The 72,089-nt window shown below is 39.0% G+C and overlaps 1 protein-coding gene and 1 pseudogene across 1 annotated transcript in view; both read left to right on the top strand.

Annotated features, from left to right (window-relative positions):
• The window catches only part of LOC132105993 (uncharacterized), a 4,290-nt gene extending 2,129 nt beyond the window's left edge, over positions 1–2,161 (top strand). Inside the window, exons 3-5 of the mRNA XM_059511574.1 lie at positions 142–411; positions 500–583; positions 1,721–2,161. Of these exons, the coding sequence (XP_059367557.1) occupies positions 142–411; positions 500–583; positions 1,721–2,161 (795 nt within the window). The remainder of the gene's footprint in view (positions 1–141; positions 412–499; positions 584–1,720) is intronic.
• A 41,717-nt stretch (positions 2,162–43,878) lies between these two features.
• LOC132106063 (gastrula zinc finger protein XlCGF57.1-like) lies at positions 43,879–62,202 on the top strand (annotated as a pseudogene).
• The last annotated feature ends 9,887 nt before the right edge of the window (positions 62,203–72,089 follow it).

Genomic DNA, 72,089 nt, shown 5'->3' with positions numbered 1-72,089 from the left:
CCTGCAGGTGCTGGGTTCCTCTTTGTCAAGAAAAAGGACGGCTCCTTGCGTCCTTGTATAGATTACCGAGGCCTGAATGACATCACTATTAAGAACAGGTACCCCTTGCCTCTTATGTCGTCTGCCTTTGAGCTATTGCAGGGAGCCAAGGTCTTCACCAAGCTAGATCTTCGGAATGCCTATCACCTGAAGTGCGTCTTCCATGCCCAGTTGGTTCCGTTCCTGGGGTTCGTTGTTTCTGCGGGGGAGATCAAAGCGGACCCCTGTAAGGTAAGGGCCATTGCCAAATGGCCAGCTCCTGACTCTCGTAAAGCTCTGCAGCGGTTCCTGGGGTTTGCCAACTTCTATCGGCGGTTCATCCGGAACTTTGGTCAGATTGCTGCACCTTTAACGGCACTCACCTCTCCCAAGGTACCGTTCAAGTGGAATACTGGGGCACAGGAGGCCTTTGATAAATTAAAGTCCCGTTTTATCTCTGCTCCTGTCTTGTTTATTCCAGACACTGAACGTCAATTCATTGTTGAGGTGGATGCCTCAGATGTCGGTGTGGGCGCGGTCCAATCTCAGCGGTCACACGAGGATGGTAAGGTGCATCCCTGTGCCTTTTTCTCCCACCGCCTGAGTCCCCAGAACGGAATTACGACATAGGTAATCGTGAGTTGTTGATGGTCAGGCTGGCACTGGTTGGAGGGCGCAGCTCGGCCCTTCCTGGTCTGGACGGATCATAAGAACCTCGAGTACATCCGTTCGGCCAGGAGGCTGAGCTCCCGACAGGCTCGCTGGGCCCTCTTCTTGGGTCGGTTCAATTACAGGCCCGGGTCCAAGAATGTCAAGCCCGATGTGCTCTCTCTTCTCTTTGAGGCTCCTGAGGGGAAGAAGTCAGTAGACACCATCTTGCCCAAAGGGGTGGTGGTGGCATCCCTCTCTTGGGACATCGAGACGAGTAGAGGAGGCCCTACTTAAGGGTCCTGTGCCGAAGGGGGGTCCATCGGGTAATATGTTTGTTCCCACCAAGTTGCGCTCTGAAGTGATCCAGTGGGGTCACTCGTCCAGGCTAGTCTGTCATCCAGGAGTCCGGAGGTCGCTGGCTGCCATCCGTTAGCGATTCTGGTGGCCATCCATGGCCAAGGATGTCAGGCAGTTTGTGGCTGCCTGCTCGGTGTGCGCTCAGAACAAGACTTCCAATGCGCCTCCCAGTGGTCTGCTCCACCCGTTGCCCATCCCTTCTCGCCCCTGGTCACATTTGGCCCTTGATTTTGTCACTGGCCTCCCGGAATCCATAGGTAACACCATCATTCTTACGGTGGTGGGCCGTTTCTCTAAGGCGGCCCATTTCATTCCCATTCCCAAGCTCCCCTCAGCCAAAGACACTGCACAGGTGATGGTTGATCACGTATTCCGGATTCATGGTCTTCCGGTCGATGTGGTCTCTGACAGGGGTTCCCAGTTTGTCTCTCGGTTTTGGAGGGAGTTCTGTCGGCAGATCAGGGCCTCTACGAGTCTGTCATCAGGTTTCCATCCCCAGACCAACGGGCAGTCCGAGCGGGCAAACCAGGATTTGGAACGCACTCTTCGCTGCCTGGCATCCCACAATCCCAGCTCCTAGTGTCAACAGCTGTCCTGGGTAGAATACGCCCATAACTCACTTCCGGCTTCTGCCACAGGTATGTCCCCATTCCAGTGTTCTGTTGGTTATCAACCTCCCTTGTTTCCCACACAGGAACCCGAAGCTGCGGTCCCGTCTGCTTTGGCTTTTGTCCGACAGTGTCGACGCACCTGGAAGAAAGCTAAGGCGGCCTTGGCCCAGGCTAATAGGCAGACCAAAGCAGCGGCCAATCGTCACCGGACTCCTGCACCCCGCTATATGTGTGGTCAAAGGGTATGGCTTTCCACCAAGGACCTGCCTCTCAGGGTAGCCTCACGTAAGTTGGCACCCAGGTTCATTGGCCCATACCGGATCACCAAGGTCCTGAGTCCGGCAGCGGTGCAGCTCAAGCTCCCTACCACGCTTGGTCGGGTGCACCCTGTTTTCCATGTTTCCAGGGTTAAACCTGTGTTCCATTCCCATCTTGTTCCATCAGCCCCAACCCCCCCCTCCCCCCCATCTAGTGGATGGCTCCCCGGTCTATACGGTGCGGAAGTTGCTAGATGTCCGACATAGGGGTCGGGGCTTTCAATATCTTGTGGACTGGGGGGGCTATGGTCCAGAGGAGAGGAGTTGGGTCCTGGCCAGGGACATCTTGGATCGGACACTGGTCGAGGACTTCTACCGGTGACGAGGTGAGCCCCTTGCTGCGGCACCTGGTGGCGTCCGTCAGAGGGGGAGTACTCTCATGTCCGCTTGTCTGATCTCCCAGTTCTTCGGTGTGTGTGTGTTTTTGTTTATGTCTGCATTTCGTGTGCACATGGTGTTTTGTTTTGGTTTTGATTGTCCGTCTCGCACCTATCTGTGGCGTTCCTCCCTCCCCCTCATTACTACAGTTTCCGCTTCTAATTGTTTGACTCCACTCACCTGAATTCAATGTCTGTTCATCTCTTGCTCTATTTATTCCCGTCTGTCGCGCCAATCGGTGCCAGATCGTTGTTTGACTACAGCCCATGTGTAGCCATTCTGTCTAGTCCTGTTCTGTCGTGCCATTGTCTGCTGCTACTGGTTTTGTTTTGTTTTCTATTTTTTCCCCTCCCTCATTTCCTAGACTGGGCACCTGCATTCCTCAGAAGTGTTTTTGGTTCGCTCCGTTACGGGCTCTCTCGTGTCTTCCTCCCTCCTCCGCTCTCTATGCGGCCGCGCCGTTGGGCGCCCCCTGCCGGGTGTTTACGCAAGCACATTGAAGTCTCTTATTTTTCTGTTGGACCTTTTTCCCTTATTTCCCGGCCTGTTTCTGTTTGTTGGAGGGAGTTTTTTCTTTTTGAATAAATTCTCACACTATAACCTGCATCTGTGTCCAGTTGTGTTCCTGACATATTGATGGCTTAGGTCTGTTTTTATAGCAACAACAAAAAAATATTACAGTATATTAATAGTTCTTTGTAAATTATTATTTGAAGTAACAAAACCATGGTTAATTTGCAGTTACCATGGCTACAAGAACGATGATCTGTGGTGTTATTGTTAAAACCATGGGTAATTTTCGTAAGGGAACCTGAAAAAAAAAAAAAAAACTTTCACAGGATTGTGCCTGAAAGTGATAAACGGGCCTTGTTTTTACCTAAATGATTTATAATTTATTTTAGCATAGATTTACAGTTTATTTTAATAAATATCAAACATTCAATTCAATTGTGCATTATAGCTGACACCTAGATGAACAATTAGAGTTGTTTTTATGACTGTTAGTCATTCTCCTCAAATGCTACTGACGTTAGAAAAGTGTATACCAATATCGCAAGTAACTTTAGAGACAGTCCCTAGATTTGAGACTCTCGAACGTCCAACGTCAAGCCAACTTTATGCCGTTTTTTTTTTTTTTTTTTACTTTCTTTAGTCTTCTTTTCTCTGCGCCGGATTGCTGATGTCCTTTACCCGGGCATAGATGTCCATCCATCAATTATGAACATTCAGCCGCAAACATGAGGTGCGAGCGGTCGCGAGTAGGGATGGGAGAATTATATTAACAATATAATATAGATAACATATCAAATGTTGAAAGTGAGACATTTTGAAATGTCATGCCAAATATTGACTCATTTTGGATTTCATGAGAGCTACACATTCCAAAGAAGTTGTGAGAGGTAGCAATAAGAGGCCGGAAAAGTTAAATGTACATATAAGGAACAGCTGGAAGATTAATTCGCAACTTATTAGGTCAATTGGCAACATGATTGGGTATAAAAAGAGCCTCTCAGAGTGGCAGTGTCTCTCAGAAGTCAAGATGGCCAGATGATCACCAATCCCTTTAATGCTGCAGCGAAAAATAGTAGAGCAATATCAGAAAGGAGTTTCTCAGAGAAAAATTGCAAATAGTTTTAAAAAGTTATCATTATCTACAGTGCATAATATCATCCAAAGATTCAGAGAATCTGGAACAATCTCTGTGCGTAAGGGTCAAGGCCGGAAAACCTTACTGGATCCCCGTGATCTTCAGGCCCTTAGACGGCACTGCATCACATACAGGAATGCTACTGTAATGGATATCACAACATGGGCTCAAGAATACTTCCAGAAAACATTGTTGGTGAACACAATCCACAGTGCCATTCACTGTTGCCGGCTAAATTACAGCAGGCTCATTTAAAATGGACTGTGGCAAAGTGGAAAACTGTTCTGTGGTCAGACGAATCAAAATTTGAAGTTCTTTTTGGAAAACTGAGACGCCATGTCATCCGGACTAAAGAGGACAAGGACTATCCCTATCCCTTCGGATGCTGATGCCATAGTCTAAGTTGTTATCAGCGCTTAGTTCAGAAGCCTGCATCTCTGATGGTATGAGGTTGCATGAGTGCGTGTGGCATGGGCAGCTTACACATCTGGAAAGGCACCATCAATGATGAAAGGTATATGCAAGTTCTATATATATTTTTTAACAAAGCATGAACACACGTTAGACCTCAACACATAAACACAACCATGTCTAGAAAAAAAAAAGAAAAAAAAACGGTAAACCACCCCTTTAAATAGACAAATTAATAACTTACTCATAATTGCTCTGACTTTTTCTGGATCTAGGCCATCATCTCTCTCTGCTCTGGATGTTGTCTTGGATTTTCCCCCTAAATACTGAACAATAATTCTTCAATTCCCTTAATGTTTGCCTACAAAAACACCTCAGGTTCTGCACCTCTTTACCTAAATTCATTACTTCAGACTTATGTGCCTCTATAAGCTTGCATTCTGGAAGTGAACGTCGCATGAGGCACAAAATCCCTTTCATAGGCTTTTATATTAACTGTTCCCTCCTGGTGGAATGACCTGCCTAACTCAATCCTAGCAGCTGAGTCCATAGCCATCTTCAAGAAACAGCTAAAAACATCTCCTCACGGGTTGAGGAGAGGAAGGTGGCTGATAGACCATGGTGGAGGATTTGCTGCTCAAAAGATCCTGAGCTTATTGACAAACATCTGATCTTACTTAAACAGAAGTGAAAGTGAACAACGAGCACTCATTCAAGAGATTTAAATACTCTGCATATTGATAGATGCACCCTGATGCATGAAAATTATGAAATATTAGAATGCTTGCTGGAGTTGGCGGGACTGGACACAAAAATCACAGGAACAGGCAATAATGGTCAGGAATTCAGTGGGAGCAGGATTAAGAAAACAGTCCCTTGCAGTGCACAAAAACAAAAATGCAAACATTCATTGGCAACTCTAGAAACTAAAAGCTGATTCCCCAACATTTTGGGTGTTTCAAAAAAAAATCGGCTGGAGGCATTTTTTCTGTTTCACCAATTTCGGAGATGATCACCTCCACGTGATTAGCGGGAGCTCAGTGCTCATGTATCCAAGAGCAGCCTCACCTCGGCTAGACCTTCTGATATGTGCCGCTGGCTCTGATGCCTCTTTAGTGGTTAAGCATAAAATATAATTCATTTTGTGTAAATTTAACAGGCAATCTTTTTCTTTTCATTCAACTGATCTATATGTTAAAATGAAAATAAAAAGGAAATTGATATAATATTTCGTTTCATTGCAATGTAGGCTGTACAGGTCCTTCTCAAAAAATTAGCATATTGTGATAAAGTTCATTATTTTCCATAATGTAATGATAAATATTATACTTTCATATATTTTAGATTCATTGCACACCAACTGAAACCAACTTTTATTGTTTTAATACTGATGATTTTGGCATACAGCTCATGAAAACTCAAAATTCCTATCTCAAAAAATTAGCATATCATGAAAAGGTTCTCTAAACAAGCTATTAACCTAATCATCTGAATCAACTAATTAACTCTAAACACCTGCAAAAGATTCCTGAGGCTTTTAAAAGCTCCCAGCCTGGTTCATTACTCAAAACCGCAATCATGGGTAAGACTGCTGACCAGAAGGCCATCATTGACACCCTCAAGCGAGAGGGTAAGACACAGAAAGAAATTTCTGAACGAATAGGCTGTTCCCAGAGTGCTGTATTAAGGCACCTCAGTGGGAAGTCTGTGGGAGGGAAAAAGTATGGCAAAAAACGCTGTACAACGAGAAGAGGTGACCGGACCCTGAGGAAGATTGTGGAGAAGGACCGATTCCAGACCTTGGGGGACCTGCGGAAGCAGTGGACTGAGTCTGGAGTAGAAACATCCAGAGCCACCGTGCACAAGCGTGTGCAGGAAATGGGCTACAGGTGCCGCATTCCCCAGGTCAAGCCACTTTTGAACCAGAAACAGTGGCAGAAGCGCTTGACCTGGGCTACAGAGAAGCAGCACTGGACTTTTGGACAAATGTTGCATGTCATTCGGAAATCAAGGTGCCAGAGTCTGGAGGAAGACTGGGGAGAAGGAAATGCCAAAATACCTGAAGTCCAGTGTCAAGTACCCACAGTCAGTGATGGTCTGGGGTGCCATGTCAGCTGCTGGTGTGTGTCCACTGTGTTTTATCAAGGGCAGGGTCAATGCAGCTAGCTATCAGGAGATTTTGGAGCACTTCATGCTTCCATCTGCTGAAAAGCTTTATGGAGATGAAGATTTCGTTTTTCAGCACGACCTGGCACCTGCTCACAGTGCCAAAACCACTGGTAAATGGTTTACTGACCATGGTATTACTGTGCTCAATTGGCCTGCCAACTCTCCTGACCTGAACTCCATAGAGAATCTGTGGGATATTGTGAAGAGAAAGTTGAGAGACGCAAGACCCAACACTCTGGATGAGCTCAAGGCCACTATCGAAGCATCCTGGGCCTCCATAACACCTCAGCAGTGCCACAGGCTGATTGCCTCCATGCCACGCCGCACTGAAGCAGTCATTTCTGCAAAAGGATTCCCGACCAATAATTGAGTGCATAACTGAACATAATTATTTGAAGGTTGACTTTTTTTGTATTAAACAGGCATTTTGGGTTTTCATGAGCTGTATGCCAAAATCATCAGTATTAAAACAATAAAAGACCTGAAATATTTCAGTTGGTGTGCAATGAATCTAAAATATATGAAAGTTTAATTTTAATCATTACATTATGGAAAATAATGAACTTTATCACAATATGCTAATTTTTTGAGAAGGACCTGTATATATATCCTACACATTTCCCTGAATGAAGTCCATTTCTGCAGCTAATATTAGGTTTAAATGAAAACGAAAGGAGTCAGTGGTATTTGATATCATTGCCTATTTCGTCTTATTGGAAATATACAGTGAGGAAAATTGCGTTAGCCAAGGCGAGCTGATGGATGTTAACAAGTACGCTGCTGTTTACAGAATCACCGGACTTGCGTCGTTTTGTGCGCGGGAGATCAAACTCCCGAGTCGAACTCGCAAATTCCGAAGTACCGAGGATGCAAATCCGAAATTTGCACACTTTTTAATGAGAAACACGCACAGGCTGGCAAATAAATGCCATTTAAAAAAAATAATTAAAAAAAGAATTATTAATGCATTATTCTCCACGCATAGAGCGATCTGAACCCTAAATATGTTTGGTCAAAAAATCTGGTATTGTCCACTTTCAAGGCATGATATAATTCAATATAATTAAAATATTAACAATGGTTGTTATAAATGTAATGTGAATCTTTTACATTCACAATGCTCATTTTGATCTTGGTGGTGAAGTGTGCAGAAAATTCTGCTGGACTGAAATGTAGTCTTTGGTGAACAGTTTTCAAGAGTTCAAATAAGATCGGTCAAAATAAGATTCAGTCGTGTGTGAGGTTTCCACAAGCAACAAAGTCTACTTGAACAAACACTTTACTACATTTAAAGTTTAGAAAATCTTACTTATAAATCCCACCTTCACCACCAGAGGTGGAAAGAGTACAAAAATATTCTACTCAAGTAAAAGTACCATTACATTAATGAAATTTTACTTAAGTACAAGTAAAAGTACCAGTCTAAAAAATCCACTCAAGTAAAAGTAAAAAGTAGCTCATTTAAAATTTACTCAGAGTAAAAATTACTTAGTTACATTTTAACCAGTGGGAGGGAGTCAAAAATGGGACAGACCAAGGGTGTCAAACTCAGTTCCTGGAGGGCCACAGTCCTGCACAGTTTAGATTTAACCCTAATTAAACACACCTGATCCAGCTAATCTAATCATTTAGGTTTATTTGAAAACTACATGATATGTGTGCTGGAGCAGGGTTAGGGCTATGGCCCTCCAGGAACTGAGTTTGACACTCCTGGGATAGGTCTATTAATCTCAAACTAGTTGTTTTTAATTAAAGGAATCAGTTATTTAGAATAATAAAACATTTGGGCTGTTATCTGGCAAATCAGTATCAACAAACTCATCTTTTCAATACAGAGGAAATGCAAAAGCTTCATCGGACGTGGCATTTAGATGTATTACACTGTTTAGTGCAGGACAAGAATGCATTTAACCTGCAGTTACAAATGCATGAATAATGTTTTGATATGCCAGACATAAAATGTTGAATACTCATTTGAAATTATAAAAACTTAATTATAAAAAAAAAAAAAAAATCAAAAGATACTTTAAATGTGAAATTAAAATGGCCAGTATGTGTCAGCAAGTCACTGTTAATAAGTGAGTCATTGCGATTGAACCAAATCATTTAAACGGTTGATTCATTCAGGAACGAAACACTGTCATGTTGCTCAGAGATGCAAAATTTTGCTTTGGTGGCTGTGTTTGGAATAAATTTTTGTTGTAGAAATAGAGCAAAAACCGGCAATATGGTGTCTAAAACGCAAGTCTCTTAGTTTACTGTCCTGTTGTAAAAAAAAAAAAAAAAAAAAAAAATATATATATATATATATATATATTAGTGGCGGCTGCTGGTCTTTCAAAGAGGGGAAGCTCATTTTCGGCCTACATTATAACCCTCTGATGGTCTTCATTTGTAGTGACACTCGGGGTCTTTTTGACCCCAGACAATAACATTTCATTTTGTAATAGTAAAATATTTAAATTTTTTACAAATATAATTTTACTCTGTTCATTTATGTTTTTACTAAACTTTGTACAGTTTTTGGAGGATTTAAATCTTTTACATTTCTATAAATAAATAAATATTTATTTAAATAGGCTTTTTTTTTTTTACAAAAAAAGAAAAAAGCATTTCAGGTTAAATTCACTTCATAAAAGACCCAGATTTCTAACTTTCATACATGGGGATACCATGGATAATTTTATAAGGTTTAATGTAAGATTTTTGCCCATTTTTGGGGAAATTCAGTTTAAAAATTTTAATAAATCACTTTAACCACTAGATGGCTATAGTGTGTGTGTGTGTGTGTGCGCGCGCACATTTCTTCATTTCTTCAATCTGTCTTAGTTACCAATTTAATTTTGTGGTGGTTCTGCATTTTACAAATATCAAGAAATATTGCCGCAGTTTGTCTTTCGAATACACTTGAGAAATCCGCGATCATGGGACTGAGCGTGAAACAGCTTCGCCGACTTCTTATGGTGCAGACCGCTGTCAGTCAAAAGGAGATCGACAGATCCTCCAATCATCACGCGGAAGCCCAGTCTTCATTCACCTCCAGAGACGCTGAGCGTCCGTGGGCGGGACATAATCGCAGCATTTATCCAATGACCGTCTAGCTTCGGAGCACTGAAAAAAACTGTTCAAAGCAGCCCCATCGAAGTCAATGGACGCTCGGCTTCAACAGGGAAATGCACTGTGACGCTACGGGAATGTATGAGAAGAAAATCGAGTCAGCCGACACGTAGCTGATTAACACAATACATAATACACAATAGTACATATTTGACCGTTGGGTTTTTTTTTTACATTAGAGGGGAAGCTGAGCTTCCCTTGCAGTCTTAAAGAAATCCCCACTGATCTATATATATATATATATATATATATATATATATATATATATATATATATATATATATATATATATATATGTATGTATGTATGTGTGTGTGTGTGTGTGATTATGATTTTTAGAGGAAAAGACAGCATTCTTTGTGTGATTTTGATTCTAAATGATTTTGATTGATTTCATTCTAAATGCATTTCAACAGACTGAATCACACAGTGAAAGAACACTCTAAATGCGCGCGTACATCATTAAAACAACAATTATGATATTATTGCAGACAATATATATCGCACACTCCGCACCAATCTTTTTGGCTAATTTGTGCAAAACCTCTTGCTAAAATGTCAAAGCATCATTTTAACCACCAATGCAATGACCCAATTATTTAGCTCACCTCTATGCTTACGTGGGGTTGATGTCTTGTCGAGATTTTATAAACTGCTAGTTTGGTCTCCCTAGGCAAGCACAGCATACACAGCATAATAGAGCATAGTATATGGCCAGGGGTTCACTTCATTTCCTTGAGTTCAACTTCAGAATATGACGGGGTTTCGTTTTCAGCGGTGTCTGCACCACGAACGCCTGTTTTGTCCGTCTGCATCTTTCTTGTGATTTTAGCGGCAGTTTGCCCTCCTGCCCATTATTTACTGACATAGCTTCCAGGGAGCGATTTTTTTTTTTTACTCAGTAATTAATGTGTTTTAAAATGTAGCGAAGTACAATACTTCAAACAAAATATACTTAAGTAAAAGTAAAATTACAGATTAAAAAAAATACTTTAAAAAGTAGAAGTACACAAAAAAGCTACTCAATTACAGTAACGCGAGTAAATGTAATTCGTTACTTTCCACCTCTGTTCACCACCGATCTGGGATGGGAGATGACCATTACAGACCGTTTCACTTTGAAGTGAGGCACAGTCACAGTACTGGTTCTGTCTTACCATTATTAATTTTCATTTCAAAGCACTTTTTTTTATTATCATCTGTGTCTCATTTTTATATCTGATAAACTCTTGAATGTTAGTGGTTTTTCTTACTAGTCAAATGGTTCATAGTGCCAGGAGAAGTTCTTCAACAAGAGGTCCACTCCAACTCTGCTGCACGGTCATCAACATGGAAGAATATAGGAAAATACACAATTAGTCAAAGAGCCAACAATACGAAGTATACAATGTCAGATTTATTAGAAATAAACTACAGCAGAGGTGAAGTGCAGACAAGAGAGAATAATGTAAAGAACATACAAACAAATCTTAAGAGAATTTACATTTTTAGGTTTTAAAGATGCTTTGATGATATAGGTTAAATATATTGTTAAAAAAGCATTTTAAGTTACTTATTAAGGTTTCTCAGATCACCTGTGTTTCCTGTATCTCTATCAGCAGCTCCCATTAGAGGGCTTTTTCCCGACACTACTAAAACCACAGTACAATTTTTTATCAATATTAGTCTACTCTACAATGAAAGATAGAAACGTGTTTGGAAATATTTTTAGCCCATTTTAGTTCATGTAAGTGGATTAACAGTATCATAGAAAAATAAGGGAAAAAAATTAGGGACAAACACACAAGCCTAGTATATATACACTAAGTAGACATCGAAAACGCCTCTTTTGCGGCCGCGGCGTTTGTAAAGTGCATTTGCAGCCTTTGACCGCTGAGTGGCGCTTTAACCACAAGTTAAAGAAGCGAAAGTTGTCATCTGTGCCCCAAGGCGAAAAGTTTTGTCATAAACAGAACGAGCATCTGTTCACTGATGGGGATCGTGTCCAGTGTATCCATCACTGGGTTCTGTTGTCTTTTGTTGGATCGTTCCACTTGTGTCCGGTGTAGACCTGGCGTGCGTTTTTTATTGTTTTATTTTACAGCCCTGCTTGTTTTAATGTTTTTATTAAATATCTGTATTGACTGCATGGTCATATTATCGATTTATTTACTGCCATGCGACCTACAAAAGTAAAGCTTGGCGAGTCGATGAACGAGCATTGCTGCAGGTTGATTTTTGGCGGATGTGCTGTGCTTGTGCAGCCGCGGTCGTCTTCATTTCATCGGGTGAACATCTCTCTCACTCGCAGCAGAGTCTGTGAACAGCAACAACTTCCCCTCCGCGCGCACTGATACCAGAAACACGCTCCGCCTCCGTGAATAAAGTATTTCAGTATGTTTGAAATGTTATGTTCATAACATAGCATATAAAATAATAATAATAATTTAAAAAAAAATTGGCTTAAGCTATGTGTAAACTTTTTTCCCTATATCACATGCCAAACTAATAACATTGTAAGCATTACATCTTTAATTGCTGCTTTCTGCTGTGAAAATTTTGTTTGTGATGAAAATAACATCTTTGTCAGTTATTTTATCTAAACAGATCGATTAACTTCTTCAAGATTTCAAAATCAGATAGCATGCTGATAATTTAGCACTGCAAGATTACATTTGTTTGAACGCATTATTGCGAAAGCAATTGTGTGTGAATCTGTTTAAATCATGCTTTAACCCGAAAATAATGAGTAAAAAAACCAAAACTCTTAACATCCCGCTCGATTCTTGCAGTCAACCTTCTGATCAAGCTAAATATGTTTAACATGAATTCTTGCTGTTATATGGCATGAATTGTACTCGTGATGGAGCGCTCTTGGAGCGGGTGAAAACCACGAAGCTCATTTTCAAGTGTTTGTGCAAAAATTATTAATGTGCATTAATGACAGGGAGGCGCCGTCTCATCACTTTAATTTTTTCATGATAATGAATGTATAATTTTTTAATTAACTTAATATCGTGGTGTCTCACATGCATTAAAATATATATCTACAGAAAGCTTGAGATTTTTTTTAAACAAAAATGCATTGTGTAATCTGTGAATGTTGCATTTCTCTCGTCGGAGAGAGCCAGGACTGTGAACATAACCAAAACAACAGTCCTATATAAACCAGTTCAGCAAGTGAAAGCCTCATAAGACACTGTCCATATGAAAGAGCAATTCACACCTTTATCTCAACCCCCACAAGCCATGAATAACTACCCAAAACCCAACCCCCTCCAGCTGAACAGAATTCGGTCTGTGTTTTGGCTCTGAGGAACGGTGTGTTACTGGGCTGAAACATGCTTGCACGCAGCAGTACTCTTTGTATTCATAATTTTCTCGCAGCCCATATTATTATTTTCACAAGACCATAATGACAATAACAAATCATCAATTAATAATTAATCATTATTTTACGAAAATCATTGTTATTTGTGATCGTGGATGTTTGGGGAAAGGCTTTAGGACCAAGCGGAATCCTCTGTTCCCGCCTCACAGCGCACGGGACTCGCGCGCTCAGTGATGCAGCTTCACTGTCTGCGGTTTGACTTTACTGAATCAGATTGAGGCGAATAAAACTTATTGATCATGAGCCCAACATTTAGCAAGCAAGAAAACATTCATTCTACCTGAAGGAAGACGTATTTTATTGAGCTAATGCTGTTAAAGAGGGAGAGAGAGAGAGAGAGAGAGAGAGAGAGGCTATTCTTAAACTTGGAGCTCATTATATTGAAGTACAAATCCAAATACCAGAGACTTTATGCATTTTATGAATAATGAAATGTTATGAAATGTATGCATTTTATTTATTCACATGCTGTATGGTTGAAATAATATTTAAGTTCCGTTGTTTTAAAAAAATGCTTTATTGGCTAATGTATCATAAACCTTCAGTTGTTATGCTCTAAAATCCATGCCATTATTAATTTCACAGTATTTTTACCAGCTAAATGACTAATCTCTAAAGTCACAATTCTATAATGGTCGAAATTACTCAGGCCAATGGTCATTTTTTAATGACATTATTTTATTATTTTTTACTTTATTTTTTTCAATAATTGTAGCCTACATAAATAGGTAAAGCAAAACAAATATTCGGATTGTCCCTTATTTTTTCCCTTGTTTTCTTAAAGAATAAACACGTATTTTTTACAATAATAAACATGATAACATATTATTAATTAATAAAAAATAATTTAAGCAATTAAAACCTTTTTTTTTTAAACTTGAATTTAAATACTATTAAACTAACTTTAAATTCTCAAGGAGTTTATATGTAAAAAAAGTTCTAAATGAACTTTTGTTAACAATATAATTAGAACTAACAATATAATTCGATTTTTTAAAATGAACAATTCCTGTAGCCTATAATATGGGACAGCAACCTAGTGGTTCTCAACCTTTTTTTCCAGCGGGCTGTACTATGGTCTAAGAGCAAGTCGCATACAATTTACATATTATGTCAGCAATACAAACCAACCTGATTTATAATATTATAGCCTAACTATTATGATATATAATCTATTACATTCATTGAAATAAAAAATTCTACTCCCCATAAATAAAACACCTGATGCTGTCGGGAGCTGACCAATTTTGTGAGATTCAGCTTGAAAGGAATAACACAAAGAAGTTGCAATTGTAACACCTGTGTTATAATTTACGCATGAGCAATCCAGACGCAGACACGGCCAGCGCGGACGCAGATTTCTTCAATTTATACTTCTGAATGCGCAGGCTGATGGTCCGCTCTGCAATTGCCTAGAATTATTGCACATCTGACTGTCTTTATATTCTTCTATTGACGGATTGCGCAGGTTTGAGTAGCAATGAGCTTCTTCACACTGCCTGCACATGTGCAATTGTGCTTTTGAAGCCTACTGACCACGCGCACCTGTCCGCGCGGTCGTCTGCTCAGAGCCTCGGCACACACTCTCCAATGACGATTTTTACGTCACGCCTACCTAACGGTCCATAGCGGACTCGCGGAGGCAGAAAGTTTGACAGAGGCTTTAAGATGCAGGCTTGCATGACCTGACGCGCAACATTTCAGAAAATGTGCGTTCACACATGTAGCCTATTTTGATCCAAATATGGAAAGCACTTTTGAATTTATTAATATGAGGTTCTCTCCAGAGATGTTTTGCCACATTTCCTCAATTAAGGATTGCTAGTGTATGGTGTTTCTATTTGCCTGAACTTCTTCAAGTGAGTTGCGGGGCAAAAAAAAGAAAATCCAGCACTTCTCCTTCAATACTGATACTGCGACTATTCACAGTTTCTACATGTTCATTCACTGGCATTTTTTGAATTTCTTTTTTTTTCTCCCTTAAAAAACAAATTTGTCCATTCTGATGCGCAATTTTACCTTAAAGGCAATTTACCTAATGGCTGTTGATGACTATTTGAATTGAATTCTGCCAAAGTGCGCGCTTGTATGTGTTCGTTAAATGCTTATGCCAGTAGGTCTGCTCATGTCTGAAAATAATATATGAAGAAAAAAATTCACATAAAAACATTAGGATATAGCTTATATTTCATTAGTAGCATAATCTTTTTTAATTCATGTAAAAAAAAAATTTACAAACTGATAAAGTTTTTTTTTTTTTTTTTAAATTCAGCATGTGGTGCGGGCCGCATTTGAATTCGTGACGGATTGAGAACCACTGCTTTATATCAAACATTTTTAAATCGTCCACAGCTGAGCATCGCGGGAGGCTGATCTGCGCCAGAGTCATTTTCAGATGCAATGAAAAAAACAAACAAACCCTGGATAGCCTCGATTAGTCCCAGGCTCTGTTCTAAAGTAAAATAATTATAATTACTCTTAACCAAGAGTAACAAATTTTAATGGATTAATCGCCTATTTTCATTTGCTGAATGTTTTCTTTATTTTTTATTTTTTAAACACTAAAAAATAAATTAAGTTTGTCAGAGGAAAAAAAGATATGAGTCGTGTATATGTTTCATTTTAACGGATTAATCACCTATTTTCGTTTGCTGCATGTTTTTTTTTAAACAGACTAAAAAATAAATCAAGAGTTTGTGAGAGGAAGAAAATAGGCTATAAGAAAATATTTTACAACAAATCCTTTAAATGTAACAAATTTATCAGAACAAAACAATAATTAAAAATATATAATTCTAATGGATAAATATAATTGCAGTATATAATAATATAAGCTTAGTAATAAAAAATTATAATAATAATAATAATTTAAAGCTAAGCATAAGGTAAGGTTGGGCTTTCTCAATCGGGAGAAATCCAAACGTTTCCATATTTGTGATGTTGCCCATTTGAAGCTTAACTATTATTCATGAGGTAAATGGGCTGTGTGCGTTTCAGTATCGATGAAAAAAAAAACATAACTAACAATATGTCAAAGTGCTCATGCCGAATGTCTGGTGAACGACTGCTGTTTCCAGTGAATATGTGCGCGAGGCACCAGCACGATCAAACAGCTGAAACAAATAATACTTAATTTTTGGTCACACATAAGGCATAATTCAAAAATGCAAAGTGTTGGTAGATTGAAAAATCAAGAATAATAACAGAGTTAATACTAATTATTGCTAAATGCTGGACCGTTCCCATTTCGCTCTGCATATGGAACCTGAAAAAAAATTTTTAAACCAAGAACCGAAATGAAAATGAAATTAAAACATTTAGCTTTATATATATATATATATATATATATATATATATATATATATATATATATATATATATATATATATATACATAGGCCTGTGTAAAAGTCTTCTTTTAATTTTTGTTTAGTAGACTGTAGCCTAAGACTATCCTACATTTTAAAAATTAACAAATTGTACATTTTTTTTATGTTTTTTTTTTAAAATGTTACAATGTTAGATCATAATGTTATTGTTGTTTTACTTCCTTCTTTTATCTCATTTTACAATTACATTCATTTCGCAATCCGTCCCTTTGCACCACCTGGCGGTAGTTTCGCGAATGATTTTAACACGCGACTGAATTACGCCGCGGCGATGGTAAGCCCCAGATAGGCTGGCCACCTACTGTATATATATATATATATATATATATATATACACAGTAATATTGTGAAGAATTTTTAATATTGGTTTCCTACTTTTAAATGTAATTTTTATTCATTTATTTCTGTGACGCAGCACTGTATTTTCAGTATCATTACTCGAGTCTTCAGTGTCACATGCTGATTTATTATCAGTATTGATAATATTATCAACTGTTGTGCTGCTTAATATTTTTTGGAACCTGTGTTCCTAAATAAAATAAAAAGTTAAAAACAACAGAATTTATTCAAAATAGAAATTTTGACAATATTCACTTTTTATCCATTTAACACCTAAATCCTTACTGAATAAAAGTATTCTAAAAGTTTTGTAGAAAAAAGAAATGTACTGACGCAGTAAGTGTTTATTTAACACACACACATTTTATTTTTTATAAATAGTGTTATTTATACTTTTTATTTATCAAAGAATCCTTAAATAATATCACATGTCATCAAATCAGCATAATTTAATGCTTTCTGAAGGATCATAATGATGCTGAAAATTAAGCATGGCTTTACAGGAATAATTTATATTTTAAAGTGTATTAAAATATAAAACTTATGTTAAATTGCAATAATAGGCTATTTCACAAAATTATTATTTTTTCTTTATTTTATAAAAAAAAATTAACTGTTCACATCTTTTATTATCTGTGTGTTGTTTTCTCAGTGTTTTGGAAGCTTGTAACACTAAAACAAATTCCTTGTATGTGCAAACATACTTGACAATAAAGCTCTTTCTGACTTCTGATTTGCATGTGTGTGTAATAGCGATACAGTAGGCCTACTACAGTACAAATGGAAATGCTTATTTTTCAATTAAAGATTACTTAAAGAGTTAATGGATTGCTTTGGGTGCTTCACACTTCATTGGTCATTTTGTGTTTTAAGAATGATATTCAAGGTTAAGAGTACGCTGTAATTTATTTAAATATAAATTGTTTCATCTAACGTTAGGTATTTAACAACATTACCTACATTAAAGAAAGACAACTTTCCTTATTATGTATTCCCTCAGGTAAAATGCATGTTTTCTTGCAAGGCTGGATGTTGGAATCAAGTTGTTTGCATCCTCCCAAACGGATTAGCTGAAGTCGAAACGCGGACGTATATAGCTTTCATAATGCTTCTTTGATGCCTTAAATACCTGACGATTCCATATTATACAGAACGGTTGGCAACCCTAATTAACAGTACAGTGCATTCTTTTTGTCACAATGATTGAGTCACGAGATCCAAATGCGAGGTAAAAATGGTTTATTTGTAACTCAGTTAGCCAACAATGAAAATGTAGGAAGATGACGGCATAACCCCAGATGAATCACGTCCAGACCACTCAAGCAGCAGTAACTCAAACCCAGCTCAGGAATCCCCAGGCGGGCGAGGAATAAAGTCCAGTGTATGAGACGCGGCGGGAGGCGGGGCCGGGACCGGGATTAATGGGTGAATGAAAAACGGGCTTTAATTTTGAATACATGAAACACCGGATGAATTCTCCTGTACGCCGGAGGGAGTTTGAGGCGGACTGCCACCGGATTAATAATCTTGGTGACAGTAAATTACACTGAAAAGGCGATAGGCCCATTGCTGAAACTGGTAACGAGTTATGTGCGTACTCAACCCATGAGAGCTGCTGGCTCCAAGAGGAGGGGTTCTGACAAACCAAACAAACATCGCAACACTCGTTCTAGATCTTGGTTGGCCCTCTCTGTCTGACCATTACTCTGAGGATGAAATCCAGAAGAAAGACTAACAGTCACCCCCAGTAATTTACAAAGTTCTCTCCAAAATTTCCCTCCGCCTCGATTCCAGAATACGTTCTGCCGAATAAGCCGGTTCCCCGTGTACGAGACGCGGCGCGGGGGGGTGGGTGCTTGTATGTGACCGGGACCGGCGGATTAATGGGTGAATGAAAAACGGGCTTTAATTTAGATACATGAAACACCCGGATGAATTCTCCTGTATGCCGGAGGGAGTTTGAGGTGGACTGTCACCGGATTAATAATCTTGGTGACAGTAAATAGGCCAATAATTTTGGGCGCAAGCTTATTACTGACTGATCGGAGAGGAATATTCTTTGATGAAAGTCACACTTTTTGGTCAACGACGTAGACGGGAGGTTTTGACCGGTGGTGATCAGCCTGAACCTTGGTGCGCGCCCCCACCCGGAGCAGGGTCAATCTGGCACTTGTCCAGGTGTGTCGGCACCTCTGGATAAATACGTGGGCAGAGAGAACCGCGACTTTGGATTCCAATTCTGGAAAAAGTGGTGGCTGGTACACTAAACTACACTGAAAAGGCGATAGGCCCGTAGCTGAAACTGGTAACGAGTTATGTGCATACTCAACTCATGAGAGCTGCTGGCTCCAAGAGCAGGGGTTCTGAGAAACCAAACAAAAATCCCAACACTCGTTCTAGATCTTGGTTGGCCCTCTCCGTCTGACCATAACTCTGAGGATGAAATCCAGAAGAAAGACTAACAGTCACCCCCAGTAATTTACAAAATTCTCTCCAAAATTTGGAAACAAAGTGAGGCCCCCTGTCAGAGACCACGTCTATCGTCCATAGGTGGAGATGTACCTGACAATAACTCTAAAGCACAGTCATAGGGACGATGCAGAGGTAGAGAAGCAGCCCGAGACTTACTGAACACTCTCTTCAGGTCAAGATAGGGAAGAGCGGGGTAAGTTGTCACACTTTTCAAACTGTCTAACATTTAATGAGCACCATACATCACAATGATATAAATGTCATACCAAATGAAAGAAGGAAGTCTTGGGAACATATGTTGCTTTCATTACATTTTCATATCTTATATCATGAAGGAGTTGTAGACTTTTGAATAGAGAATGTGCACTTGTGACAACTTGCCCCATCAGCAGGTAAGTTGTCACACTAGACTATGTAAAAATAAAAACACAACTATTTAATTCTGATTATTGATTTTAACTTTAAAATCTTTTAAACTAGAACTGGAAATATAAAAACATGTCTAGAGAATTTGGAAAAACAATTATTTCAATCTAAACAATACACATTTCAATCAAAACACATTTAAGTGGCAAGACCACTTTACTTTGAACTTTAAAATCTAATGTTCTCTGGTTTGCACATAGATCCATGATAACTGAATGAAATACTGCAGATAACTCGCTTAACTAAACATGTTTAACCTCTGAACAAAACAGATTCCCTGTATAAGACTCATGACTAAGACTAAGACTCATCTTCAGAGTCACAATTCTGGCACACCTAAATTGCCTAGACTGGTTGCAAGCATCCTGGGCCCATTTGTTGAATTTTACACATTTTACCCAGGACTCTTTTGGACGAATGTTTGAAAATGGCTCCACATAGTCGAGACAGAAGCACTCTTCATCATCTGATGATGACTCTTCTAGAATTTTTCTTCTTTTAATTGCCTTGTTCTTAGTAGGTCCAGATTTTGACTCACATACAACAATTTTGAAACCGCTTTTAGCCAGGTTCAGCATTATTCTTTTCTATATCTAGTTGCTGCTTCACTGACGTGTCAGTAAGAATTGCTCATTTGCATCGTTTTCTTCCTTTGCTGGCTGGTTTTCGGGGGCCAGCTTTTGGATATGGCCGGATGTCCTCTGGAGTTGGTAGTCCGATGTCAGCAATAGCATTGCTGGGTAAGGGTGAGCTGGTGGTAGCAGAAGCATAACTGGGCATGCTAGGCAGAGCAGAGTTGATGCTGGGGTCTGGCAGGGCAGGGTTCTTAATGGGTTGATCTGTGACGTAGGATGGTGCAAAACCAGTTTCCAGAAATACATCTCAATGTTTTTTGAGCATGTTCTATGTGTTTTTTGTACTGGGGCAAGTTGTCATATGTGACGACTTGCACCAAAGTCGTTGAGACAACTTGCCCCAAACTGACTTGTTTGCTAAAGTTGGTTAAATCTCAAGGTTAGCTCAATATAGCACGTCAACTAAAGTATCAAAAGGCACGTTATTGTCTCCTCTATTTTGTGCAAAATAATAATTTTTAACATTCATACCTAACAAAGTTGTATTGCATAAAATATAGAGTGCAATTATTTTACTGTTTAAGCCAAAAAATAAGAAAATTGAGCTAAACTCAGATTAGAGCGATCTTGACCACATTTGAACAGGAAATTGACTATAGAAGTCACACAAAGTGGCTATTTGATTTTTGAGATCGAGCCTCAAGTTTTGGAGTTATGAACAGTGTGACAACTTACCCATGTGACAACTTACCCCGCTCTCCCCTACTCACGTGGCACGTTAGACAGGTCAGTGTGATCATCCTGAAACACAGAACAAGACACAGGAGAACATGCAGACAACAGACACGCACGACAATAACATTCACTCCAGTACAACATAACATTTTTTCCCCAGTTTATGTGGGGATTATGGAGCACCAGCCAAGGGATGCCCCAAGACCACAGGAGCAGCAGGAGTGTCAGTGAGCAGAAAGTCAATGTTCTCAGGGTGTTGTCCAGAGATGATGAGTTTAGCAGAGACTGTGGAATATGTGACGGAGGGTAACGACAGGACATTTAGTGCCACCACAGAGATGGGCTGAGAAAGTTCCACCATGGGTATCTTAAGTCTTTTAGCCACATTAATGTCTAAAACATTACCCTCCGCCCCCGAATCCACCAAAGCCTCGCAATAAAAAGTTACTGAATGAAGTGTCAGCCTTACTGGTAGTTACGTGACAGAAAGAGAGGATTTATTGAGAGTTGTTCCACCCGTCTGTAACCTCTTACCTACTGGCGGGCACCGGCTTTTACTGGACATTGCTGAACGACGTGACCGGCAGCTCCACAGTACGGGCACAAACCTTTCTCTCTGCATCTCTGCTTCTCCTCCTGTGAAAGGCGAGACCTGCCCATCTGCATGGGTTTGGGATCTGGAAAAGAGAACTCACTCTCACCAGTGACTGATGATAGGCTGCTCTGATAAGTGACGTCAGGGATTCTCCGTGGTGTCTTCTGTTGGACATGCCTCCTTACTTTGGCATCCACACGAATAGCCAGCTCAATGAGTCTATCCACCCCCGCGGGTAAATCTGAGGAATAAATCTCATCCTTGATGGTGTCCGAAAGTCTGTGTAGAAACAGGTCCAACTGTGCCTCAAAAATCCAGCCACACTCCATGGCTAAAGTACGAAATAATAGAATAGAATAGAATAGAATAATCGGCTACGGTGCGATCCCCTTGTCGCAGCTCTGCGAGAAGTCTAGCTGCCTCTCTGCCATAAGCAGCGCGATCAAATACCTTCTTCAGCTCCTCCAAAAACGCTTGAAAGGAGGTGCACGCGGAAGTCTCTGTTCCCACATGGTGGTTCCCCAGAAAGCTGCTCGTCCTGTGAGCAGAGTTATAATGATTATTTTTATTACAATAAATAATTAATCTAATGTTCTTTTTTGATTAGCTAATGAATCCTTTGGAACTTTACAAAAAAATATAAGTACAACTTCTAATATAATATTTCAACCTTTATTCATTTTCAACCAATGTGGTAGAAGTTTTTACAGTATACAAAAATAAAGAGTCAAAGAAAATGATTTTACTATGGTAAATATGAGTTTACGATAGCGTTTATAATTAAACCGCAGTAGCCAAAAATTTACAGTTGTCTGAGACGTCATGAAATGTTCTTTAGCATCACAAACCATAAAATGTAGTCAGGGTTCTGCTATGGTTTAGCATGGTTTCCAGAGATCTGGAGCTGATTCGGGGAAGCTCGGTGGTTTGTGACTGTTGTCTAGCGGCGCGCTGTCTTTTAAGGGGCCTTTCACATATTCACAAGTTTGTTATTTCCAATGTAGGCGCGCGGTATGCGCACTCATAATGGAAGCGACGCGGTCGTGACGCGCACGCAAAAACAGGCGCATCCACATCGCGGCGAGTTAAAAACATCTCAACTTTTCAGAATGCCGCAAGCGCACCGCGGGTCATGTGACAAGAACTAACTAATCAGCTTCATCCTTTCCCGTAACAACGTTGAAAGCTCAGCTAAGATGAGGGAACCGCTGATTATAGCTGTATTGCCATTTTGAAATAAATTTAGTAGCAGAGGTACTGCAAGCGATTTTTAGTGCTGCAAATCCATTTATCCTTTGCTGGAATTTCCGCGTCTTCATGGAGAGAGCATGTCATGGTTGCTTAGCAACGGCAGATGCCCCAGGGGCGCAACTGCTCGAGCGCTTTGGAAAGGAGAAAGCGGCGCGACTAGCATTTTCCATGTGTTTTTAGGCGCGATATGTAAACGCCCCTAACTCGTGTTCTAAACCCACGCCAACACAGACTTACTTTATTTTTTATTTTATCCATACTTCAGCCGCTATACTAATAACTTGTAATCTTTACAAGAATATCAGAATCATGCAATGAGCAAGTCTGCGTTTATTAGACACTAAATAATATCACATTTTTGTACTTTCAGAATCGCGGAATCTGCTGCGGTCATTCCATCACATCTGCAGCAAAGACCTGAACCAGGAAGTTGGTCACCAGATCACACGGTAACCAGTTGAACCGTAACACCGGAGAGTGCCAGGATGTTTTCCTCTGAGGTGCTCGTGCATCGCATTTGTGCTGCCGTGGTACACCATATCGGTTTTGCAAAGGGAACAAAGGGCCATTTTATTTGGCTTCTGTTTAAAGTATCCCCATACTTTGATAACAGTGGTCTCCGTTTTTGTGATAGAATGCAACTTTCTCCATTCCCAGTATGCCATTACGCGAGATGTAAACAGTGTGATGCGTCAACGTATTTCACGCACGTCGACGTATTTTTGTAGTCGACGTAATCGATGACGTCGTTGCAGCACTAGTGAGGAATAAGGTCCAGAGAATAATCCAACTGGAGGAACAGAGCACAACAAGACGAGCAGAACGGTTTCCAACACTCATAATAAATCAGAATATTAGAATGATTTCTAAATGATCATGTGATAGACTGGATGTTACATGTGACACTGAAGGCCGGAGTAATGATGCTGAAAATTCAGTTTTTAATCACAGGAATAAATAATTTTTTTTAAGTATATTCAAATTGAAAATATTATTTTAAGTTGTAATAATATTTCACAATATTACTGTTTTTTCTGTATTTTTGATCAAATAAATGCAGGCTTGATGAGCAGAAGAAACTTCTTTCAAAAACATTAAAAATAGTAATGTTTCCAAACTTTTGGTCTGTACTGTATATATATATATATAGGAACTCACACACACACACAAGGATTAAAAATATATATATATTTTCATTCATGCTCTTAGCAAAAATAAATAAATAAAATCCTTCAAGTTCCATATGAGGAACGAAATGAGAACGGTCCAGCATTAAGACCGCACTAACAGCAATAATTCTTATTAACTGCTATTGTTCTTGATTTTTCAAACTGTCTCCAATTATGCCTTAACTGTTTGAGAAAAAATTGAGTATGGTATATTTCAGCTGTTTTATGCGCTGGTGCATCACGCGCACATATTCATTGTAAACAGCGCAGTTCAGCATGAGCAGCGGTCTACTGTGGCATATTTTTGCTCATTATAATATTTTTCCGTCGATACAGAAACACACATGAACCACAAAGCCTATTTTACCTAATAGATAATAGTTTAGCTGCAAATATGCAACATCATGAATATGGAAACATTTGGATGTGTCCAGAATGAGAGAGGTAAACCCAACAGGTAAGCTAAGTGGATATAGTGTATATCAATTTATTTTATTTACTTATTTATTTCGTGTTTATCCCATTTTTTTTCATTGCATATGAAAATTTAAGAATAAAAAAATCCTCCTATCCCCTAAAAATTCTCTTCACATTCACTTGTGCTCTTCCTCTCGCGTTGCTCAGTTGTGGACAACGTAAAAGTGTTTGATATAAAGGTTGCTGTCCCATTTTATACATAAATTGTTTTTCAATTCAATTCAAGTTTATTTGTATAGCGCTTTTTACAATACAAATCGTTACAAAGCAACTTTACAGAAAATTATGTTTCTACAATATTTAGTAGTAGCTAGTAGTTTGTGCACGTTTGACAGGATTTTAGAAAAATAAAAATAATAATAATACAAGACGTAGTCAGCTAGATGATGAACTATCAATATGATTAATTAATAGTAATTATAGGATGCAGTCACACATGTAGCAATAATTGTTAGTTCTGTTTGTTGATTCAAGGTTAGCATCATCTGGGGTCCTCTGAGGGTCAGCATCATCTCTTCTCAGGTGTTCTGGATCCAGACTGGAGCTTGTGTAAATCCTAGTTACATCCCGTGGCAAAACATAGAAACAACATTAGCATAGCTGCTGATCCAACAAAGTAAAATTAGTTTAACCCAAGCTAAAGAATAAAAATGCAGATGCAACTACACTCACAATTTAAGAGATACATTATTCGAATGCTTGGCGAAAGAGATGCGTTTTTAATCTAGATTTAAACAGAGAGAGTGTGTCTGAACCCCGAACATTATCAGGAAGGCTATTCCAGAGTTTGGGAGCCAAATGTGAAAAAGCTCTACCTCCTTTAGTGGACTTTGCTATCCTAGGAACTACCAAAAGTCCAGCGTTTTGTGACCTTAGGGTGCGTGATGGGTTGTAGCGTGGTAGAAGGCTAGTTAGGTAGTTAGGTACGCAGGAGCTAAACCATTTAGGGCATTATAGGTAAGTAATGATAATTTGTAACTGATACGGAACTTAATAGGTAGCCAGTGCAGAGACTGTAAAATTGGGGTAATATGATCATATTTTCTTGACCTGGTAAGGACTCTAGCTGCTGCATTTTGGACTACCTGTAGCTTGTTTATTGACGAAGCAGGACAACCACCTAGAAGTCCATTACAATAGTCCAGTCTAGAGGTCATGAAAGCATGAACTAGCTTTTCTGCATCAGAAACAGATAACATGTTTCGTAGCTTGGCAATGTTTCTAAGATGGAAGAATGCGGTTTTTGTAACATTGGAAATATGATTTTCAAAAGACAGATTGCTGTCCAATATAACACCCAGATTTCTGACTGTAGAGGAAGTAACAGTACATCCGTCTAGTTGCAGATTGTAATCTACAAGATTCTGTGTGGTGTTTTTTGGTCCAATAATTAATATCTCTGTCTTATCCGAATTTAATTGGAGAAAATTATTTGTCATCCAATCTTTTACATTTTTAACACACTCTGTTAGCTTAGATAATTGGGAAGTTTCATCTGGTCTCGTTGAAATATTGTTGAAAAATTGTTAATTTAAAAAAAAAATCAAATTATATTGTTAGTTTCATGGTAACATGCAATCAAGGTCTTCTGTTATTTAGGCTATATTTAACATTCACGGTGGTATTTTCACCCGTTTAAACTTAAAATTCCATGAGATTTTAAATTCAGTTTAATGGTATTAAAAATTCAGATTTAAACAAGTATAAAAATGCATTAAATTGCTTAAATTATTTCTATAAGTTGTAGCCGCACTGGGTTGTACATAATAATTAACTCAAATGATATAGGGAATTTGGGTAATTAATCAGGAATATGATTAATAGATATATATCATATTACAGTTGCATTAAAATGATTGAAGATGAAAAATAGGTCAATTGTATATATTAATAACTCATCACAAGGCACTGTAATTTACTCATTAATATTTCAATATTCTATTCTTCATATCAATTATTGTGATATCTTTTACTAGAAATTAATGTAAATCAAACGTGGTTCATCCAGCAAACGGCCGTAAGATTCACTTATTAATTCTCAGTAACGCTATCACTTCTTATAATTCCAGGACAAATAGTCTCTGGCCATGAAACCATTCTCCTGTCCTTATAAAATTTATATTACTTAAAGTAACAAATCAGCTTTGTAGCTAAGATCGGCATTTCATTGACTTCGTAACATGAGCAACTTGAACAGACAACCTGGAGTATATGGAATTTAATAATTGAACTAATAATACATCAAACTACGATTTATACAGAGTAAATACGCGTACGACAATATAGACAGTAAACTTTGTACAAGACATAACGAAATCCAAATGAGGGAGAGGGAGAGAATGAGAGTGAAAGAGGATAAATGAGAGATTACAGTTATGTAAACCAACAGACATTAACCCTTGAGAGACAACATAGAACTCAAATCATAGAGAAACTTTTAGCAGCATTTAAAATTTCCATAATGAAACTTGCAAGTGTCTCTGTGTATGCGAAAGCAGTGTGGGTGTGTAGCTTGCGTCAATCTGGGCTTGTCCTCTCTGTGTCCGGGCTGCTGCGGAATCGCGCGATATTTGAAAGTTCAAAGAAAGCAATGTTTGAGAGTTCGTCTTCCTCGTGCGGAGAGGCGAATAGGTGAATAAACTTAGTAATGAAAATAAACAAAACAACGAAAACGAAAGCTTCCGAAAGAGTCATGAGAATGGCTGTCCTCTCAGCCCCTGTGCTGAGGGGGACGGCGATAGGAGCGCAGCCCAAGGCCGCGCAGAGGGACGAACAGCACGTACGAGAAGAGCGAGGACCAGAAGAGAGAGAGAGGCTGGACCTTCCGGGGTCAGCTCTTATGGCTTGAAATGGTTCACGCCTCTGTTCGCGTGAACAACCAATGAACGTCCGCGATCTAAAGCGGGAATCTGTGGAAACACCCACCCTAATAAATTAGGGTTTATCAGATTTCAACAGTGATATTCTTGCACGTTCATAATTCCAGATTAATACATTTTTTAATTAATTTGCTTTAAATAAGTGAGTTCGTCAAAGCATGACGATTAAGCAGCCAACAAAAGTGACATATATAAATGATCAAAACCTGAAATTACATTCAAATGCAGAATTATACACATTTAAAATTTGATTAACCTGTTAACCTGCACCAGAACGTCCTCGTCCTCAAAGCCTCCCCACACGCACATGTCAGTGATTATGAATAGATTAAATGAAACAGGACAAATTTAATCTTGACAAACTATGTATTATTATAAAGATCTAAGCCTCAAGCATCGACGACAGATCGCTGTTTTTCAATGGAAAGCTTATAAAGACTGTATTTGCTACATTTGTGTAAGCAGTTCACATAAAAAAATAAACATTGAAAACGCTGTACATACCAGATCCGTCGTAATAAGGGGTCATAAACACATCCACAGCTGTAAATCCCGGTTTAGTTAGAAAGGTAAGGGTCCACTGAACGACATCTCATGAAGCACGTTTAGTCCAATGAAGCAATAACGTTGTAATATGGATCATAATTCCTTTGTTTACATTTCATTTCTTCAGCGAGAGAATTGTTTGCGTCCCTTATGGAATAACTCACGGTTGGAAACTGCGTCTTGGTAGTAAAAACCCGGCACGGTTTTGCAGCGTACAGTGTCACAAACAGAATGAGACGATCCACCGGAAAAAAGAATGAATGAAAAATAGGCGGAAAATAGTTTATTTGAATTTGGCGCTCTGTCCTCAGAGCTGGTGACGCGCTCTGACGCACCTGTCAGCTGATGGAGGCGGAACTTACTGTCTTTCTTTTAATTTTTGACAGTTTTTATATATGTGAGAGTGTGTTTTATGTTGAATGTGAATGTATCTGCATGATTACCATCTGTTTGAGTGCAAATCAGCCCAAATCAGCTCGCTATTACTGAATGGTCACAGCTATCAAAGTGAACGCGTCTATATGAATAGAGAGAGTGGATTATTTACTTCGGCACATTTGTGTTATTACCATCTGTATAAGTGGCCATCAGCACATCAGCACTTATTTGCATCGTAATTCATTGTAAAATATGCATCTCTAGCAATCTCAGGATGTTCTATATTGGCAAACAAAGTTAAATCTTGTTTTTTTTTTCTTATTATTATTATTTTTCTTACTCAAATTATTCTTATTGTATTTTTCTAGTGCTCAAATAAATCATTTATATGATGTCTAAGTTTCTGTCTAGTGTTTTATAATTGAAAAAAACTATGCAGTGGTATGTTTACTGACTAAATAGTTTGTAGAAGCCTTCAATACTATTGGGAAATATATTTTCTTATATTTGGGGGGTGGGGGGGGTTGAGAAAAATCTCAGAAAAATATTTGCAGGAGTCTCATTTTTAAAAAAAAAAGACACCACAATTATGTTTGTAACACACTGAAGTAGGAAACTATTACAATTATAAGTTAGAGCACTTTCAGCTGTGAGTCCCATAATGGGGGGTGCTGGCTAACAGGTTTTTAACACATGATACAATTGCAGATACTCCAATTTGATATGGGGAGACATCTAAGCACAAAAAGAGATACATTCTATACCTTTAAAATTCATTGAGAAAATAACAGGGTACTATTCTCTAAGAGTTAGCTTTCCTGTCCTGTTTGTTAGGTCATAAGGTTTTACGACCTCTGAAGGAGTTGGGTTACAGCTCATGATTCTATTTGAGAACATTAAAATTAGGAGAAACATTTCTAAATCATAAGTATCAACTTATACTCTTCACATAACAAGGATTAACCATTTATATGCAATACACAAACCTATTCAAAATACACATTATTAAGGATTTACATGATGAGTGTAAGATAAAACATTTGTGGGTGTGTGTGTTTAAGTTGAAAGGAGAGTTAATTTCTCCTTTGAGGCTGCTCACGTGACTTTGGAATGTCTCATCCTGTGTCGTAAATAATTTAAATCCAGCCAGGCTGGCGCCAGGCCAGACATTTAGTGTAAAGAGGTTTCATTTGTATGCCCGAGTTTAAAATCTAAAGTGTTAGGTTTGCATTGTTTTAGATTCAACGAACCGTGATTCATTAGTTCAGAACCCATGAATCGATGACCTGCATATCCGTTACAAAGTTAAAGTAGCCTACCTTAAAAATGGGTTGTCATGACTTTTTCATCGTATTTTTTTTACAGTCCGATAATGAGCTGTATTCGTTTTCCTTTTTTTTTTAAATATTATTATTATTTTTGTTTTAGTTTATTGAAAATAAATTGGCTAAAATAGAAGCAGACACATTTAAATTAAAACAACCACAAAAACATGACTAGGTCTTGAGGGAAATATAGGTTTTATAATTTTTATTTTTTCATAGAAACCGCCAGATATAATACAACTACTAAAATATAATATTAACAGATTTTTAAATTTATTTAAGACAAGTGTATTTTAAGTGAAAGTGTCTTCAAAAGTACAGACGTCGCTGGGCAACAGAGTTCCTTGAGGAGTGTAGGAATTGGTTGACCCAGTCCTTTATGCGCTTGCTGTCAGCGCTGGACATGTGGGGAAACCTCTGGGAGACAGTGCTTGTAATATACTGTCTTATGTTCATGGGCAATGCAAATTTACCTCTCAAACCGTCCCAGTTGTTGTTAGTTAATTATATTTATCCATTAAAATGATATATTTTTAATTCTTGTTTTGTTCTGATAAATTTGTTACATTTAAAGGATTTGTTGTAAAGTGAAGGGAACTAAAATATCCTGTTGGTACATGATAACATTATTGGGCCAACCATTATTATTTCTAAATGTAATATAATGGATTTGTAATTCAATATAATGAGCTCCAAGTTTAAGAATAGCCCTAGACTAGTCTCTCTCTCTCTCTTTCTCTCTATTTAACAGCATTAGCTCAATAAAATATGTCTTCCTTCCGTTAGAATGAATGTTTTCCTGCCTTGCTAAATGTTGGACTTGTGGAAATTGCAGTAATTTGCAAGGGACAACTTCTCCCTTTGAGCACACGAAATGCGTGTCTCGTTTATTTTTAAAAGCAGAAAAACAGAAAACTCGAACAATGGCGCTGTTACGTCATCACGCAATCCGAACATTTAAAGGGACCACGATACCTGAACAGTTATGCAGAACACAGTGTACAGAACTACACTTAACAATAGTGAATTATGTCGGTCACATTCACTACAGACGTCCCCCCAGAATTCACCATATCAGCTGGTGTACCGTCATTACCTGGGAGAGGGGCATGGGGTGTGGGAGGATTGGGTGGGGGCAAATGAGCCGGTTTAAGGCGGTCAATGGAGAGTCGCTCCGGTTTGCCACCCCTGTCAACCACAAAGTGTTTGTCCCCTGTCTCCAGAACCCGGAACGGGCCCTCGTAGGGCGGGTGTAGCGGTCCTCTGTGGGCATCGTGGCGAATGAAAACATAGTCCACTGTTTGAAGTCCAGCGGGGATGTGCGACTGAGGAAGGCCGTGACAGGAAGTAGGAACAGGTGCAAAAAAACTCGCATTATCCAGTAGAGTAGACCGCTGGAGAGTGGCAGACCAGGGAACCGTGGTGCTAGGGACAAAATCCCCTGGTACTCGCAGCGGTTGTCCGTAAACAAGCTCCGCGGATGAGGACTGAAGGTCCTCCTTTGGTGCAGTCCTGATACCCAGCATCACCCACGGGAGCTTGTCGACCCAGTTGCTGTCTTTGAGGCTGGCACACAGGGCAGCCTTCATCGATCTATGAAAACGCTCACAGAGTCCGTTAGCCTGCGGGTGATATGCAGTCATGCGGTGGAGTCTCACTCCGAGGCTCTGTGTGACAGCGTCCCAAAGCTCGGACGTGAACTGTGCACCTCGGTCAGAGGAAATGTCCGAAGGGGTGCCGAAACGGGCAATCCAGGTGCCAATAAATGCCCGTGTCATCTCGACAGATGCCCCCGATGTCAGTGGTACAGCCTCAGGCCAGCGGGTGGTCCTGTCAACCATGGTTAACAAATATGTGAAACCTTGAGAGGAGGGCAGAGGACCAACCAGGTCCACGTTTACGTGGTCAAAACGCCTCTCAGGAACCAGGAATGTTTCTAACAGGGCTTTAGTGTGGCGGTGTACTTTGGCCCGTTGGCACTCAACACAGGTGTTAGCCCAGTCCCTAACGTCCTTCTTGAGGCCGTGCCACACAAACTTTGCTGAAACAAGCCTCTGTGACGCTTTCGCACCTGGGTGGGAGAGACCATGGATGGCATCAAAAACTTGACGCCTCCACCCCGAGGGAACGATAGGCCACGGACTACCTGTGGAGATGTCACACAGGAGCGTTGTGCTGGCATTGCCAAAAACCACGTCCTTGATCTGCAGCCCTGTAGTCGAGGTTTTCAGACGTTGCACGTCTGGGTCTGTGGTCTGAATCACGGCCATGCGGTTGTAATCCACACCAAGATGGACTGCCCCCACCAGAGCCCGTGATAGGCAATCCGCCACGTGGTTGCTCTTACCGGCAATGTGCTGCAAGTCCGTGGTGAACTCTGAAATGTAAGGCAGATGCCGTTGCTGGCGGGCGGACCACTGCTCAGCCACCTTGGCCATGGCAAAAGTCAGCGGCTTGTGGTCCACAAAAGCAGTGAAGTGTTGACTTTCCAGCAGGGAACGAAAGTGTCTAATGGCGAGGTAGATACCCAGCAGCTCCCGGTCGAAAGTGCTGCACTTCCGCTCACAAGGGCGCAGCTGACGGCTAAAGAAAGCCAGCGGCTGCCAGGACCCACCTACCCACTGCTCGTAAACCTCACCGACAGCATAATCAGAGGCGTCCGAGGTGATGGCAATGGGGGCTGTAGGAGAAGGATGCGCCAGCATGGTGGCGTTCGCTAATGCTGCTTTAGTGGCATCAAAAGCCTTGACTCTGCTCTCAGTCCAGTCCACAGCGTGTTTGGGTTTACCTTTTAAGGCCTCGTGCAAGGGCCCCATGAGCTGAGCGGCTCGAGGGATGAAGCAGTGATAAAAATTCACCATGCCGAGGAACTCCTGCAGGGATTTGACAGTGAGCGGGCGTGGGAACTGTATGACTGCCTCCACCTTTGATGGGAGAGGAACTGCCCCGTCCTTAGTGACTCTGTGTCCTAGGAAGTCGATGGTGGAGAGACCGAATTGTCAACCCTGGCACTTGGCAGGGTTGACAATTAGTCCATGGTGGCTAAGCCGCTCAAAAAGGTTTCGGAGGTGCGCCAGGTGCTGAGACTTGGACGTGCTCGCCACCAGGATGTCATCCAAGTACACAAAAAGGAAAGGCAGGTCCCACAAAACTGAGTCCATGAGGCGCTGGAAAGATTGGGCGGCGTTTTTAAGGCCGAACGGCATGCGCAGGAACTCAAACAGACCAAACGGCGTGATCACTGCCATTTTGGGAATGTCCAGTGTGTGTACCGGCACCTGATGATATCCCCGTACGAGGTCCACCTTGGAAAAAATTACCTTGCCAGCCAGGTGTGCTGAAAAATCCTGTATGTTCGGGACGCACGGGCGCCAGCCTCCGCCAGGTTTGGGGAAGATGTGAAGGGGTGATGCCCACGGGCTGTCGGAACGACGTACTATGCCCAGGCGTTCCATGTTTGCAAACTCAGCCTTTGCAACGGCAAGCTTGGTCGGGTCGAGGCGCTGAGCACGGGCGTAGACGGGTGTACCTGTAGTGGCGAGATGGTGCTCCACACCGTGCTTCACTGTAGATGAAGAGAAAGTGGGCTGAGTGAGGTCTGGGAAACTGGCCAATAGACGTTGGAAATCGTCTGAAGCTGAGAGCATGCTAGACAGTCGTATGGAGTCCGCTTCGCTGAGCATGCATGTATAAGAACAAAACGTGACAGCATCAATCAGACGGCGGTTCTTTACATCCACCAACAGTCCATGTGCACACAAAAAATCAACGCCGAGGAGGGGAACGGCAACATTTGCAGTAACAAAGTCCCAACCGAAATGCTGTCCTCCGAAACACAATTCGACATATCTCGTTCCATATGTGCGGATGGGGCTACCGTTGGCAGCTTCCATAGGGGGGCCATGGCTGTCGTTTATCATGTCCAAACGGGATGCAGGCAGGATGCTCCTTTGTGCTCCCATGTCGCACAGAAAACAGCGTCCGGAGATGCTATCGCGGATGAAAAGCCTGCCTACGCGGCCGACACTCATGGCTACTACTGAGCGCCGCTCCTGGCATTTCCCGAAACAAAGAAACTGCATGGACGGCATTTGTTAGTCTTGTTTCCAAACTTTGCATGGTAGAAACACAATCCTGAGGGCTGTTGGGTGCCAGAAGACTACTGCCAACGAGAAGTGGTCGCAGCAATGAGTGTGGCATCGTCCCGCATCACTGAAGAGATGTGCGCGGGAAAAAGCGCGGCCACAAAATGTCCCTGACTTGCCAGGAAAAATTTATCAGCCTCTTCAGCTAGTTTACGACAGTCAGTGATTGTGGTGTTGGCTAATGCAGCTCTCACTTGGGAAGGCAGCTGACGCAAGAAAAGCTGGATGAAAAGAAAATCAGGTCTGTGTTCACCCAAAAGATCCAGCATACGGTCCATGAGCTCGGACGGTTTGCTGTCACCCAGTCCTTGAAGTGAGAAAAGCCTGCTGGCTCTCTCAGCGTCTGACAGTTCAAATGTTTTCAACAGGTGGGTTTTAGGTGCCGTATACTTCCCATTTTCGGGAGGATTCGTAAGAAGGCTCACCACTCTGGATGCTGTTAAATTTCCGAGAGCAGACACAACGTAGTAATATTTTGCTGGAGGGGGTTGGGTTTTTGGGTAGTTATGCATGACTTTTGGGGGTCGAGATAAAGGTGTGAATTGCTCTTTCATATGGACAGTGTCTTATGAGGCTTTCACTTGCTGAACAAGTTTATATAGGACTGTTGTTTTGGTTATAGACTAAAAAATGGTCTGCCCCCACGTAAGATTTTTCTAGTTTTAGTCGTTCGTTTGTTATATTCAACTAATCAGTGGTTTATATTAAATTTACATAATCAAATCTTAATATATCCCGCGCTCAAGCACATGCATTAAGTTTGCAACAAGGCGCATGCAGAAGTAGCCTAATAATTGTGAAAAATGAGACATTTTAATTATTTATTAATAAACAAATGTTTTCTTGTTGGCTGCAGGATGAAATTCACAGTGCTGGCTCTCTCTGACAGAGAAATGCAACATTCACAGATTACATAATTCATTTAAAAAACATTTTAAGCTTTCTGTAGATATATTTTTAATGAATGTGAGACACCACGATATTATGTTAATTAAAAAAATTATAAATTCATTATCAGGAAAAAATTAAAGTGATGAAACGGCGCCTCCCTGTCATTAATGCACATTAATAATTTTTGCACAAAAACTAGAATATGAACGTCGTGGTTTTCACTCGCTCCAAGAGCGCTCCATCACGAGTACAATTCATGCCAACAGCCCATAATATAACTGCATATTCAGCAAGAATTCATGTTAAACATATTTAGCTATGGCTTGATCAGAAGGTTACAATGACTGCAATATTCAATTCAATTCAAGTTTATTTGTATAGCGCTTTTTACAATACAAATCGTTACAAAGCAACTTTACAGAAAATTATGTTTCTACAATATTTAGTAGTAGCTAGTAGTTTGTGCACGTTTGACAGGATTTTAGAAAAATAAAAATAATAATAATAATACAAGACGTAGTCAGCTAGATGATGAACTATCAATATTATTAATTAATAGTAATTATAGGATGCAGTCACACATGTAGCAATAATTGTTAGTTCTGTTTGTTGATTCAAGGTTAGCTTGACTGGACTGGAGATCCAGACTGGAGCTTGTGTAAATCCTAGTTACATCCCGTGGCAAAACATAGAAACAAAATAGAGACATCATTAGCATAGCTGCTGATCCAACAAAGTAAAATTAGTTTAACCCAAGCTAAAGAATAAAAATGCAGATGCAACTACACTCACAATTTAAGAGATACATTATTCGAATGCTTGGCGAAAGAGATGCGTTTTTAATCTAGATTTAAACAGAGAGAGTGTGTCTGAACCCCGAACATTATCAGGAAGGCTATTCCAGAGTTTGGGAGCCAAATGTGAAAAAGCTCTACCTCCTTTAGTGGACTTTGCTATCCTAGGAACTACCAAAAGTCCAGCGTTTTGTGACCTTAGGGTGCGTGATGGGTTGTAGCGTGGTAGAAGGCTAGTTAGGTACGCAGGAGCTAAACCATTTAGGGCCTTATAGGTAAGTAATGATAATTTGTAACAGATACGGAACTTAATAGGTAGCCAGTGCAGAGACTGTAAAATTGGGGTAATATGATCATATTTTCTTGACCTGGTAAGGACTCTAGCTGCTGCATTTTGGACTACCTGTAGCTTTTTTATTGACGAAGCAGGACAACCACCTAGAAGTCCATTACAATAGTCCAGTCTAGAGGTCATGAAAGCATGAACTAGCTTTTCTGCATCAGAAACAGATAACATGTTTCGTAGCTTGGCAATGTTTCTAAGATGGAAGAATGCGGTTTTTGTAACATTGGAAATATGATTTTCAAAAGACAAATTGCTGTCTAATATAACACCCAGATTTCTGACTGTAGAGGAAGTAACAGTACATCCGTCTAGTTGCAGATTGTAATCTACAAGATTCTGTGTGGTGTTTTTTGGTCCAATAATTAATATCTGTCTTATCCGAATTTAATTGGAGAAAATTATTTGTCATCCAATCTTTTACATTTTTAACACACTCTGTTAGCTTAGATAATTGGGAAGTTTCATCTGGTCTCGTTTAAATATATAGCTGAGTATCATCAGCATAACAGTGGAAGCTAATTCCGTATTTTCTAATACGGAACATGTATATTGAAAATAGAAGGGGACCTAGGACGGATCCTTGTGGCACTCCATATTTTACTGATGATAAATGAGATGACACCCCATTTAAGTAAACAAAATGGTAGCGATCGGACAGGTAGGATCTAAACCATCTTAGAGCCTGCCCTTGAATACCTGTATAGTTTTGTAATCGATCTATGAGTATGTCATGATCTATGGTGTCGAACGCAGCACTAAGATCAAGTAAGACTAGAAATGAGATGCAGCCTTGATCTGACGCAAGAAGCAGGTCATTTGTAATTTTAACAAGTGCAGTTTCTGTGCTATGGTGGGGCCTAAAACCTGACTGAAATTCTTCATACAGATCATTTTTATGCAGGAAGGTGCTCAATTGAGCAGACACAACTTTTTCTAAAATTTTAGACATAAATGGAAGATTTGAAATAGGCCTATAATTTGCCAGTACACTAGGATCTAGTTTTGGTTTCTTAATAAGAGGCTTGATAACCGCCAGATTGAATGGTTTTGGGACGTGTCCTAAAGATAACGACGAGTTAATGATATTGAGAAGCGGTTCTTCGGCTACAGGTAACAGCTCTTTTAGTAATTTAGTGGGTACAGGATCTAATAAACATGTTGTTGGTTTAGATACAGTGATAAGTTTATTTAGCTCTTCCTGTCCTATATTTATAAAGCACTGCAGTTTATTTTTGGGTGCGATGGATGAAACTGAAGTGTTAGACGCTGTAGAATCTACATTCGCTATTGTATTTCTAATGTTATCTATTTTATCAGTGAAGAAATTCATAAAGTCATTACTATTTAGCGTTGGTGGAATATTTGAATCAGGTGGCGTCTGGTAATTTGTTAATTTAGCCACTGTGCTAAATAAAAACCTTGGATTGTTTTGGTTATTTTCAATGAGTTTGTGGATATGCTCTGCCCTAGCAGTTTTTAGAGCCTGTCTATAGCTGGACATACTGTTTTTCCATGCAATTTTAAAAACTTCCAAGTTAGTTTTTCTCCATTTGCGTTCAAGACTACGAGTTACTTTCTTGAGAGAGTGAGTATTACTGTTATACCATGGCACAGTACGTTTTTCTCTAACCTTTTTCAATTTGATGGGGGCAACAGCTTCTAATGTATTAGAGAAAATAGTGCCCATGTTGTCAGTAATTTCGTCTAATTCATGTGTATTTTTGGGTACAAATAGCAGTTGAGATAGATCAGGCAGGTTATTTGCGAATCTGTCTTTGGTGGCTGGAACAATAGTTCTGCCCAGACGGTAACGCTGAGACATATAGTTAATATCAGTTATACGCAGCATGCACGATACAAGGAAATGGTCTGTAATATCATCACATTGGGGTACAATATCTATAGCAGTAAGATCGATTCCATGCGATATAATTAGATCTAGTGTATGATTAAAACGATGAGTGGGCCCGGTGACATTTTGCTTGACTCCAAAGGAGTTTATTAGGTCAGTAAACGCAAGTCCTAATGTATCATTTGCATTATCAACGTGAATATTAAAATCTCCCATGATTAGCGCCTTATCAACTGTAACTAGAAGGTCTGAGAGGAAATCTACAAATTCTTTTAGGAATTCTGTATACGGCCCTGGTGGTCTATACACAGTAGCCAGAGCAAGAGATACATTAGATTTCTTTTGCATGTCTGACAGTGTAACATTTAGCAGAAGTATTTCAAAAGAGTTAAACCTGTATCCTGTTTTCTGGGTAACATTGAGAATATCACTATATATTGTTGCAACACCTCCTCCACGACCAGTCTGACGGGGCTCATGCTTATAACAGTAGTTTGGTGGAGTAGACTCATTTAGACTCATTTAGCAATAGTCGAGCGGGATGTTACAGGCTATAAGAGTTTGTATGTTTCTTTTACTGATTATTTTCGGGTTAAAGCATGATTTAAACAGATACAGCACATTCACACGCAATCGCTTTCACAATAATGCATTCAAACAAATGTAATCTTACAGTGCTACTACATTATCAGCATGCTATCTGATTTTGAAAACTTGAAGAAGTTAATCGATCTGTTTAGATAAAATAACTGACAAAAATGTACTGTTATTTTCACCACATACAAAATTTTCACAGCAGAAATCACCAAAGATGTAATGCTTACAATGTTATTAGTTTGGCATGTGGTAGGGAAAAAAGTTTACACACAATAACCTAAGACACTTTAAACTCCCCTGTTATATTATTTATTATTATTATTTCTTGGCTACATTATGAACATAACATTTCAAACATACTGAAATACTTTATTCATGGAATGAAGGTGAAGCGTGTTTCTGGTATCAGTGCGCGCGGAGGGGAAGTTGTTGCTGTTCACAGACTCTGCTGCGAGTGAGAGACATTTCACCTGAAGAAATGAAGACGACCGCGCGAACACAAGCACAGCACATCTGCCAAAAATCAACCTGCAGCAATGCTCGTTGCTCGACTCGCCAAGCTTTACTTTTGTAGGTCGCATGGCAGTAAATAATACGATGATATGACCATGCAGTCAATACAGATATTTAATAAAAACATTAAAAACAAGCAGGGCTGTAAAATAAAACATTAAAAAACGCACGCCAGGTCTACACCGGACACAAGTGGAGTGATCCATCAAAAGACAACAGAACCCAGTGATGGATACACTGGACACGATCCCCATCAGTGAACTGATGCTTGTTCTGTTCATGATGAAATGTACTGATACTGTATTCAGATGATTTGACACTTCAGTGTGATGTCATCAAGTTTAGACACACTTTTAGCGCTGTGGGGCACGGATGACAACTCTCGTGTCTGGTGTAGACACACAGAAAGTGTCTGCTGAATTTAAAAATAAGTTCTATAAGAAAAAAAAAAAAACTAAACCAGCGGCATAACGAGATGGAAATATAGACTAGAAAATATATGAACAGGTCCTCCGTCCATGACACTGACTCACTGCTGAGCTGCCAGTTTTAATCTGAACAGCTCTTAAAGCTGAGTGGATGGTTAGATGCATGATGGGCTAGTATTAAATAAATAAATAAATAAAAATAAAGGTCTTTACAGCATTAAGGTAATAACATTACTGTTTTTTAGGCCTAAATAATGGGAACAAAATTATACAGTGCTTCATGTTTAAACATGCAACAATTTCTTAATCAGTTTACAGACAAATGTCTTTTTCCCAATAAGTTAAAGGACAGGTAACGAATAACAAAAATGCATGTTGTTTTATTAAAGGAAAAAATATATTTATATTTAAAATATAAATTAAAATATAGGCATAATATATGAAAATATTGACATTTTTCTTATTAATCCATGTAGCCTACCACCCTAAAATAGGCTACCACTTTTAATGCTCCGATGCAAAGTAAACCACAATTTCTTTTGAATAATATAACGCATAATTAATATGGTTTAATACCACTTAGCTTAGAGAAAATATAAGCACAGGCTCAGGCACAGGCTTGACATTTGTCCTGCTTGAATTCATTCTAAGAAATGCACATAACTTCATAAGTACTTTCGTCTGTGGATATTAAATATTTTAACTACAGTGTTTTTCTTTCATTTTCCCTGACTGAAGCCATCAAGTCTAACACATCAGCGAGGCAAAACTGACGTCTATTAGCGAAAATGTGCTTTGATGCGCTTGTTTGATAACTTGTGGTTAAAGCGCCACTCACCGGTCAAAGGCTGCAAATGCACTTTACGGACACCGCGGCGGTGGTAAAAAGGGCCTTTTGAATGTCTACTTAGTGTAGCTCAAGGACATCTCAGTCGTGGTTTTGCCGGCCCAAGGTACGGAACCCACCACCCTAGGGTTAGGAGTCAAACTCTCCAACCACTAGGCCACGACTTCCTAAGTCCAAGAAGGCCAAACTAGAGGAGTTGGCCATCCGAGGGGCATGTGACTGGAGGAAAGTCCATAAGACATTGAGCCATGAGACGTTCAGTTTGAAGCCCTTAAAATACTTAATTTAGATTTTATTTCATTTATCTTGAGATGTTTTAAGTTTAAATTTCAGCTCAATGAAGCAGTTAAGCACCAACACTTTTTCAGTTAGTTACCTTACTTGTAGAATTGTGCCTCAAATAAAGAACTTTATGTTGACCAGATTGTTAGTTAATCATTTACAAGTCAATATTACCTATATGGACAGCGATAAAAAAAAAAAAAAAGTGAACTTGTAAAACTGCGGTGTTCAATGTTGTGGTTGAAAATTTGGGTGCACCTAAGAAAACAAGTTAGGCACACCAGTGCAGAAAATTAGTGTAGCGTCCTGATTTATGATATATTAATGCAGAACCGAACATTTCATTTGCAAACATGTCAGTATTTGTACAAATAGCAGCACAATCATTTAATCCTGAATTCCACTCAAATTGATGGGTATTCATTTGTGGTAAGATACATATACATGCAGTACATGGATAATTTTGTGTGCCTCTATTAATAATTTTGAGTCTAATTTCATTTTTCATTCAGTCATTCATTTTCATTTTTTTTTTACAAGCCTTGAATGAGCTATTTTGTATTTCTCCCTCCTCCCAAACACCAGAATTATCCTCTGCTGTCCTGACCTTGTACTCTTCAAGTACATATGGTTTAAGTCTTAGCCACTGGACTACAAGGCACTTCAACTCACTGCAAATGGGCAGGAGTTGCCTTGTTGTCAAATTTTAGCAAGCATTTACTCAGTTCCTGAAATGCCGATTCAGGCAAGCCTGATGAAGAAACTTGAGGAAAATTTCTGGCATCCAGGATAGCCAAGTCTGCATAGAGGGAACCATGAGTTAAAAAGCATTGATGGATGCTCTCTGTGGCTGTGTCCATGATCTGGTTATGTACCTTGGCTTCATAAGCGCTGTTTGCATCTATAAAGCTCTCATCACTTGCCATTTCACCAGGCATCATCTTCTTCTTTCTTTACCGTTTCACTGGAAGTGATTCATTCACTTCTAGTTCACATTCCTCTACAGACATGAGTTCTGCATTAGTCCACTTAACAAAATTATCTGCAGCTATCTTCACAGACCCAAAATCTCTATTAATGTTCTTTATAGCATCCTGAGTGCTCAGAACCATTCAGTGAGCTGATAAGATATCTATACCATTCGTCTGCAGGTATTTTGACAGTGATGTTGTGACTTCAAAAATCCTGAGGAAAAGCTGAGCAATGAAAACTTTTTCATACCTCATGAAAGCCTGTAAGAGAGCTCTTGTTTTGTCACGCATTGTTGTTTTCTGATTTTCCTGGCTTCCAAGGGTTTTGAATTTCTTCAGCACATCAGTCTAGACACTCTGTTCTGGCTTTCCAAAGGACCCAAAGATCTTCTTCAGTGCAGCATCCTTGGCCCACCACCGTGTTTCTCCAATAATGGAAAGGCGCTTGTGACGACTACCCTGGCTTCCCTGCTCCCACACATTCATTCTTTGGTATGAGTCACGAAAGAAGACGGCGACATCATTAACCAATGAGAAGAGGGACCCACTGGATATGGCCACTTCTGTTGTGTCAGCCAGAACTAAGTTCAGGACATTTGCCTAACACAACACATGCACTTGATTTGGTGCTTTGGAAGACAGCAGGGTGGAAAACCTCTGTATTGGCCTTGCATATTTGATGCACCATCGGTGGCATTACTGACGCAATTACTAATTTACAAATTGGAATTTTCCATCACATCTGTCCACGTCTGAACAAAATATTGGCCAGTGGATGCTTGACAGTTCACCACTGCAAATAGCCTTTCCTGGACTGTGTCTTTGACATACCACAGAATGATAGAGCATCTTGGGATGTAATGTCTTGGGTTGTGTCAATCTGCACAGAATACATCCCAGCTTCAGTAACCTCTTTTTGCAATGGTTTCTGCACTGTAGAAATAACCTTGTTGACTGTTGTTTTTGACAAAAATGTCAGAAGAGATACATGCATTTAAAATACTAAATACAACTTTGTATTTAAATAAATTTAATTTCAAAATACATCAAATAATTTTTGCCAATCAACCTCTTGATTTCCTGTGTCAATAAGTATACAAAAATACTAACTACAAAAATACTAAGATTAAATGTATACAAAATAGGTATTTAAATACAAAAAAGTATTTCAGATATAAGGTATTTGAAATGCTGGCCATCCCTGCAGTAAATCAGTCTAATAAGGAGGTTAATACCTCATGTATTTTGAAAATTCTAAAATACTCAGATTAAATGTTTAAATGCAAAATACATTAGATTTTTTTAAAGGTATTTAAGTACAAAATAGTATTACTTTATGTCAAATAGATGTATTTGAAATACTGCCCATCCCTGCTTGGCACCATCAGAAGTGTCAAATTCAGTATGTTTTTGTGAGCTGTTTGTAGCTGTCAAATGTAAGCTGTAACCTGATGTAACTGTGACAGGCGACCAGTGTTGCCAGACGTACGATAATTATCGTATTTGTACGATAATTTTTTCCTCTGTACGATGTACGATCAATAATGAAAAAAATCCCGTAATGTACGATAATTTCAGAATTTTATGAAAATTTAAATGATGGTAGTTGCAGTCATAGGGCTTCTTTACTCGTACACGAAAACGGCTCATTACAGACACTTTAAATGCGTTTGTGTGCACCTCAGAGTGTGTTAAGAATGCAGGAGGGTGCCCTGCTTTAAAGCCAACGAGCACTGTTGCGGTCCATGACAGAAAGAACCCCTTCAACATCTGGCAACACGCAGGATTCCGATGACAGCGGCTCAGATGTGGAGTTAACTGCACCACGCAGAAACAGCTAAATTCCTTCTTCACTGGATGAGACAAAGCAAGTGTTAAAAATCATTTAAATATGTTTTAATATGCGCCACGCCGGAGACAGTAACTGAAAATAATGGGATAGTATTTTGTCTCACTGCTTCCGTCCAACAATACGCCTTGTTATCTATTGTGGTAATTTGCAAGTCGTGTCGAAATGTTGTTGGTTTAGAATAGATAAATAACTCTTTTGACTCGTGTACGATAATTTTCTTCCAAATACGATAATTTTGAACTTCTGGTACGATACTTGGGCATTTCCAATCTGGCAAGACTGCAGGCGACTCACCAGAACCATTGGCTCAGGAGCAACTGCTGCTGTCTCTCCCTCATCAGACTCAATATTAAAGCTACTTGCACTACTGCCAAACATCTCTGTTATTTATTGCATTTTGTAGCATTGGTCTCTAAGGAATTAGCTTTTTTTTTTCTTTTAATTTCTCCCAATCACCATTGTCTTTATGCTTCTTGCTTGCCATCACAAGCTCTCTCTCGTGATATAACTGGATGATACAGTTATATCTCGATTGAGAACTGGATGCTCTTAATAAACTCCAGATGATAGGAAGACATGAATCTAGTCAATGTAATCATTATGGACTTCCAGAAACTCTAGCCCTGTTAAAAAAAACAGCATATGCTGGTTAGGTATGTTTTGATGCTGGTTTATGCTGGTCTTTTGCTGGATAATGCAAATAATGCCATAAAATATCAAAAGAAGAAGAAAACAGACTTTTATTTTGGTCTGGCGAGGTGATGTCATAATACTGCGACACAATCCTGCATCTGTGATTTGACTGGAGAAAGGTTTGTGCTTTTAACCATTTAAGGTGTTAATAAATTAATGCTGAATGCAACACTGTAGTTCTCTATGTAGTGACGGAGAAACTGAGCTTTTCGAAACATTTTCGAGTCAACTGAATCAGTTTGCTTCTCACAATGATTCAACAGGGTCTGGCTGCAGACAACAGGACGTTTCTCAAGTACACAAAGCTCAGACTCGCATCCTCGATAGTGCAAACACAAACCCGGTGTTACACCACATTCTGTGACCCTTGTAGACGCTGTTCTCACTGCATAACAAAACAGAATTGGGCACGCAAACAGCGTGCGAGTTCATGGCGCTCGTGCACATTGAATGAGCGCGTCCACGCAGTCTAGTCGCGTGCGGGTCAGTTCAATGTTCAACCTCCTCTATTGTGTAGTTTATCCATCCAGGAAAGAGGCTTAGTCTAATATGAACCGTACAGCTGTTACATTAAGTGATTTGGATTTATTTCTTCATTTTCTAATCATTTTAAATTGATAAAAATCTACTTTTTATTTTATTTTTTAATTAAATAATTATCTGCTTGTTTTAGCCTAAAAGTTTTGTAAGCTAAAACTCTTGAAGGTTTTTTTGTACAAATTCTTTCTCCACTTCTTAAATAAATAAAAATTAAAGTGGATGCTCGTTATTCAACAGCAGGGATGGAAATTAATTTTTTTTGTCCACTGGCCACTGTGTCTGGTGGAATTCAAAATCTACCAGCCACTCAATGTTTTAACAGCCACTTTCTTGTTTTTAACCGACAATGTGTAACTGCATGTGAAAATTAATACTACAAGATCTACAATACTTAAGCAGTTTATTTAATCTCAAGTCTCAATGAAATACTGATATTTTCTCTTTCAGTGATGCTCAAAAATGCTGCGTATCTAGGCAGCTTACTAGGTTTTGAAACAGCCGACTCTTGCTGAAGCAGCTCATTCTCTCAGCTCCAGCCCAACCAGATGATACACTGCACTGTTTTCGTACGCATTAATAATGTTGTATTTAATTCCAAAGGAAAGGATTCGCCAGTATTTGTATGTGCAAGTGTATTTTTTTTTTTTGTGGTTGAGGGAACACGTGGGGAAAGTCCCCTGTTCAACACTGTATCACTAAAAGAGATCTCGGCTCGCAAACTTTTACACCATCGACAAACGAACGCACAGCATTTTTAATAAATCATTTTTACGCGCCTCGTCACGCCAGAGCTGTCAAACATGTGTAGTGATACAGTGTTGTTTCTACATAACAACCCTCTACGGACACCTTGGCAATTGAATCGCCATTGGCTAGTAATTATTTTAGTTTACTCGCCAGTCAGTCAAGCTTTATAATAATCAAGTATCATTTAAGAATAGAACTTTAGTAATTTGAAGTAAACTTGATAATCATGTTTGATTGCTTATAAGTCTTTTTAACTGAACATTTTAACTGGACTGGTGGTGGTGCTTTTTTGGTCATTCAGTGTTTCTGTAAAAAAAAAAAATTATAATATAAAATTGGGAAAAAAACCTTACAAAACTCCTGATAAGTTAATAATACGATTCCTATTAATAAAAACTATAAAACACACTAAGAATTACTAAGGATTAATGAGCTGCGGTTTTGTCTGTTCACTCGAACTGATTTGCTGAAATCAAAACAGGGACGATAATAGGTGAGCACCAGCCAATGAGATTGCCGTTCACACATTAACTCCACCCACTACTGGAAATCTCAGCTGTTCTTAAAAGCTGAAGTCATCCATATAATTGCCGTTATTTTGACAGGAAAATACAACAAATAATATTGTTTAAATGTAGCACGTCAATCCCCTCTCTCTCTTTCTCTATGCGAGTGTGAGAGAAAGCGACGGCGATTTGTGCTCCTTAACACTAGAGTTTACGGTACATACAGGTGCGTTACGGATCCATTGAGGAAAAAAAAGCACCGATCGTCTGACGGAGAGTCAGAGAGTGTTCGCGGGTGAAAATATCTGTGCTAAACTTAGCCTCCAACTAACACACTGGCGAGTAAAATCAGATAATTTATTAGCCATTGGCTCATATTAGACATCATTTAGTAGCCAGAAGGAAGATTTAGTCGCATATGAGAGTGATTTACTTGCAATGTAGAGGGTTGACTTACTAGGCACAGAGCTAACTTCTGAAAAAGTACTTGAAGACTGGAAATAAAATGCATCCCCCAGACAGCAGTTATTAGACACGTACTGTAAATAACCAACAAATATATCACTCCGCCGGCGGCACTAACTTCAGCTGCAAAGTTCAAACCCTGTACTGGCAACAACGCCGCCGTTTCGAGCCCAGTTTACACCGCCTTTCTCCACAGAGCTGCTTCGGATGATATTACACTTTATTGCGTGTTGTACACACACCAGGGATGAAAATTAACTTTTTTGTCCACTGGCCGGGTGAAACAGTATGCTATTTTTATTTACCTGCCACGGTAGGTGAAGCGAGTTTACCCGCCACAACACAAAATCACCCGCAATTGGCTGGTGGCAGGTGCTAATTTCCATCCCTGCAAGAGACTTATTAAACCAATTGAATGAGAATGAACACAATCATTTGTTTGCAGAGTAGCCTATTTTAGCATCTTGTATGCAACATAAATGTTTAACAGTGTTCATGAAGCCGATGTTACAAAAACAGGCTACTAATGTTTTTAAAGGGGGCATCAGAATGTGTAAGAATAGAGTACAACAAACAGTCTTATCTTGATATCATGACTTGTTACCACAGTAACCAGAAGATGTTCGTTGGGGGTAGTTCACATTACTCTTAAAATACACTGACTAGGGTTGAGAAAAAATATTGATATCTCTATTAATTGATTCTCATTTTTACGGAACAATATTGATTCTTAAAACCAAGCATTGTTTAGTCTAGCCTGTTTTCAGTTAATAGATGGACCATTGAAGGGCACTTCCCAACAATATACGCATTATGCTTTGGTACTTTTAATATGAAACAAAGTCTCAGATTTCAAATTCTGCCCATTGTACTGCAGTATTCAAACAACAAATGCCGTTTTGGTGCTGTTTAATGTGGAATGACAGATCGCTGTAACTCTTCAGTTCAACAGATGCAGCAGCACGAGGCGCATATTAACCGGGTCATCTCCTCCACATTAATACGTTAATAAGTTTCAGCACAAAATAAACGTGACTAATCAGCCGAATGTAAGATTAAAAAGAGAGTACAACTTTACAATACGTACCCTGTCTCTGGTAATCGCTCAGTTTTTTAGCCGTGCAAAGATGTCAGTATAACGGCTTGTCAACAATGTCACGTAATGTCTCATTTACCTCAGAAAAAACACATTTGGTTAACAAACTTATTAATCAGATCGGCATTTTGCTAAATATATGCACCATATAACATTTATTATAAAATGTACTTTTCTTCAATGTTTAATTTGTTAAAATAAATCCATCACGTTTTTATGATAGCCACCACTGTTTAAAAAAAAACTACTGAAGTAGAAATATTATGTAATTGTAACTTTATTTTAAAAACTGCATTAAATGTAATTTTAATAAATCAGTACTTTTTTTTTTTTTTTACTTTTTTTATTGAGTAGATTTTACATTTTTTAACAGCAGGTAACAAATGTATAGTTAGCAAAAAACATTACAAAGTAGGACCAAAATGGCATCTGTTCCCGATTCCCTTCCCACCCCACCCCTGAACAGACCCAACAAAGGCCATAAATCAGTACATATAAAGCTTTAATAATATTGTGGTGTAGAACCAACTGACTCTTGTGTAATTTTTACAGCATTAGTTTTTGTTTCTTGAGGAAATCTGGTATGTGTAATGGTAAATCTGGTATAGTAACTGATATGCCTCCAAAATAATCAATATTGAATCGAATCATGAAATGTGTCAAAACTCAGCCCTAACATTGACTACATCTGCTGCTCAAAAATGTGTAAATGCAATAATGACATTTATGGGTCAACTGCAAACATTTTTCAGTGTGCTACAGCAGGTGACTTTTAAATCAAATTAAGTCGATGTAATTCTAAGGTAAAATTAAAATAATCATCCTATACAGAACTGACATTTACTTTTGGCTTTTCAAATGTTTATGCAAGTTGTACTTTACAAAAAAAAAAAAAAAAGCATTTCAGTTTTGTCACAGTTTAGTCTGTTTCGTTTCTCATCCAACACACAAGGTAGTTGAGCTGAACATCCCTTCACAGGGCACGGACCGGTACAGTATATGCTCACACACCTTTAGTGCACGCAGGAAAGGGGCTCTTATTTGTGCGTCAGTACAACAACGGCTATTCGCTTCCTGCTATCTGTGCCTCAGAAGTGTAGCTTTGACCTTCCAGTGCTGAACAGCTGCCCATGTCCTGCGCACAGATTTCGAAATACTTCCACAAAAATGACATGATATGCCGCGTTTCCACTGCAGGAACTTTACCCAGGAACTTGGGACTTTGGCCTGGTACTTGGTGTGTTTCCACCGCAGGAACCAGGAACTAAATAAAGTTCCGGGTAAAAAAAATGCCCCTCAGATAGTCCCTTCTGGCGAGGTAGTACTTTTTCAAAGTTCCGGAACTTTCGGTGGCGGGACTTGGGCGCTAAACATCCTGATTGGTTGAGTTCACACAGCATTGGTTGAGTTCAACCACCATTTATTTGGATCATTTTCAAAATATTACGTCATGAAATGTAATTTTAATTTAATTTTTATTTATAAATATCTGACTATTTAAAAATGTGTTTCGCTGATCTCAGAGACGCTCAGCTCCACGCAATCAGCGAGAGCTAAGTGATCATCTATCCGCCGAGAGCAGCCTCACCTCGGCTAGACCTTCTGATGTGTGCCGCTGGCTCTGATGTCTCTTTAGTGGTTAAACATAAAATATAATTCGTTTTGGGTAAATCTAACAGGTTATCTTTGGTCTGTATTCACTTTATCTATATGTTTAAAATGAAAATAAAAAAGGCAAATTTATATAATATTTTGTTTCATTGTAATGACTGTATATAAACATATCCCTGAACTAAGTACATTTCTGCAGCTGTTATTATGTTTAAATGAAAACGAAAGGAGGCAGTGGTATTTGATATCCTATTTCGTTTTATTGTAAATATAGGCGAGCTGACTGATGTTATAAAGTACGCTGCTGTTTGCTGAATTACCGGTTTGCGTTGCCACGGACATCACACTCCCGAGTCGAATGCACAAAGTCTGAACTACCGAGGATGCACATCCAAAATCAACGTACTTTGTATTGAGAAATGCGCGCAGACCTACCTCACCAGTCTATTTGCCTAATCTTCCTGGTACTTTAGACTATGGTAGAAACGCAGAAAGCAACAGGTCTGCGGGGAAAAAAGTTCCTGGTACAAATGTTGCGGGTAATTTTGGTGGATACGCGGCAATAGCGAATGATTACAATGTCGTCTTTGCATGCGGGCACACTTCTGGGAAAATCGACTGAAAAAAGACAGAAAACCGGCCGATTGCCGATCGCGTATTTTAAGCAAAAACCGTCCGGTTCTGTCCGGTAAACCTAATTAACGATCACGCTGACTACTGAACTAGGGAGCTGATTGAGACACACCCAGAGATTTAGTTTGCATTTATTTTTCTACCTTTTAATTATTCTCACCCTAAACAGGACGAAGTGTCTAAACACAGGAAAAACTCCTGCTGAAGCGGCTGAGATTCATGTGACAAAAAACTATAAAGATGGCATTTATTAAAGAAGAGAGTGAAGACATGAAGATTGAAGAAGCGTTCAGAGTCAAACATGAAGATACTGAGACACCAACAGGTTGGTTTTCATTCTCAAAACTTATTAAAATGTCCTGCTCTACAGAAATAAATTATATTTCTACATTTGTGACCATTCTTAATGACAATGTGGAAATGTGGGTACCATGAGCAAAGTTAAGAACCACTGCTTTGTTCATGGGACCCACATTTCCATAAGGTCACTAAGCTATAGTCATGTGAAGTTGTACAAAATAACACATGAAACTAGAGGGGCATTTTGGGCTTAGGTAAACTACAGTTTAACAATACTGACTGTTAATAAAACATAAGGACACTAATCCTGATAAACTGCTTTTTACCGTCTCCCCATTAAAACCATTATATTATTCATTCGCACTGATTCGCAAGCACGGAACAAGCACTAACACGAGATCATAGCTGATCATAACCAGACATCTCCAATCATATCACGATTGGGGCATTGCTTCCTCTCATTTGACTTTTCCCCCATTCATTTTCAATTACCCCCCACTAAACCCACGGTAGTTATTAGTTAAACTACTGACCTTGTCAGTTAAAGGGGTAGTTCACACAAAAATGAAAATTCTGTCTTTTACTCACCTTCATGTCGTTCCAAACCTGTATGAGTTGTTTTCTTATGTTGAACATAAAATATATTTTTTATATTGCTGGTAAACTGCTGGTGATTCCCATTTTTCTTATTATGAAATTCAATGGGAACCATAAACTGTTCACCAGCTATATTTAAAAAATAATAAAATTTGTGGGTGAACTATCCCTATAAAATTCAAATTCCCTTTCAAGAGAAATTTGAACTGCATCCTCTAGGGGTCGCTATGGGCAAGGTTGGACTTGCCATGGAAGCGTGCTAAGAAGGTGACGCGAGGTTGTCTCGATAAGCGTTTTCTTTCTGGCCATAGCCCTCCAGCTCGGGTGAGCTTTCCATTTCTTCCTGAGTTCCATACAGAGATCGAGTAGAAATGTAAGAGGCAATTTTTCTTACGCATCCATTGATTCCAGCATACGAGTATGCAATATCGAGGTGATGAGCTAAAACGGTTTCGGGATGAGGTAGCCCTATGTGCTACTAAGCAGGCAGCCTCAGCCATTGGCAGGTCCATAGTGGCCATGGTAGTAACGGGGAGACATCTGTTGGTGAACTTGGCAGATATCGGGAAGAAATTAAGGCTTTCTACTTGATGCTCGAATCTCGCCTTCCGAATTTTTTGGTACCTTTGTTGAGACGGTGGGTCAAGGTTCAGGGAGATGAAAGCGTGCACAGCAGCCTTCAATCCTTTACGAACATCCAGATCTGAGCCGGAACATCATAGGGGTCCTGTTCCATCTTGGTCTGAGGATCAGAGACTGGCACAGAAGGCTAGTGTCGTGGCTTGCGCTCCTCCCCCACCTGCAGGTAAGTAGGAGGTTTTGCGGGTCAAAGGAATATATATATAATATATGTGTGTGTGTGTATGTATGTGTGTGAGTGTGTGTGTGTGTATATATAAGGGGCAAAAAAGTATTTAGTCAGCCACCAATTGTGCAAGTTCTCCCACTTGATGAGATGAGATGAGAGAGGCCTGTAATTTTCATCATAGGTACACTTCAACTATGAGAGACAAAATAAAAAAATAAAAACCAGAAAATCTCATTGTAGGATTTTTTATTAATTTTGTAATGGAGTACAAACTTAATAATCTCGGGAAGGAGGCAGGAACCGGCAGAAAATCAAAATGAAGTCTAATAATAAAATAAACACAAAACAATGTGACAGCTAGGGCTGCAACTAACGATTATTTTGATAATCGATTAATCTGTCGATTGTTTTTAAGATTAATCGATTAATCTTTATGTACTTATATTTTAGTTTTGCCCATTCTTTCCAATTCAATTATTAACAAAGGGTCTTTATCATTCAACATAGACTTTTAGAGATTAACCATTTTGCATTGTGATATCCTCATCAAAAATATTCCTGGAGTTTTGTTTTATTGTGTTAGTAATCCTTTGCCAAACTCTTCTGCAATCAAAACACTGACCCATACTCTAGCAAATTTCACAAGATTTCAAATAACGTTTTCACCATGGCAGTCCTTAGGGCTCCTAAAGTAGTTTAACATCTCGAACAAAGCTTATTAAGGAATCTTTCAGAAAATATTTTCACGAAGAATAAAAATAAAACAGAATAAATTTGCAGTACATTGCATTTTATAATTTTTTTCCTGTAAACACACAACTTATACCTGGGAAACAGCTTTATAGCTTATGCTGTGAAATTGTAAATAATCCTTCGAATAAAGTGCCAGTGGGATGAAACCTGAAAGGAACTCACATTTTAAAGTAAAGTCCAGAAAAAAGAAATTTGACACACAAAAAACCTGCTGTGCGAAAAAGAGCAGTGAATACTTAGAAAAAAAGTGCATTTCAAATACATTTAAACATTTACCCCTCTCATTCAGTCATAATTAGGCTGCAAGACTGAATTATGAACTGGTAAATGACAAACTGATCACAGAACATGTTTGTAAATCTTTAAATGTTAACTGTTAAAAAGCAATGATATCAACTTTAACGACTAAACATCTGCAAACAACATTGTACTGGAGAATCTGCACAAATAAAAGTCTTAAACAGTTAGCTCAGTAGTGCAGAGTTTACAGGTTACTCTTCTTTTTTGAAGGCTCAAAGTAAAGTTCTCCCACACTTTGGATGACTTTGTTCGATTAGTTTTATCTTCCACTTTTTTCTTTCTCAAGCTTACTCCACTGCCGTCTGTCTCCACCATCTCGCTGCTGCAGACGCAGTTTGTCTGCAGCAGCACGTGACCTAAAAAGAGGCCAGCTATTGGCTATTCGCTAATTCTCCTGCTGTACTGGCTGAATAAAACCTGCGGTGGCTCATTACTGCCACACTTTGGTCATCGCAGATTTAAAATATGCACAAAATGAGGCGCTTGCAGCAAATAAAAGTATTTTAGCAACTAATCGATGACTACGTTAGTTGACAACTATTTTAATAATCGATTAAATCGATTAGTTGTTTCAGCTCTAGTGACAGCCCCTCATGGACGACTGCCGTGCACAAACAAAATCAAAGCATAAAATAAATCCCAGGCCTGGTCTTCTCTCGTCCTTCACTGTCATCCCGCCTCTTTTATATCCTTCCGATCTCCTTCGTGGGACTCGAGACCGGTGGGTTGAGCAGGTGTCGCTCATTTCCTATCACTCAACCGGCCTTGCTCGGTTCCCACGGCTCTTGGCCCAGCCCCACTCGTCACAAATTTATTTGCAAATTACGATGGAAAATAAATATTTGGTCAATACCAAAAGTTTATCTCAATACTTTATATACCCTTTGTTGGCAATGATAGAGGTCAAACGTTTTCACACACTGTTGCTGGTATTTTGACCCATTACTCCATGCAGATCTCCTCTAGAGCAGTTATGTTTTTTGGCTGTCGCTGGGCAGCACAGACTTTCAACTGCCTCCAAAGATTTTCTATGGGGTTGAGATTTGGAGACTGGCTAGGCCACTCCAGGACCTTGAAATGCTTCTTACGAAGCCACTCCTTCGTTGCCCGGGCGGTGTTTGGGATCATTGTCATGCTGAAAGACCCAGCCACGTTTCATCTTCAATGCCCTTGCTGATGGAAGGAGGTTTCCACTCAAAATCTCACGATACACAGCCCCATTCATTCTTTACTTTACACGGATCAGTCGTCCTGGTCCCTTTGCAGAAGAACAGCCCCAAAGCATGATGTTTCCACCCCCATGCTTCACAGTAGCTATGGTGTTTTTTTAGATGCAATTTAGCATTCTTTCTCATCCAAACACGATGAGTTCAGTTTTTACCAAAAAGTTCTATTTTTGTTTCATCTGACCATATGACATTCTCCCAATCCTCTTCTCGATCATCCAAATGTGTTACTGATGGTAGCCTTTTTTACTTTGGTCCCAGCTCTCTGCAAGTCATACACTAGGTCCCCCCGTGTGGTTCTGGGATTTTTCCTCACCGTTCTTGTGATCATTTTGACCCCACGGTGTGAGCTCTTTCGTGGAGCCTCAGATCGAGGGAGATTATAAGTGTATGGCTTCCATTTTCTAATAATTGCTCTCACAGTTGATTTCTTCACACCAAGCTGCTTACCTATTGCAGATTCAGTCTTCCCAGCCTGGTGCAGGTCTACGATTTTGTTTCTGGTGTCCTTTGACAGCTCTTTGGTCTTGGCCATAGTGGAGTTTGGAGTGTGACTGTTTGAGGTTGTGGACAGGTGTCTTTTATACTGATAAGTTCAAACAGGTGCCATTAATACAGGTAATGAGTAGAGGACAGAGGAGCCTCTTAAAGAAGTTGTTACAGGCCTATGAGAGCCAGAAATCTTGCTTGTTTCTAGGTGACCAAATACTTATTTTCCACCGTAATTTGCAAATAAATTCATTTAAAAATCTTACAATGAGATTTTGGTCTGAGGATCAGAGACAAAAGGCTAGCGTTGCTCGCGCTCCTCCCCCACCTGCAGGTAAGTGTATTGCTGCAGTAACTCAGGCAAAAGGAGCCCCAACTTATAATCTTGAAAATTAAAAATGAAAAAATCTGTGTGTTATGAATTAATATAATTGTAACACTATAAAACTTCACAATCACGGGAAGGAGGGGGCGGGAACCGTCGGACATTCAAATAAAGCTTTTAATAATAAAATAAACACAAAACAGCACGACAGCCACTCGCGGACGACTGCCGCACACAAACAAAAGCAAAACACAGAATAAAATCCAGGCCTGGTCCTCTCTCGTCCTTCAATGTCATCGCGCCTCTTTTGTATCCTTCCGATCTCCTCTGTGGGGCTCAAGACCGGTGAGTGGAGCAGGTGTCGCTCATTTCCAAATCACTCCACCAGCCTCGCCCGTTCCCATGGCTCTCGGCCCCGCCCCACTCATCACAATAATATACAAATTTCACGTTTTGAATAGAATTAGTGAAATCAACTTTTTGATGATATTCTAATTGTATGACCAGCACCTGTATATTAGGGCTGGGCAAGTTTACAGATGGTAATCATATAAATGCGCCATTGTCAATAAGTCACACTCTATTCATATAGATGTCGTTCACATCGATAGCCGTGATTACACAGTGATAGCGAGCTGATTTGCACTCAAACAGATGGTAATCATGCAGATAGTCACATTCAACATAAAACACACTCACACATATATAAAAAATGTTGAAAAATAAAGAAAGAGGCGATTGCTAAGTTCCGCCTCCATCAGATGTTTTTCAGAATTTAAATATACTATCTTTATCTTTCATTCACTTTTTTTTGTGGATCATCTCATTCTGTTTGTGACACTATGCTACAAAACCATGCCATTTTTACTACCAAGACACTGACACAGACACTTTCTGAGCGTGATTTATTCCATAACGGAGACAAACAATTCTGTCCCTGAAGAACTGAAACATGAACAATGGAATTATCATCCATATTACAAAGTTATTGCTCCATTGGACTAAACGTGCTCCATGAGATGTTGTTCAGTGGACACTTACCTTTCTAACTAAACCAGGATTTACAGCTGTGGATGTGTTTGTTATTACGATGAATCTGGTATGTACTGCGTTTTCATTCTCCATGTTTTGATGTGTATTGCTTACACAAATTTAGCAAATACATTCTTTATAAGGTTTCCATTGAAAAACAGCAATCTGTCGTCAATTCTTGAGCCTTAGATCTTTATAATGATGTATAGTTTGTCAAAATTAAATCTGTCCCATATCATTTAATCTATTTGTAAACATTGACACATGCGAGGTGAGGCCGACGGCGTCGGGATGCAGGCTAAGAGGTTAAGCCCCTGCTAAAAAATGAGCAATCTTAATTTTGAACACCATTTTGAGCAATTATAGACAATAGACCAATATCAAATCTTCCTTTTTTAGGCAAAATTATAGGAAAGGTAGTTTTTAATCAGCTGAATAATTACTTAAACTCAAATGGACAATTTTTAATCTGGTTTCCGACTGCATCACAGCACAGAGACAGCACTTATTACGATAAATGATATTCGCTTAAATTCTGACTCGCTAGATCTTGCTAGAACTCAGTGCTGCGTTTGACACTGTTGATCATAACATACTGCTAGAGAGACTGGAAAATTGGGTCGGGCTTTCTGGGATGGTACTCAAATGGTTCAGGGTCATAGTCCGTAGGGAGAGGCTTATATGTAAGTACAGGATAGCATAAGTCTAAGTGGACGTCCATGTAATGCGGAGTCCCACAAGGGTCAGTTCTTGCACCGCTCTTGTTTAGCCTGTATATGCTCCCACTAAGTCAAATAATGAGAACGAACCAAATTGCCTATCACAGCTATGCTTGATAATACCCAGATTTACCTAGCCTTATCTCCAAATGACTACAGCCCCATTGACTCCCTCTGTCAAAGCATTGATGAAATTAATAGTTGGATGTGGCAGAACTTTCTTCAGTTAAACAAGGACAAAACTGAAGTCATTGCATTTGGAATCACTCAGTGACCTAGGACCGAAATATATTGCAGATATGTTCACTGAATATAAACCTAACAGACCACTCAGATCATTAGGATCGAGTCAGTTAGAAATACCAAAGGTTCACACAAAACAAGGGGAGTCTGCCTTTAATAACTATGCTTCCCACAGTTGGAATCAGCTTCCAGAAGGGATCAGATGTGCTAAAACATTAGCCACTTTTAAATCTAGACTCAAAACTCATCTGTTTAGCTGTGCATTTATTGAATAAGCAATCTGCGATGTCCGAACTGATTGCACTGTATTTTATGTATACACTGTATTTTATGTCAAATCATTAGTAACACTTTAGAATAATGGTCCATTAGTTAATGTTAGTTAATTCATTAACATGAGCAAACAATGAATAATACATTTATTACTGTATTCATCTTTGTTAATGTTAATGAGAATACAGTTATTCATTGTTAGTTCATGCTTATTCACAGTGCATGTTAACTAATGTTAACATTCACTAATGTTAACAAGCACAAATTTTGATTTGAATAATGCATTAGTAAATGTGGAAATTAACATCAATTAAGATTAATAAATGCTATAGAAATATTGTTCTTGCTTAGATCATGTTAATGTCACGGTTCATGGGTCTGTGCATTCATTTTGTGTCTATCTATCTATGAGCACCAGCTGCAACTCAATTGCGCTGCCTTTATGTTTGGCTGACAATCCTGGTTGTGTTGTTGGTTCGTTAATTCTTGCCCTGTCTCTCTGTCTAGTTCTTGTTCCAGATCTTGTCCAGTTGGTATTTTTCTCGGTTATTCCTCGCCCACCTCGGATTCACCTGCGCTGGGTTAGAGTATTACAGCGGCTTGAGCGGGCTGGACTTTATTCCGCTGGAGTTTATGCCATCGCCTTCATATGTCTCGAGAATCGATCTTTGTGACGGTTAGCTAAAGTAGTTAACTAACATTAACTAATGAACCATTATTCTAAAGTGTTACCAAATCATTTTCTATTTTTGACTGTTGTAAATTAAATTAAAATGTAATTTTACATCAATATTTCAATCTAGCTTTCAATCATTTTCAAAGTTTTTAAATTCCTTGTTATACTTGTGATTAATTTTTACTTTCTTTTATGTAAAGCGCTTTGATTTACCATTGTATATGAAATGTATAAAAAAAACGGCCTTGCCTTGCCTATTGTTTCTCCTCCATGCCCCACTTACTGAAACACGTTTTTACAAATCTCATAAGTCTGGAAAGCCGGGTGTGCTGTGATTGGCTGAATACCTCAAGCATGTGACGTAAATGTTATGCCCCTTAACATATTGTGATGCCCTGTCCGGCTGGAGCGACAATAAATAAACATTAAAACCAATTATAAACATGATTTCTAGTCATGTCCTCTTTTGGATGGCCAAACAAAGTAGTTTTGCTTTTAACAACGGAACAGCATCACACACATCATGCTTAAGTGAGCGGAGGCTGGCTTGAGTGAGCAGAGGTGGGTGGGCTTGAGAATGGCGCGACCAGTGGTTTCTACAAAGGGTTTAATTTTGTGTTGACATATACTGTATGTACTTTTTCACATTTAAAACCACTGATAAACCATGAAGGCCTGGTGCCGGACGTTCCGCCACGTCCAGCTGCCTAGGGTGAGGCGGATCTCAACAGGTTCTACAGTACGGACACTCTGGAGCAGTTTAAGCAAGCCGACACTAACCGGGGCCTCTCAGTGCCACTACCCGTTTGATGTGAGTACACAGGATACCGGCTCTACACGAAGGCTATAGAACCTAGCGAACATGTTAGGGGTCGCCCAGCACGCAGTTCTACAGATATCTGTCAGCGAGGTGCAACGAGCCAGCACCCAGGAGGATGCAACACTTCTAGTTGAGTGGGCTCGCAACCTGAACGGGCAGGGCACACCCTGAGCTTGATAAGCCAGGGCTATGGCATCCACAATCCAGTGGGCCATCCTCTGCTTAGAGACAGCACTCCCCTTCTGCCAGCCTCCGTAACAGACAAAGAGCTGGTCTGAGGTCCTGAAGCTTTGTGTCCGGTCTACGTAGCATCTCAATGCTCGGACAGGACAGAGCAAAACCAGGGCTGGGGCTGCCTCCTCCAGGGGCAGTGCTTACAGGTTCACCGCTTGGTCTTTGAAGGGTGTAGTGGGAACCTTGGGCACGTAGCCAGGCCGGGGCCTCAGGATTACCTTGGTCAGCCAGCCCAAACTCTAGGCACGAATTGTCAACCGAAAATGCATGCAGGTCCCCTACCCTCTTCATGGAGGCCAGTGCAAGCAAGAGCAGAGTTTTAAATGAAAGAAACTTTAGCTCAACTGAATGCAAAGGGTCGAATGGGCTCTGCTGTAGTGATTTAAGCACTAAAGTCAGGTCCCAAGAGGGTATAAAGTAGGGCCGGGAAGGATTTAACCTAAGAAACCTGACGATGAGGTCATGCTTACCAAAAGACTTCCCATTCACGGGGTCGTGGTACATAGCAATAGCGGCAACCTGGACTTTGAGGGTGGAGGGAGACAGCCTTCGCTCCAGCCCTTGCTGCAAGAACGCAATCGGGCATCTTTGGGGGGTTTTCTTGGAGAGAAGAACACCACTCGACGAACAGGTTCCACTTCAAGGCGTCATTCTCCCAGGAGCATTGCTCGAGACAGCTTGTTGGCTGTATGGTTGAGCAGGCACGGAATGTGAATGGCACGAAGTGATCTCAGAACCTTCCTACTCCAAAGGAGGAGGTGGTGGGCGACTTGTGACATGCGACGGGAGCGCAGACCACCTTGTCGGTTGATGTACGCACCGGTCGCTGTGTTGTCTGTTCGGACCAGCACATGCTTGCCTCATTAAAGACCTTTAAGACTGTTCAAGGCAAGGTGCACTGCTAACAACTCTAGGCAATTGATGTGCCACTGCAGCTGGGGGCCCGTCCAAACCCCTGAGACTGCATGCCCGTCATACGTGGCCCCCCAGCCGGTGGTGGAGGCATCCGTGTAACCCACAGCATGCCTGGAGATCTGCTCTAGGGTCTTGATAGTAAAAAAACGGCATGGTTTTGCAGCATACAGTGTCACAAACAGAATGAGACAATCCACCGGAAAAAAGAATGAATGAAAGATAGGTGAAAGATAGTATATTTGAATTTTGGCGCTCTCTCCTGAGGGCTCGTGGCGCACTCTGATGCACCTGTCAGTTTTTATATATGTGAGAGTGTATTTTATGTTGAATGTGAATGTATCTGCATGATTACCATCTGTTTGAGTGCAAATCAGCCCAAATCAGCTCGCTATTACTGTATGATCACGGCTATCTAAGTGAACGCATCTTAATGAATAGAGAAAGTGGATTATTTACTTTATGGGGCATTTGTGTTATTACCATCTGTATAAGTGGACATCAGCACTTGTTTGCATTGTAATTCATTGTAAATGCTGCATTTCTAGCAATTTCAGGATTTTCTGTAATTGGCAAACAAAGTTAAATCTTATTCTTATTTTTCTTACTCAAATTATTCTTATTGTATTTTTCTAGTGCTCAAATAAATCACTTATTTAATGTCTAAGTTTCTGTCTAGTGTTTTATAATTGAAAAAAAACTATGCAGTGGTATGTTTAAAGACTAAATAGTTTTTAGAAGCCTTCAATACTGTTGGTAAATATATTTTTTTATATTTGGGGTGTGGGGAGTGTAGACATAGTCATAAAAATATTTGCAGGAGTCTCATTTTTCATGATATCCTATTCAGATTTGAAATAGAAACTCATGAGACATGTGACCTTCAACCCATTGCTTTTCTAGATTGCTCCAGTACTCATTTCATGTAATTTTATATCAAATAAAACTAATTTAAGTGTGGTAAAAAAAATCAAGGCACTTCAGTGTCTATAACTTTTAATATTTTTGAGCATTATCAAATCTGGTTGATAAAAAGTAAAAGACACCAAAATTATGTTTGTAACACACTGAAGTAGGAAACTGTTACGATTATAAGTTAGGTAGAGCACTTTCAGCTGTGAGTCCCATAATGGGGGGTTGCTGTGCTAACAGGTTAAACTCATTTCTCTCATTTCACTCATTTTCTACTTAATTTGAGCCCTCATGTCTTGTAAAACATTTAATATCCTGGATTAACTTTTCATATGGTTCATATAATTTCATATTCGGGGAAAAAAATGTTTACCTGCAATATGAACTTTAAATTTGAGCTTTAAAAAAATGCAGAAACCCTTAAATATGATATTGTTTTTTTTTTATTGATTGATAGAACTATACTAAATGTTAGAATGTGTTGCTTTGTAACATTAAACTGGTTTAACTTTGTATTTGTCTGTTTTTACCTCAGACCTGATGGCGCTGAATGAGGAAAGTACAGAACTGAATGAAACAGACGACAAAGATCAGAATGAGAAACAGCATGATTTCAAAACTGAAGAAAAATTTATTAGTTGCTCACAGACTAAAAAGACACAAACTAAAAAAAACAGAAACTACAAACCTTAATTCCAACATGAGAATTCACACTGGAGAGAGAACTTACACCTGCCAACAGTGTGGGAAGACTTTCTCACGAAATGGAGATCTTAAGATTCACATGAAAATTCACATTGAAAAGAAACTATTAATATGCCCTCAATGTGGAAAAGGTTTCACGTTTAAAAGAAGACTAAAGACTCACATGAGAGTTCACACTGGAGAGAAGCCATTCACCTGCTCTCAATGTGGAAAGAGTTTTACACAGAAAAAATGCCTCACTGTCCACTTGAAAATTCACATCGGAGAGAAGCCATTTACCTGCCCTCAGTGTGGGAGAAGTTTCACATTTAAAGAAAAACTTAATATTCACATGAGAGTTCACACTGGAGAGAAGCCTTTCACCTGCGAACTATGTGGAAAGAGTTTCTCATTAAATAACGGTCTTAAGGGTCACATGAGAATTCACACTGGAGAGAAGCCATTTGTGTGTGATCAGTGTGGAAAGAGTTTTACACAGAAAAATGGCCTTAATGTCCACATGAGAATTCACACTGGAGAGAAACCTTTCACCTGCAAACTGTGCGGGAAGAGTTTCTCATTTAGTAACGGTCTTAAGGTTCACATGATAAATCACAATGAAAAGAAGCCATTAATGTGCCCTCAGTGTGGAAAGAGTTTTACACAGATACACTGCCTTAAAACCCACATGATCATTCACACTGGAGAGAAACCTTATACTTGCCCTCAGTGTGGAAAGAGTTTCAGGCACAAAGGAAGTCTTAAGGGTCACATTAGAATTCACACTGGAGAGAAACCTTTCACCTGCGAACTGTGTGGAAAGAGTTTCTCATTAAATAGCGGTCTGAAGGGTCACATGAGAATTCACACTGGAGAGAAGCCATTTGTATGTAATCAGTGTGGAAAGAGTTTTACACAGAAAAACGGCCTTAATATTCACATGAGAATTCACACTGGAGAGAAACTTTTCACCTGCGAACTATGTGGGAAGAGTTTCTCATTTGGTAGCAATCTTAAGGTTCACATTAGAACTCAACACTGGAGAGAAGCAATTTGTATGTGATCAGTGTTTACGGAGAAAAAACTCCTTAATGTCCATATTCACACTGGAGAGAATCCTTTCACCTGCGAACTGTGTGGGAAAGGTTTCCCACAAAAAGAAAACCTTAAAAAACACATGCAAATTCACTAAACTCCAAAAAGTTATAATTGTCGTTAGTGCAAATAGACAAGAATCACCTTAAGAATCATTCAAATTCTGAAAAGAAACGAGTTTTATGTGCCATCACTGTGGAAAGAGAGTCACACTGAAGAGAGACTTTGCTAGTATCTTCTGTTTGAGAGGAGTTTGTCAAAGCAGCATGAAATGCCATTTGTGAACTTATTCTTGGTAAGAAATTACAAGAGGTTTAGAAAAAGGAGCAATTTCTATTATCATCTGTGTATTCTTTCTCAAAGAAAATTCAGTTGTACTCTGTATATAAGTATACTAAATATTTAGGGGTTCGAGCACGCAGTGCTGAAACCCTATTGTAATTGTTAGGATTTTTATTATTATTATTATTATTATTATTATTATTCCGCCTTAAAACTGAACGTGCAGCCCAAACCGTAAGGCCTAGAGAGCTGAAACTTGGTCAGATGGTAGTAGTCTTGCTCGCTACTCAGATACAAAGATCCAGCCCAATCGGCCTAACGGTGGCGCTACAGCGCAAAAAACAAATTTTTCAGACATTTTTGGCCATAGATCGTAAACCACTTGACGTAGACTCAAAAACTACACATCGTTGTTATCCTTGGGTTAGTACGAACAAAATTGCTCTGTGCATTTTTTTACTCTCCGACGCACCGTTTTTCCATAAAATTGACCTAACTCTCAAACCTACTTTTGCGAACTAGTCCTAGGATTGTCAACCAATCGGAACCAAACCACTGCAGAAATATTCCCTGGACACTCATTATCAATAATTATCAAAAAAAAGTAGAAATTTCGATTCGTACGCGAAACAGTACACCAAAAAGCATCTATGCTAACGTTAGCCAAATGTTATTTTAACTATAACTCTTAAACGGAAAATCTTTGGTCCAAAAAAAAAAAAAATTGCGCATCTCTGCCACTTGGGGGCGCTCTAAAATAGAAAAAACACATAAATGGCTATAACTAGGCAACCGTTGGCTCGATCGACTTGAAAATTGAGGACATTTGCATATCTAAAAAAACATGGCCGCCATTGGCCAAAAATTTTTAAGCACCTATTTGAATGGGTTAACGGAAGTTGATCGGAACGAAACTCGCTGGGTACGTTCGACTCATGAACCTTATGGTCTGTAAGAATTTTGAAAGAAATCGGCCACTAGTTGGCGCTAACGAGTTTTATGGCTCTGTAATCACGTGGTGTTTCACATATCAACACAATATGCATATCATTTGATAGATCTCCTCATAAGGCACAACTTTGCCTCAAGAACTATTGCTGTCAATCAAATCGTTCAATTGTTATTCACAAATATGTTAAAAAGCTACTTTTGCGAACTAGTCCTAGGTTTTTTGCCCGATCGGAACCAAACCACTGCAGTAATATTCTGTGGACTCTCTAGATCAATAATTATCAAAAAAATGTTGAATTTTGTACTTTGGTTAGCTTTAAAGGGGTAATTTAGAAAAGGGGTGTGGCCAAACATACCCCAAAGCCTATAAAACCTCAACGAAAACTCAAAACTTTATGAAACTTGGTGTAAACATGTAACAGGTGACTCCTAACAAGCATGCAAAGTTTCATGGAGATCGGACCATAGGTGGCGCTATAACAGTTGAAAAAGCCTCAAAAACACAAATTTTCAATAGAAAATGATCACAATTTGTAGAACATGTTCATACATTCAAACAAACACTAGATGTTAATATCATATGATAGATCTCCTTTTTGTGAACAACTTTGCCTCAGTGAGCGAAGATGTCAATCAAATCATTCATTAATTATTGAAGAATATGTTAAAAACCTACTTTTGCGAACTAGTCTTAGGTTTTTAGCCCGATCGGAACCAAACCACTGCAGTAATATTCTCTGGACTCTCTAGATCAATAATTATCAAAAAAATGTTGAATTTTGTCCTTTGGATAGCTATAACAGGCTAATATGGAAAAGGGGCGTGATCAAAATAACCAAAAGCCTATAAAACCTAAACAAAAATTCAAAACTTTATGAAACTAGGTGAAAACATGTAACGGGTGACTCTTAACAAGCATGCAAAGTTTCATGGAGATTGGACTATAGGTGGCGTTATAACAGTAGAAAAGGTCTCAAAACACAAGATTTATATGCTAAATGGCCTCAAATTGTTTGAAAATGCTCATATATTTACACAAACACTAGCTCTTCATATCATATGATAGATCTTGTCATTCTGAACAACTTTGCCTCTGGGACCAATGTTGTCAATAAAGCTGTTAATTAAATATTCAAGATAATTTTAAAAAGTTACTTTGGCAAACTATTACAAGGGTTTTAGCTGAAAATCAATAAAACCACTGAAGTACAATTCTCTAGACCCAGAAGGTCAATAATTATCAAAAAATTGTTGAACAATTGCATTTGGACAACTATAAACCAGTCATTTAATTATATGTTCTTTACATAGTGTAGACAAAGGCCTATTAATACAAACAGAAAGCCTACAAATGATCAAAACTGTGTAAAATAATGCATAATTTCATTCTTAACAAGCATGCAAAATTTAGGAGAGATAGGTCGACAGTTATAAAGGTTTAACCCAGTGATGTATGAGAAATTGCCATTTATAACCACTAGATGGAAGCGGAAAACCACTAATGGGCTCATTCAGTTAACTTAAACAGTAATGTTGAAAGGTTTTATGAATTCATGCTGAAACAATAAAAAAACCACTGTTACAACATTTTAAATCTCATTGAGTCAACGTTTTCTATTTTGTTCATACAGACACATCAGTTTTTATAATTTTGCCAGATATGATTACAGTGAAACCTGAATGACATCTAAACTCTTAAAATGTTAGTTCCCTTTTATTTACACATGTGAAAATGTAAAATGTACAGAAAGTACAAATAAATGAATCTACAAAAATGAATAATGTATCTTTTTTTTCATTTATGTTGTTTCATTGACAATGTGAAATAAAAAAATATATTGAAAACTTGTACCAATTTTTTCCACTGTTTTTTTGTTTTTGAGAGCAGGATTAATAAATAATTTATTGTCTCTCCATTCTCTCACTGCTTTCCTGTGCTCTTCATCTCCTCTGTCTCTCTCTGGAGTTTGATGTCCTCCCTCAGTATAGCTACACAAGCTTCCACTCACCTCCTCATCTGTCCCAGGACACTTACAATCCTAATTGTAGAGCAGAGCAAATATATTATGTCTTTTAACAACAATGATACAATGCATTTCAGCAAAAATGTGTCTATTAACTTTACTTTGTATTTTTTAAGTCTTTTAAGTTTTTTTCTGCAATAGTACTTAAAATAAAATGGAAACACTTATGTTAAATATAAAGACAGGTTTGGCAATCTTAAAATTTGAAATGAAAACTGTTGTCTGTGAAACCAGGGGAATATTTCATAGTAAATTATATGAAAGGGCAAAATAGTCTTAATTTATTTAGACATACATTAGATCTCCATATAATATGATAGATCTCATCAATTTGAACAAGTTTGCCTGTGCAAGCAATGCAGTCAACCAAAGTGTTAATTAAAAATTTTAGATTATTTTACAAAAATTATTTAGTAAACTAGTTGTAGGTTTTAAACACAAATATATTTATAAAATCAGAGCAGTACTATTTTCTATAGTCTCTAGGTTAACAATTATAAAAATATGTTGAACATTTGCATTTGAACAGTTATAACAGGTTTGTTTTTTAATATTTTCTTGATGTAGTCTACCAAAGTCTATAATTCTTCAAATGAAAAGTCAAAACATCACAAATGTATGTAAACGCATTTATTATATTATTGTAAACAATCATGCAACTTTTATGGAGATTGGATACAAACTGACATTTTACTAGCTATGAAGGATAAAAACAGTATGTGTCTATATTTGGATTACTTGAAAATGCAAATACAGCCACTAGATGGAAGGAAAGTATCACTCAATGGCTCATTCTATCACTTAGTTCTTTTTTTTCAGGTTTAATGACTAGTGACATTCAGGTCAAAATTACATTTAAAATCACATTCATTCAAAGTTCACAACTTAACACTTCATATATACAAACATATCAGTTTTGATAACCGTGCCACATTATAATTAAATTGAAAACTGAAAAGAATATTATAAAAAGGACAATTATAGTAAGCATTTTATTACTTTTAATTTCAAATGTCTATCATGTACACAAAAGCCTATAACTTATAGTAAAAAATGTAACCTTTACTAAATTGCATACGTTCATGCATTACATGATCCTAAATAAAAATGGATAATTAGAAAAATTAACATTGTGATAGTTATAAAGGTTCAAAACCACTAGGGGTGGTTTGACCGGACAGAGATTAAGCCTAGCTCTTGACTAAAATGGCAGTTTAACCCAAATGAACAGTAATCTGCTTTCTATGTCATGGTTTTAAATAGTCTCAGACTTAGTTGACACAGTAGCAAGGTTTTTACTTTAATCAATGAAATAAATGAAAAAAAAAAACATAACAGTTAAGTGTTATTAATTGATCAATTGCAGGTTTCATAATATCTTTACTGATATACTTTAAAGTGTTGAAAAGAAGTACATTTAAAACAAGTCTCCTTATACAATTTCACAAAATGTATTTAACACAATATCTGTGCACAATTCATATACATTTTTTAAAGAAAAATAAACAAATTATCATATGAAAGAAACTAAACTTTTTGAGTCACGTGGGACCACCAAGGGAGATGGCCGCACACTAGGGTAGCTCCTAAAGCCCGTTGATTAATGTTCTGAATTTTGAGATACACGTCAATTGTGGTTATAATTTCGACACCCCCTTTTCGACTTTGAGGTTTATCTAGTACTGCAGCCTTCGGAAAAATGGCAAATAATAACAAAGCGAACTTTTTCAAGGGAGCTACCACGAGGAAGAAACAAGCTAGCATTAGCCTCGCCCCGGCCCAGACCCCGGAGCTAGAGCTGCCTGAAAGCACACCTGCGACTGATGACGCCCCTCCAGCGGCAACGGAGGAGAGCACGGGGAGTGACAGCAAAAAGGACGTTTTAGAAGAAATAAAGAAAATGAATGCTACACTTCAGGGGGTGGCAAAAGATGTCACCACTATTAAAGACACAACTAAAGAACTGAAAGATTCAGTGGAAGATATAAAAGTGAGGCTGGGAGAGGCGGAACAGCGTATATCAGACATTGAAGATGCTAGCGCGCTTACTGAGGCAAAAGTGGACAAATGCGAGGAGAGGTTGGAGGTGTTATGGTCACGCGTGGAGGACCTTGAAAACCGTAGTAGGAGAAATAATGAACGGATTATCGGACTTAAAGAAGGTGTGGAGGAACCCGGAAAAGTGGATCAATATGTGACGGAGATTCTGGATAAAGCATTTGAGCTTTCTGGAAGTGAATTTGAAATTGAGTGTGCGCATCGTTCCCCTGCACCAATGCCTGATCCTAATAAACCTCCCAGGGCGATACTTGTCCGCGTTCTACGTTCATCTGCCAGGGAGAAAGTACTGCGAGTGGCCAGAGAGAAACGGGGGATCGACTGGGAAGGTGCTAAGCTTTCCTTCTTTGAGGATGTTACGAGGGAGTTGGCGGAGAAGAGAAAAGCGTTCAACCCGGCGAAGAAGCGTCTTCGAGAGCTACAAGTGAAGCATAGGCTGGCTTATCCTGCAACACTTATGTTTATGTGGAACGGACAAAAGAAAACGTTCAAAGATGGAAAAAAGGCTGATAAGTTTCTGCAGGAGTTGATTTAGAGGAGTGCGAGACTTAATGTAACAATATGGAGAAGTGTTTGTCAACTGAAAACTATAAGGTAACAAGCAATGGGCAGAACGGGGCTGCATGGGTTGTGCTGCCGTCGTACATCTAGTGTGTCTCACGGACCAAGTAAACTTTTAGAGACTCAAGCTATAGTTAGTTTGGGATGGGTAAGAGGGGAGGGAGGGCAGGGGGTAGTCGCTTAGCAATGTTGTTCTGGGTTGCAGTGTTCATATTGTTCATGTTTGATTTTTCTAAGACAGCTAGTTGGAATGGGCCAGATGTGTTTTGTAATACTGAGTGCCATATATTTGAGTTGTGTAATGTTTTTGGCTTTGGGCAGATTCGTAAAGTGCACAAGGAGTGTCCCTTCACTTTTTATTTTATTTTATTATTTTTTTATAGAAAGAGATGAATAGGTATATTAAAATAATATCATGGAACATAAAAGGATGTGGGAACCCAGTTAAAAGGAGGAAGGTTCTGACATACTTAAAATCTAAAAATACAGATATAGCATTTATCCAGGAATCTCACATTGTAGGAGAGGAAGAGGCAAAAAAGTTTAAAAGAGATTGGGTGGGCACCGTCTTTCATAGTTCATATTCAAGCAAACAAAATGGTGTTTTGATCCTTATTAATAAAAATTTAAGCTTTGTGATGCTGAAAAAATATAATGATAAGGAAGGGCGCATTATATGTTTGGAAGCTTTAATTAACGGGGTTCGAACAATTTTGTGTAATATTTATGCACCTAATATAGAGGAGCCAGATTTTTTCCATGGAATTAACAAGATAATAGGTGATCGTGAAGGGCAGGTTATATTGGCCGGAGATTTCAACCAGGTGATGGATGGGATAATTGACAGGGGTAGGTCTTCACCAAGGGACAGAGAGGCTATTCATTTGCTGACGGAGGATCTGAGCCTAGTAGACATTTGGAGAATAGTTAATCCTAGTTCAAGGGAATATACATTTTATTCTAATTGTCATAAAACATATTCAAGGATAGATTTCGTCTTAATATCAAAGTCTCTGGTAGATGCAGTGGTAGGTTGTGAGATTGGAACCATTGCCATTAGTGATCATGCCACAGTAGAGTTACAAATCGATTTGAACACGGATAAAACAAAGAGGGGTCGCTGGAGGCTCAACACTATGTTGTTGCAAAATAAAATGTTTAGTGAGGAGTTAACAAAGGATCTGAAATTTTTCTTTGAAATAAATATGGGTTCCACAGATAAAGTAGCCACAGTTTGGGAAGCGTCCAAAGCATATATAAGAGGAAAGATAATTGCATATGCGACAAAATTTTAAAAAAGTAATTTAGAAAGAGAAAAAACTTTAGAAAAAGAAATACGTGAACTGGAGAAGGATTTGGCAAAACAATATTCAAATGATAAATACCAGAATATTTGAAAATTAAAATATCAGTTAAATGATGTTTATAATAAAAAGGCTGAATATGCCTTATTTAGGCTTAGAACTAAATTTTATGAAGGTGGTGAAAAGAATGGTAGATTATTAGCGAGACAACTGAAGCAGCAAGATAACCTAAACAATATATCAACGATTAAAAAAGATAACCAAGTGGTAACCTCATCAAAGGAAATAAATTCAATTTTCAAGTCATTCTATCAAGATTTGTATACTTCTGCTGGTGCGCTTAATGAGGAGGAGATGGAGACATTTTTTTCAGGTCTACAATTACCAAGTCTCTCTAGTGAACAAAAAACAAGTCTGGATGTACCTATAACGGAAGAAGAGGTCAGAGCTGCTATTTCATTAATGAAAAATGGGAAGTCGCCAGGTTTGGATGGCTTCCCGATTGAATATTATAAGAAATATATTGATATTTTGGCTCCAGTCTTGCATAAAGTTTATCTTGAGGCACTAGAAATAGGCTCCTTACCAGGTACATTTAATGATGCACTAATCTCCCTTATTCCTAAAAAGGATAGGGATATTTCAGATCCAGCGAATTACCGACCAGTAAGCCTTTTAGGAGTTGATTGTAAGATTCTGACTAAGGTTTTAGCCTCCCGCTTGGATAAGATATTGCCAGACATTATCAATGGGGATCAAGTTGGTTTTATTAAGAATAGGTGTTCGGGTGATAATATGAGAAGACTTATCCATCTTATACACAAAAGTAAATCTAGTCTAGATCCGGTGGCGGCCTTCTCCTTGGATGCGGAGAAGGCCTTTGATCGGGTAGAATGGGGCTTTCTTATGGCAGCCCTTTTAAGGTTCGGGATCGGGCCTGGATTTTGTAGATGGGTGAAAACTATATATTCCTGTCCGAGGGCAGCAGTTTTGACAAATGGATTGATGTCAGACTTTTTCCATCTCTCACGTGGGACCCGTCAAGGGTGTTCTTTGTCCCCACTGCTCTTCACGATATTTCTGGAACCACTGGCTCTAGCTATTCGCGCTAATACAGATATCAGAGGTGTTCACGCAGGGGGTACGGCACACAAGTTGTTTCTGTATGCCGACGACATCTTAGCAGTGATAACTGATCCCATGCAATCTTTACCGGCGTTGCTCTCATGTGTTGAGTCATTTTCAAGGTTGTCAGGTTATAAAATAAATTGGTACAAATCGGAAGGCATGCCGCTTTCAGCATCATGCCATTCTAGGTATATTACTACATTCAATTTCAAGTGTTTACCTTCAGGTATGAAGTACTTAGGGATATTATTAAACCCAAACTTAGAAGACATTATGCTTTCAAATATGGAACCTCTCCTCCTAAAAATAAAAACAAATCTGGATAAATGGGGAAAATTGAATCTTACATTATGGGGTAAAATTAATGTGATTAAAATGGTGGTGGCCCCGCAGTTCAATTATGTTTCCATGATGTTACCTGTAAGAATTCCTTCACATATATTTAGTCAATTTGAGAAGATAATTAAAGATTTTCTGTGGAACAAGAAGAAGCCAAGAGTTAATATAAAAAAAATGTGGGCCCCTAGAGACATTGGGGGAATGGCTCTTCCAAATGTGAAACTGTATAATTTAGCATTTGAGATGTCAAGACTGGTCAAACACTGGACAGGGTTGGACTCTGAACTGAGCTGGATCAAGATTGAACAGGAACTAGTGAGCCCTTTTACGCCCATGGACATTCTCTCACAGGGATCAGCTAATAATGGAAAGGACTTTCATCATAACCCGGTACTCATGTATTCTAAAGCTGTATGGGTAGAGGTACACAAGATTTGTGGAGCATCTCATTTAAGACAACCCTATGCCTCGTTATGGAACAACTCTGCTGCACAGATTGGGAAAAAAACTGTATGTTGGAATGAATGGCTAGTCAAAGGCATACACAGGATAAGCGATCTTTATTCAGTGGGAGTGTTTATGACCTTTGTTGAAATAACCCAAAAATATGGTCTGACTAAGGAAAATACTTTTTGGAAATATTTACAAATAAGGGATTGTATCACCAAAGGGAACTTTACTCAAAGCACAAATGCAGTGGTGGAGTTTTTAAAACTGTCTGGTACAGCACATAGAGCAGCTGTTTTCTACAAATTATTTAACAATTTAAAAAAAGAGATATGTGAAAATTTGAGGACCATCTGGCAGTGAGATCTGAGCTGTGTCATTAGTAAAGAAGATTGGTGCAAAGTTCTGTCACATTCCAATAAATATATAAGAGAGGCCAGGGGTAAATTTACTCAGTACAAATTAATACATAAATGGTACTTCACTCCTTCTAAACTTAACAGAATGGGAATTATGCCTAATAATATATGCTGGAAATGCAGCTCAGATCCAGGGACATTTCTGCATGCTATTTGGGAATGTGGGACAGTTTACCCCTTTTGGCAAAGAGTACTGGACAGTATAGGAAGGTGGATCGGCTTGACAATACCCATGTCACCAAGATTGTGCTTATTAGGGGATCAGTCTGTGTTACCAGGAGTTTTGAAATATGATTTTGTGGTTATAAAAGTGGGGGTGATTACAGCTGCTCGAGTGATTCTCAGTGTGTGGAAGGATCCATCTCCTCCAGAGTTTAACAGGTGGAAGGAAAATATGCTGAAAATTGTGTCATATGAAAAATTCTTGGCCAGGATTAATGATGATTTGGAGGGTTTTGACAAATCTTGGGGACGGGTTTTTGACTGAGATTGATGGATTTTTTATTGTTTAGTGTACTTCTCTTTTGCTAAGTCTATTATTTTTGTGGTGTTACATGTATAGGCACTTTATAATTTGATTTTATTGTACCTTCTTATTTTTGCATGTGTGTATGTCCGTAGTGATTATTGATAACAGGCCCGAAATGTAAATGTGAATTAAGCATGTGTTTGGAAGCTGTTTTTTTTTTTTTTTTTTTGTTATGGGTGTTTTGGTTTTATTTAGTTAAAAAATGTTAAAAATAAATAAAGACTTCAATTATAAAAAA

This window comes from Carassius carassius, chromosome 26 (genome assembly GCF_963082965.1).
Source record: "Carassius carassius chromosome 26, fCarCar2.1, whole genome shotgun sequence".
In the NCBI taxonomy this organism is placed as follows: Eukaryota; Metazoa; Chordata; class Actinopteri; order Cypriniformes; family Cyprinidae; genus Carassius; species Carassius carassius.
Note: the sequence above shows the minus strand (reverse complement) of the source record. Positions and strands in the feature narration are given on the sequence as shown.